At 41.8% G+C, this 65,639-nt stretch overlaps 3 protein-coding genes across 3 annotated transcripts; 2 read left to right on the top strand and 1 right to left on the bottom strand.

Moving 5' to 3' along the window:
• Window positions 1-2,350: 2,350 nt before the first annotated feature.
• LOC118111028 (monocarboxylate transporter 1) lies at window positions 2,351-26,980 on the top strand. The gene is made up of 5 exons (XM_035159289.2): window positions 2,351-2,404; window positions 8,193-8,534; window positions 19,193-19,336; window positions 22,547-23,362; window positions 23,980-26,980. The coding sequence occupies exons 2-5, from the start codon at window positions 8,318-8,320 to the stop codon at window positions 24,270-24,272; spliced, it is 1,470 nt and encodes a 489-aa protein (XP_035015180.1). The 5' UTR covers window positions 2,351-2,404; window positions 8,193-8,317; the 3' UTR covers window positions 24,273-26,980.
• A 1,599-nt stretch (window positions 26,981-28,579) lies between these two features.
• Window positions 28,580-35,347, bottom strand: LOC118110393 (vasopressin V2 receptor). The gene is made up of 6 exons (XM_035158077.2): window positions 34,855-35,347; window positions 34,509-34,754; window positions 32,580-32,726; window positions 31,099-31,339; window positions 30,172-30,375; window positions 28,580-29,156 (listed from the first exon to the last, which is right to left on the bottom strand). Exons 1-6 carry the CDS (start codon window positions 35,119-35,121, stop codon window positions 28,978-28,980), a joined length of 1,284 nt encoding a protein of 427 aa, XP_035013968.2. The 5' UTR covers window positions 35,122-35,347; the 3' UTR covers window positions 28,580-28,977.
• Window positions 35,348-40,589: 5,242 nt separating this feature from the next.
• LOC118110562 (constitutive coactivator of PPAR-gamma-like protein 2) lies at window positions 40,590-60,723 on the top strand. The gene is given in 19 exon segments (XM_035158446.2): window positions 40,590-40,870; window positions 41,037-41,905; window positions 42,856-43,102; window positions 43,255-43,337; window positions 46,410-46,538; window positions 48,034-48,136; window positions 48,276-48,349; window positions 48,531-48,805; window positions 48,920-49,082; window positions 49,162-49,245; window positions 49,447-49,618; window positions 50,548-50,797; window positions 51,526-51,640; window positions 52,293-52,502; window positions 53,591-53,693; window positions 53,696-53,818; window positions 54,194-54,329; window positions 54,715-54,778; window positions 54,859-60,723. Coding segments are annotated over 18 exon segments (3,105 nt in total). The 5' UTR covers window positions 40,590-40,870; window positions 41,037-41,389; the 3' UTR covers window positions 55,117-60,723.
• The last annotated feature ends 4,916 nt before the right edge of the window (window positions 60,724-65,639 follow it).

The raw sequence follows: 65,639 nt of genomic DNA on the forward strand, positions 1-65,639 counted from the left end.
CGCTTTATTTCTTCTGACGTGCCGTGTCGCTATGTTCAGCAACATGTCTGCTTGGTGTATTGAAACTCCGTACTGTAACTCGGGACGTTACTCCTACATTGGCCGACTGTCCTGCTAAAACTTGAACAAACATGAGGACGGTGTAACTTACAGTTAAGAAACATCCTGTTGTAACCTACTGTAAATATGTGGCTGGTCTTCTATAGCTGTATCCAAACATAATGTGACTTTCAGCTGTGTTTACCAGAGAGATCGTCAATGCGCCAGAATGAGACCGGTGATAGGCCTGGTTGCGTGTCACTCAAAGTGCAGTTCGCCAATCAGAGGAGAGGCGCAAGAGGCCGGCGAAAACAGCCTGTTCTGTCTGCAGCTGCAGAGAGAGGCAGAAGAGAGGACATGGAAATACACACTGCAGCAGTTTTTTCGACTTTAAACCACTGATATATCATATTAGGGGGACCAACACCTCAAATTAAATCCCAGAAAGGTATAAAATATGGGCCCTTTAATACTTCTAACCCTAACCCCCCTACTGCATGTGTTGTGTTCATTGATTCACTGAAGTTTCAAAAAACTTGTTCTGAATAGTTCTCTTACTCTTGTGATCAAAAACTTGATCTGAAGCTCAATTCTAAGGCTGTTCTGTAAATAGGTTTCTAATAAAGCATGAATATAGCAACTTCTGATCAACCCATATCCATGTCGGGCTTTAAATACCAACTTCCGCCCACTTCTGGTTTAAGCCCCACCCCTTCCGGGTAAGGATACGGATAATTTAGTTGGTTCAACAGATACAGATACAGATAATGGTGTACTTGCTCATCCCTACTTTAGATTATTAATCATTACATTGTTTCTTCAGCGTATTAAGTGAATATGAAATATTCTGGCCCTTGATGTACAGCTGTTTTTCTGTGATTGGAGACTAGACAGAAGGAAACAGTAAATTAACTAAAAGTCTGTAAACAACAACTTTTTTTCTTGAGCTCATAAGTTGTGAAATATACAGTTATACAGTACTCATACAGTACAATGCTCCTGTCTCTGTGCTGCTGGTGATAGTTCTCACAAATATCAGTGATAAAAAAGGGAAGAGTGCAGGATGTACTGGAGTCACAGACATTCACGAGTCATATGTCTGTTAGAGACACACCCAGTCTTGGCCTGAACCTGCTCTTTCAAATGAAGTTTCCCAATATTGAGTCAGTTCCAGAGACATTTCCCAACAACGACTTTGTTCCTGTGAACTGTTGATTTAACTGCAGCTCTGAGGCTCAGAGTTTTGAGTTCCTCCTCATGTCCACAGACATTCAACTTTCTCCTATTTATGTTCCACATGTTGATACATTGATAACATTACCATCCCACATTTATTGTGTTGCATTGGGGTTTTGTTGTACAACTTGTAGTTAGAAGCACAACAATTATGGGCATTTACTAAAAAACACATCATACAGTGCTGTGATGACGGTGATGGTGTTTTGAAATGAACAAGCCCCTTGTGTGTATAATATAATATAATATAACATAACATAACATAATATAATACAACATAACATAATATAATATAATTTAATACAACATAACAGAATATAATATAATATAATGTGATATAATAAAATATGACATAACATAACATAAAATAATATTAGATTATATAACATAACATAACATAATAAAATATAACATAATAAAATATAACATAATAAAATAAAATATAATATAATATAATATAATATAATATAATATAATATAATATAATATAATATAATATAATACAACATAACATAATATAATATAGCTAAATATAATTAATATAATATAATATAAAAGCCAATATGAGAGAATTTCTCATCATAATGAGAATTTAATGTTTTCAGTCAGTCATGTTAATAATAAATACATTTATTCAATTGAAATTAAATTGTCTTTTGTCTTCAATTTGAATCTAACTTGATCTGCGCGTGCCCTTCTCTCCTCACACTGCTGTGCGCATGCGCGTCAGTGAAGGTTCATCCTCACACACAGGAGTTCACTGTGTGTGCGGGGTTCTCTGAGCTGCGGGTTCACGTGGAGCCGCCGTCACGACCCAGAACCATTTACCCCGAACCGAGTCCTCACCGGAGGAAGCCGAACCGAGTCCTTACCGGAGGACGCCGTACCGAGTCCTCACCGGAGCCATCACCGGAGGACGCCGAACCGAATCCTCACCGGAGGAAGCCGAACCGAATCTTCACCGGAGGAAGCCGAACCGAGTCCTCACCGGAGCCATCACCGGAGGACGCCGTACCGAGTCCTCACCGGAGACGCGAATCTTCACCGAGGAAGACCGAGTCCTCCCGAGCCATCACCGGAGGACGCCGTACCGAGTCCTCACCGGAGGAAGCCGAACACCGACGAGCCGGTGAGTGACTGAGTGAACGTTCCGGCGCGTGCTGCGTCAACACAGAGGCTCGCGCTCAATGATCAGTTTAATGAGCTCGCGCCTCCGTTATTAGCTTCATGTTCAGCTGCCGCTTCATTTAAATATTAATACACGTGAAGGTAAACGTATTAAGATACATTAAGAAATGACAGGGACCGAACGACCCGGTTTGATTCACCGTGATGCTCCCGGTCCGCAGCCCGTTACCCCGGAGATGGACACTGACACAAAGGACACACGATAAATGATTCAGCTCCTCTTAGGACTCAATTATATGATCTCTGTTCTGGTCATTGTGTGTCCCCCTATGTGGTCATTGTGTTTCCTTTTGTGATCATTGTGTATCTCATAGTGTTAATTTGTGTCTCATCCTGCTGTTGTCACTTTAGAGTTGTGCTGTTGGTGCCACTTTTGTTGTCTCTTAGTGAAGGGGGGTGTGATCATATACACAGTCTCATGAATAAGTCTAGTTAAGTTGAATTAAGCTTAGTTAAGTCTGGTAAAGTTTAGTTAGATGCAGACTGCACCAGTCATCTCCTCACTATTAGCATCTCCATTTGGATAATTTGTGTACTTTTGTGTAGTGCTGTCGTCCTTTTGGCAAATTTCATGTTTTTGTACAAATTTATAGTTGTTTTTGCGTAAGTGTGTTCATCATGTATCTCTTTTTTTTGTCTGTGTCTTTGCTGCCAACATTTTTTGATTTAATTGACTTTGCAACAAAAAATATTACATTTCACAACATGCATTCTTTGGCCAAGGGCCCCAAAAAGACAGGACGTGACACGGGCCCTTGGCCAAAGAATGCATGTTGTGAAATGTAATATTTTTTGTTGCAAAGTCAATTAAATCAAAGGGTTTGTGCAGACCCATTAATCCATCCATGGCAGTGAGGTCAACCCGGAATGGAGACAGAGGTGATCTTGAGCCAATCACTGTGATTTCCAGTTGGTGTAGCCGTGCATTTGACCGTGGTCTAATGTGTTATCTATTCTGCGCTGTGCTGAATGAGTTTCACATGCTGGCACTTTGAGGGCCAGTGCTCAATAGAAAGATCACACGACAGCCACATGTGCTGCCTCCCAGCCCCCCCATCGTCCTAAATCAACCAGAGACACTAGTTGTCTATTAGTACATGTGTGTAACCAGACAATCTTCTCTTAAAGTAAAACTTTTTTCTAGTTACGGAGGCAGGACAACTTATAGAAAGACGGGACCTGGGACGTTGAACAAAGCGAAACGTAAATAATTAAGTCTTAAAATTATAAGACTAAAGATAAACTAAAAATGAACAGAGTCAGGTTATTACTGAGTATTGTATTTTTTTGTCTGATGATGAACAAACTTTATAAACATTTGACTTAAATAAAAAGTTAAAGTGACATCACAGTGTTTGTTCTGTTAACGCAGAGAGAAGTCGTTCATGTGTGATGAGCTCAGTCTGACTAAAATGTTCATTTATCCTAATCCCTTCATTTAATGCGAAATATCAAACAATGTGTGGATCATTTTTGATCAAATTTGATTTCTCCTCATGTTGTTATGATCTGCACTGATACTATAAAACAGGAAAACTGTAATATAATACTAATATATAATGAAATTATAATAGTTTAATGTTTTTATATATTGTAATCAACTCTAATTTAAATCCGGAGAGGACACATTAAAAGTCTGGAATAGAAAAACATTACACTCTACTCTTTTGTCCCTGTCAGGATCCTGTAGATCATCACTCGGCTTTTTCCAGTTATCTGATTGGTCAGTAGTTTAGTTGTTGATAGGTTTTGATGTTATCATGAACTTAGCTGCTAGAGAGCAAGTTATCAGTTCAGCATCAGTTGCCGTGGTGATTTACCCTGGTAACAAGTGAACCAGCTTCATGAGAAAAAAGCAGAGTTAAACCTTAAGTCATCTGGATAACCAGCGCCTGCGCCACCAGGTGATGGAGCCGCTTGATCACCTGTGAGCTTGCTAGATTCTTGCGGTTATAACCTGGTGTCAGGTTGAAGTTGGTGTTGGTGAGTGCATGAAGCTTCTGACGTCTGTGTGGGACTGACAGTCAAATCTTTCCCTCAGTTAAGCATCAATAGTGTCGGAGCAGATTTATTAAAAACCTTTCAGACATGTAGGATATTGGTTTAAAAGGGTCACATTTACTACTTTAAAATACACATCTCTGCTCTCAGGATTTGCCTCATCAGGTTACAACTGCTGCTCCAAAATTAACAATCTCTGACAATTAAGTCTTCACTTACCTCATTGTGCAAGATTTATTTTTAAAATCTAATATTTATTTATCTATTCATGTTTTTTCACTGACGAGGCCATACCAGGAAAAGTTCAAATTCTACGCCTTCAAAAAAGCAAAGCTGACTTGTTCCTTTCCTATTCTACTACTATTTGGCAGATATCCATAGAATAACTGTGGGCAGCTGAGTGAACTCTGCTATCTGAGTCATGATTTTATGACTTCAGCTTTAAATCACATTTTTCCACTCAGAGGTTGTTTATAGATTTTTGTCTAAATGAGGAGATTTTGCTGAGAAAACAAGGAAAGTTGTTTGAGCCTGAGATTCTGAGTAAGAGACAGCCAATGAGAGGAGACACATCAGCCGTGTGTGTTGCCGTTCTTTTCTACTGTGTGTTGTGTGTTCAAGGAAGTGTGGTACTGATTAAGACGGAATGTAACAAATAGAACCAGATGTGGAACATGGAGGCCTCTTTCATTTACAGGCATCTGAATCCCAAAGGAACATTTCAAAATTTCTCAGGAAGACTTTTCTTTTCTTTTTTTTATTGGCAGAGAGGCTGCTGGGTAAATTGGCTTTAACACTTGCAGTGGGCTAATGTTAGGGTGAGGTTATCACCAGAGCTCAAACAACTGATATATATTAGTATATGTAGATGTGGCAGTTGGCTATGTCACAGGGCTCTCCCACACACAAGTATTTCAGGTAACTCCAGCTCCTCCACACAGTTTGGTACAGAGAGGGTTTGTTACTGAAGGATGAATAGCCTCATTGAGAACTCATTTGGGAGATGTCCTACTTACACACACACACACACACACACACACACACACACACACACACACACACACACACACACACACACACACACACACACACACACACACACACACACAGACACAGCTCCTAAACTAAATACTAATTTCTACTAGACGGGCATTGATTTTATCAGCAGCAGCCTGCTGGTTGATTCAGTTAAAGTTAGCCTCACGCTGTCTAAGTCAGGTAAAATATTTTACCTCCACCAACAGGTTTACATTTTCATCTGTTTTTGTATTTATATAGATCTGATCTAGTCTTGATGTCAATCAAATAGCTTTACAGTTCATTTGTGCCATTCAACCGTTCTTAAACACATTGATGCAGTGAATCTATGTGCAGCCCTTTCTCTGTCATAGATCAGTCATTCACTACCGGCACAGCCGTTACAGCTGTTGAATAAATATTTGACCAGTTTAATGTTTAAAGTATGGATCTTTATGTGCTGATCAGTGTTGATATTGTGTCGGTGGTTACAAACAAATCAATGAGAAGAGATAAATATGTTTGATTCGTAGTGAAACTGCAGTGGCACAGAGCCGTCAGCTGAGGAGGACGTCCTTCATATGTGGCCCAGGATCGTTGCACTGTTAAAAGAATGTGGACACATGTGGCCCACAATGTGGTCTGGTGTGATCAGATCTGTAACTGATCTGAGTGCGTTCACACCTGAACTCAGAGCTGACCATTTGAGATCGGATCACAAAAAACACATGTTAATATCAGGTGGGCCTTAGTTGGTTAGTCAGAAGGATTACATAATGGTGGTGATTACATAAGAACTCAAAACTACAGTTGTTTTCAATTCCTTGAAGATTTGGTCTCAAAGGAACTGACGCAACATCAAAAATGAAAAAGGTGATTTACCAGTTAACCCAGAAAAACACTACACAGGGTTAATCATGGTGGTGTTTTAGAGTCGTCCTCCTTTTGAGCTTGAAATAGCACTGAAAGCAGTGATGTGGTAACTCTCACTTATCACACATCAGTGACGCCACAGAATTACCCAAGTCACACCTATTTGTCAAGGCTAAACACCAAATTGTCTGATTCCTAAGATGTCATCAAACATTTATGACAAAGAAATGTGATTGAGGTCGGATTTTGTACAGTTTCATAAAATGTATTATGTATAACTATTATTAAAAAGAAAACACAAATACAACAATTTTTCATTTATCTGAATAAATGAATGGGTTTTGTTTTAATGCTTTGTATGATGTTATTTTGTCTGGATTTTTGTGCCACTTATGACACATGTGATCAATGATGAGGGATTTAATCAATTAGGTCATTGGCACCTCATTTTTCTGCCTGTTGTCATTAAGATACCATTACTCTGCTTTTCTTCCAAAATATAGCACAGTTTCTATAACTGGTCTGTGTCCCATATTGCACATGTACAGTATCATTTTAAATTTTAGAAACCTTATTGCACTGACATAATGCATGAATATAAATAGTCTGTATGGCTTTATATTTATATTTATTTCTTATTTAATTTTTGGGATTCTTCTACATTTGTGCTGCTACTGTTTGTGCTGTTGTGTCTAAATCGAATTTCCCCTTAGGGGATCAACTGAGGGACATGTTACTATAGTATAACTATACAGTTTCTATTTAAAGGCTTTTAATGGCAAATGGCCCAAAACAGTAGCAGAGTTGATGTCAGAGAGCTGCTGGCTATAAATAGCTTGGTCATGTGTGGCCTAAATGGAAAAGAGGACATTTAGATGGATGCATTCAGTGAAGAACCTGTGACCATAGGCCTTTTCCACCAAAGATGTTCAGACATGTCAGATAAGGAAAAATGCAGATGTGACCTTCTTAATAACATTTAACATTTAGGGTTAATCCCCGAGTCTTAGTATTGTGCGTCCTGGCTTTATTCTTTCTTGGACACTTGAAGAAAACTGAGTCTTTCTTTGTGTTTTTCTACCCCGGCAGGTCAAAATGCCTGATGTGAAAAATGTTTTTCCTACTTTATTTTCAGTACTGATATCAGGACTCGACTCACGACGTTTTCAGACATGACTTGGGGATGAAGTCCAGAGAATGTGGTTCAGATTCTGCAGACTTTCTGATGACTTTGTACTTGGGGGACATGTGGAAAAAGTCTGTAGATATCCGGAGGCCCTCACTCAGACAATTGTTTTCACACATGAACCTCCTCCAGAGAAAGTGCACACAATCTCCTGAGTTCAGTGCAGTCTGGAAACAGCTTTTGAATGATACCTTGAGTAAATGCACACTTTTCAATAGGAAAATTATTAACTTTATGTGGACTGTACTTAGTGGTTTTGTTTTTTGTTTCTCCGACTCATTTGTTTGCACAGAAACAATGGATCTAGACGGTGTGGAACATCCATAGCTGCAGTTTAGGCAGCCATTTAAAAATCCTTAGCAGTAGTCTTCACAACAAGTTATTTCTTGGCCCAAGTCCCAACCTTCCACCAAGTTTAGTGGAAATAAGTTCAGCAGTTTCTTCATAGAAGATTGGTCCTTGCATACTTTTCTGTGTCGGTCTTCTCCACCTCTTGACTCCTGTCCTCCCTCATTCCTTACACATGCCTCCTTTCTACACATTTCATTTTACAGCCAGTGAAAATGCCAAGACCTAGGATAGTATGTGTTTATCTCTGTCACTGACCATCTGTGTTGATTTTAACCAGCTTTCTGCTCTGTCCCCCCCACAGGTTTTTGAATGCTGATCCCAGTTCAGCTGGTTCAACCTTCTCTAATCCTCTGAACCTCAGCGGTCCACCGACAGTAACATTCGACTTCTTCATCTTCGTCATCTTTGTCTTCATTGTGAGCAGACATGCCCTCAGCGGTTGGTGGTCCTGTGGGATACACCCCCCCTGAAGGTGGCTGGGGCTGGGCGGTGGTGGTGGGAGCCTTCATCTCCATTGGCTTCTCCTATGCCTTCCCCAAGTCCATCACAGTGTTCTTCAAAGAGATAGAGGTCATCTTCGATGCCACACCAAGTCAGGTGTCCTGGATCTCGTCCATCATGCTGGCTGTCATGTATGCTGGAGGTGAGTGGTGTGTGTGAGTTTGAATTAATTGTTTGTGTAGTGTTTCAGAGAACACATGTGTCACTCCTTATTGTGGAGACAAGCAGCAAAATCTTTGTGATTAAAAAAAACATCCATCATTTTATTAAATGTTGCAAACAGCAGACACGTTTTTAACATGTGGACAGAGAGGTTTTTGCTCTTCAGAGTAGCTGCTCATAAGAGGGGCAGACACTTGGGCTTTTCTACACAGCTACGGACGTTTTGTCACTATGACCGAATTTTGTCCATTAAATGTACCCTTGTGATGCCAGTAGGTGGCGCTAATCACCTCCACCAAGGAGGTTCTGTTTTCATCTGCAATTGTTTGTTTGTCTGTTTGTTAGCAGTTTATGAAAAAACTACTCAAAAGATGTCCATGGGTGGGGGATGGGACATGACAAAAGAAAGAACTCATTACATGTTGGAATCGATCCAGATAAACGATCCGGGAGAAGCAGGTACTCTCTGAGTGCCCCTCTAGTTCCCTTTTTTTCATTAGGTACCAGAGTTGAAAAGGAACCGAGCCACCATGTTCACCATGCTCACTATTCTTTTAGCCACTTTTTCTAGATTTTCGATGTTGTTAAATGCAAACATAGTAAATCAGCTGTTATATTGGGGGCCGTCTACCCCAGAGTTTAGCCAGTAGGTCACTGAACTTATTGTGAATGTTTTCCTTGTAGGTGTACATTGTATTTCTCTGAATTCACTGAGACGCATTCTGTTTAATGTGCTTTAGTTGAGGCTAATTGGGTTAGTTCAAGTGCTTTATTTATAGAAGTTGCTTTAACCCAACATGAGGGATTTAAAGTCTAAACTCAACCAGCTTGTTGGTGTTGTTGTTGTTGTTGTTTTGCTGATAAGTAGCATTTCTCTTTGGTTCATTTTCTTTAGAACATGGACTCTGTCATGCGTCTCAGCATTGTGGGATTCTATTCTCAGTTATATTTGTGCAAAATGTTTCTTCACAATAGTGAACTCTCAGTGTAGAGTAATGAGAGATAAACAGTGTAATGTTGCAAATATATACACACTGCAGTTTCTCACTGGCCACTGACAAACAAGTTAGTTTATGCATGTTAACATTCCAGTGTCATTTAAAAGTAGTGAATATATGTAATCATCCCCCCCTGCAGAGACATGGACTCAACCTGAGCTCTGATGTTGCCCTGTGGAATTTGGCAGCAAGACATAAACAACAGATCTTTTTCCTCATGTAAGTTGTGAGGTGGAACCTCGGGATCAGACCTGTTGTTTCAGAACGTCTCAAAGCACTGGTTTGTAGCTCATCACTCGACTGTTGGTCAGTTCTTATCGCTTCTGACTGGGAGCTTTCACAAACCTTTCTGTTTCTCGTTTACAGCATTTTTTTAATAGTATAACTAATTTAGGATTAATGATTGATTAATGATTGATTAATTAATGATTGATTGACCCTAACCCTAATTGTATTGCTATATGGCTGCAAGTACATATTACTATTTTCTTAAATAATTAATACATTGTTGTTTTTTATACAATTTTCTTCACCATATCCTGAAGCCAAAGGTTAAGTCCTGAAAATGCTTGTTTGGTCCCATCAACAAAAACCTCAAAGGTTTTTCAAATTTAAGACAAACAATGTGAGTGTTGGAAATTTCTTCATGAAAAATGACTGAAGCAGATGTTTAACTTTAATATTAGTTTTATAGATGGATTTTTCCTTCACTCCTCTTTGCAGAACTGTTTGAGCTCTGCCTAGTCACTGGGGGCGAAGAGACGTTTTTTATGAAAATAGTCTAAATGTCCGAGGAGAGTAGTCTACGCTTTTAGTAACTGATATTTGCAGATTCCCAGTCTGTTAAATTTATATATTAAACGTGTCATGAGGAACACATCTAAAGCTGGCCTATACAGACACAGTGTCATGGGACTTCTGGACTCACAAGAATGTGTTCATGATGTGATTCTGACACTAAAACAACCTCAGAGAACAACTTATTAGATCAGGCAGTGTTATGTGTTTAGGGTTAGGGTTAATTTTACAAATAATGTAGTTTAACACTGTAGAATGAACTTCAGCTCGTTCTCAAATTGTTGCTCAGGTGGGGCTTGGTTGTAGCGTCTCGTTGCCTTGAAGGAGAACTTGGAAAGTCTTGTTTGAATGAAACTTGGTTTCTCAATGACGGTTTGTTGAGCATGAACATCACCATCTACTCCTTATTCACCCTTCACTGAAGCAAACCCAAAACAAACAGAAGCCATTTTTTCTCTCCTTTCACTCTCTCGCTCTTTTCCCCTGCTGCCCTTCATATCTCTCAAGCTGCTTTCAGTCATGCACTGAACTGTGCAGATCCTCCGAGGTGCATGTGTGAACCCAAATGTCAGAACCCCGCAGTTTCTGTGGACTTTCTCCACCCGGCCTCCTAGTATAAAGTCTCTAGGAAATTAGGAGAACTCGATTTGTGAACACATAGGGGGATCCCCCACTGGATTCGTCAATATCAACAACCTATGATCTCAAATTGTAGTTTTTAAGCATGTAACCTGAAAGCTGTCTCTGTATGTGAACTGGAGTATTCCTCAGAATCAGAATTCTTTTTATTGCCAAGTATATTTACATATACAGGAAATTGCCTTGGTGTGGTTGGTGCCTTTGGACATAACAACAAATCGGACATAAAACAACAATATATACAGAAAAAACAATAGGCACGTGCGGTGCTAAGGTGCAGTGATTGGTTCCGGATAGTGCCAACAATATATAAGTTATAAGTTATGTGGGGGGCAGAGTCAGTGTGATGCAGGGGCTTGTTTGTGAGCCCCACTGCCATGGGGAAAAACTGTTCAGGTGGCGCGAGGTTTTGGTCTTGATGGCCCGGAACCTTTTCCAGATGGGAGTCTCTGGAATAGGTGGTGGCCGGGATGGGAAGGATCAGCAATGATCTTGCCTGCTCTCTTCCTGGTCCTGGAGTGGAACAGGTGTAGGAGAGGCCGGCAGGTCACAGTCGATGACCTTCTCAGCTGACCGAATGATCCGCTGCAGTCTGCCCTTGTCCTTGGCAGTGGAGGCAGCGAACGAGGGTGATTGATGCAGTGAGGATGGACTCAATGATGGCCGTGTAGAACTCGACCATCACTTTCTGCGGCATGTTGAATTTCTTCAGTTGCCGAGGAAGAACATCCTCTGCTGGGCCTTCTTGGTGATGGTGGTGATGTTCTCAGCCCACCTCAGGTCCTGTGCAATTATAGTCCCCAGGAATCTGAAAGACTCCACTGTTTTAACTGGGGAGTCGCACATGGTGAGGGGGGCGGTTTGGGCTGGGCTCCTCCTGAAGTCTGCTATCATCTCTACAGTTTTCGAAGCGTTCAGCTCCAGGAAGTTCTGGCTGCACCAGGAAGCCAGGCTGTCAACTTCCTCTCTGTATGGCCTCGTCCCCATTGGAGATTAATCCAATTAGGGTTGTGTCGTCTGCAAACTTCAGGAGTTTGACAGAGGGGTGGCTGGAGATGCAGTTGTTGGTGTAGAGGAGAAGAGTAGAGGGAGAGCACACAACCTTGTGGGGCTCCAGTGCTGATGGTCCGGGGCTCAGAGACAAGTTTGCCCAGCCTCACGCGCTGCTTCCTGTCTGTCAGGAAGTCAGTGATCCACCTGCAGGTGGGCTCAGGCACGCTCAGCTGTGTCAGCTTGTCTCGGAGAAGAGCTGGGGCGATAGTGTTGAATGCGGAGCTGAAGTCCACAAACAGGATCCTGGCGTAGGTGCCGGGGGAGTCAAGGTGCTGGAGGATGAAGTGGAGTCCCATGTTGACTGCATCGTCTACAGACCTGTTGGCTCTGTAGGCAAACTGCAGTGGGGCGAGGAGGTGGTTGGTTATGGCCTTGAGGTGGGTCAGCACGAGGGCCAAAGGTCTTCATTACTACAGAGGTCAGGGCGACTGGTCTGTAGTCATTAAGGTCTGTGATCCTCTGCTTTTGGGAAGGGGGATGATGGTGGATGTTTTGAGGCAGGCAGGTACCACGCATTCAGCCAGTGAGGTGTTGAAGATGTCCGTGAACACTGGAGACAGCTGGTCCGCACAGTACCTGAGTGTGGAGGGAGACAGCGTCTGGTCCAGCTGCCTTGCGGGGTTCAGTCTCTTCAGTAGTTTGTTGACATCTCTCTCCTGAATGGAGAGAGGTGTGATGGGGGAGGGGCAGTCTGGGACCATTTTGTGGGGGAAGTGTCTTTGTCCAGGCTGGGAAGAAGAGGTGTGATAGCTGTGGGGGTTCAGAATGTGGGGTAGGGTAGAACTGGTCCATTGTCTGTCGAATCTGCAGTAGAACTCATTCAGGTCGTTTGCAAGTTGAAGGTCTTCCACAGAGTGGGGGGATTTGGTTTTGCAGCCGGTGATCACCCGAAGGCCTTTCCAGACTGACGAGGAGTCGTTGGCTGCAAATTGTTGTTCCAGCTTCTTTGAATACTGTCGTTTGGCCTCCTTAATCTCCTTGCCAAACGAGTATTTAGCCAGTCTGAACCTATCCTTGTCCCCAGTCTTGAAGGCCACCTCTTTCTCCAAACGAAGCTGTTTGAGTTTTGCTGTGAACCAGGGCTTGTCGTTGTTGTAACTCACCCTGGTGCGTGTTGGAATACATCTGTCCTCACAGAAGCTGATGTATGTGCTGTATGTGAACTGGAGTATTCCTGTACATGTACTCATTTCTTTCTCATGTTAAAATACAGCCACTGAGCAGTTAAACCAAGCATCACTGGACTAATGTCAGAGGTTGGTCTGGATTCGTCCCCTGATCAGGATCCATGACAAAATTTAATGAGTTCTTCTCTGAACAATAAAAAACCCTTCCACTGTTTCATGGTTCTGTCCAGTAGTTTCTGTTTACTGAATAACATGCTATCTGTTCCACTGTATATACTCACAGTGTATATATGCAACAGAGCAAATGTATCTACTGTGGGGTTAATAAAGAATTATCTTATCTCGTCTTATCGTATCTTATCTCTCACAAATAAACAAACAAAATGGACCCGGGTGAAAAACATTACCTCCATGGTGGCGTTAACAATCTGCAGATTCATTAATGATAAATAGTCGTGGGAATGTCATTGGGGCCAAGAATATTTGTACCAAGTTACAGTCCATCAAATAGTTGTCCCGAAGGTGGCGCTAGAGGAAAAACCAAGCCAGTGAGGTATATTAGGAGAACATGTGTCTGTACAAAAGCAAATAAACCTCAACCTTTCAAACTGATTTCAACCAAACCTGAAACTTGGATGTTTAAAAACAACCAGTTTTTTCTCAGACTGAACCATTTTACTTTTCACTGCTGCAACAGTGGCCTTTCGTGTTCACTCTCTGTTTCTCTCTCTCGCCGTCTGTCTCTCTGTGTCCATTTGTCCGTGTCCTCAGCTCAAATCTTTGTATCTAAAAATGGAGTCTGTTCCTTCCACTTACTCATTCATCCCCTTCAGAGCTGCGTGCCAGCCTGCACTTGTATTCAGTCGGCATTTAGAAGAGGGAACTGCCGAGTGAGGAGCAGGGGGGAGGAGTGAAGTTACATAACTAAAGCCAGATGTTGAAGTAGTTTCATTTTCTCCCATATATATATATGTATATATACATATATATATATACACACACAAGTTTTTTAATCCTGTCTCACAATTCACTCTTTTCAAGCATTATACCTGCTTGTACTGTAGCATGAGGGAAGTACTAGGGTTTACAAGTAAATGACTCACTGGTTACACATGCGCCATCGCACGTACACACACTTACTTTTACAGAAGAAAAAAAAACCTCAAGTATTTCTTTACTGTGGTTAACAGTGTGAACTAGGAAGAGGAAGAACAGACAGTGATTTAAAAGATGTCACTGATTCCACAATCTATAAAAATGTATTAATATAAATAATCAAATAGTCCTAAGTACATTTATTAAAACCCTTTTATTTTGAAGCTTCTCCAGTGTCCTGTGGTTAAAGGGATTGTACCCACGGTAAATGAATACTGTGTGGGGGACTTCAATTTAAAAGATATCATCTTTTTATAACACAAATAGTTTTTGTTCTTAAAACCATGGGCGTTGCACATCTGATGAAAAATCAGTGAAGTGCGATGTAACATTTCCCTTGGTCTCAGCTGGTGCCAAACATTTAGCTGGTGTGTTTCTGTATTTGATTGAGTCACTTCCTCATCTCCTCTGTGGAGTTTACACTCACACACTGACACATGGACAGTGAAGCACAGATGAGAGAAGAGGTGAACAAGGCAGAAAATGTCAAACAGTGTCGACAAAAAGTGTGAATACAAGGTTTCCATGACTGATTCAAAATGATTAGTGCTGCTGCTTCAGGATCGAAGCAGAAGCAGCAGTTGGTTTGTAATGTGTCAGAGTCTGAGTGTTGTCGTGCTGGCTGATCCTGATAATAATGGCGGATCCTGTGTCGTGTTGGCAATCGTAGTGGTGGTGGACCTCGATCGAGGTGGCAGCTGACCGTGGACTATGATTACAACAAAACAGCTTAATATACAATATGTCTCCTCAGATACTCGACCATTACTGACAATAATCCATCAGTTCATTGACCTTCAGCTACAAAGTGTTTATTCTAATCAAAGCTGTAAATACTCTGATCTCTCTGATGTTCTCTGTTCCACGTGACATCTGTTCACTTGTGTCCGTCCTGGGAGACGGATCCTCACGTGTGTCTCTGAGGTTTCTACCTTCTTTACCTGTTAAAGGTTTTAGTAGTTTGACTCTTGTTGAGGGTTAAGGACAGAGGACGTCTCACCTTGTTGAAGCCTATGAGACAAACTGGGATTTGTGAATATGGGCTATACTAATAAGATTTGATTGATTGATTGGAAATCAAACCTTGTGCACACCAGTGCAAACAACTTAAAAAGTTAGTCAGGAGCCCTGACTATAAATTGTCCATCCTGCAGAAGTCGAAAAATCATATATCTCTTGGAAATGGATGTTCCTCTCGTTTGCTTATTAATAGGTTTATTAATACTATAACACTCTCTCTCTCTCTCTCTCTCTCTCTCTCTCTCTCTCTCTCTCTCTCTCTCTCTCTCTATATATATATATATATATATATATATATATAATAATATTATTGAAATCTAACTTTTTTGATTAACTCAGCCCTGGATGTTTTACATTCAGCTGCTAACTGTTTGTAGTGCTGATGTAGCCTCGAGAGATGAGGACTGGTGAGATCATTTCCACTACACACCCCCACATTCTTGTTCTGCTGCTCAGAGCTGCTCAAAATCTCTACAGCAAAACAAAGTCGACGATGTGATACAGAAACGAACAAACACAGATGACTGCCATGGTTCAACATCTGTTTTGTGTATCTTCATGAGGAGAGTCAGACCTTTGTGTTACAGTGTCCTAACTTAAATATAACAGTGGAGATTCAGCAGAGGAAGAAATACCATTGTCTGTGTCGGGTAAGAAGTCCTGGAAAAGATCTATAAGAGGTTTATAAAATTGAATTGGCTAGTCATTTCCTAATTCACCTAATCCTAATCTGGAATTACAAACAGCAACATGCTCCTTTTTGTGTGTTGTTGTGTGTCTGTGTGTAGCACAGCGCGGTCACTGACTGTCAGTGTCTCAATGAAGTGTGTGTGTGTGTGTGTGTGTGTGTGTGTGTGTGTGTGTGTGTGTGTGTGTGTGTGTGTGTGTGTGTGTGTGTGTGTGTGTCATCAATCGCTTCTTTATTTTACAGCTCACATTCCCAGTTTGTCTCATAGATGTTAACAAGGAGCAACTTCCTCTGTTCTTAACTCAACAAGAGTCAAATAGAAACTTAGTGATCAGTGAATAAAGCTCAGTCACATGTGAGGATCCTCTCCCAGGACACAAGTCCAACAGATGCTGATGGAACTGAACACATCAACACAACAACAGGATTCACTACATGAGAAGAACCAGTTTGTAACTTCATGTTTAAAGTGTTTATACATAATGTCTGATGGAGATGAAGGAGCAGAGGAACTGAGGAGTTCCTGTCAGTGATGGTAGAAGATGTGAGGAGACATGTTGTATATGATGAAGTCTTGTTGTGATGATAGTCCACGATCAGCTGCCACGACATCAGCTCTGCTTCATCTGTTGACCAACAAAACATCAATAAAATGTTTTACTAAAAGTATTGCTGCTAAAATTAGACAAAGGAATAGTTTAACCCATGCGCTCGCTCACTTGTGGACGTTTTGTTGGTGTAAAGCTGAGGGAAGGTCTCTCCTCCTTCTTTCACAGACAGAAAGAAAGTAAATGATGGAGGGAGGAGGGAATAATGTGGTTGTATAATATCTGCGACGACACTTCTCATTGAGCTCTTTGTGTTTAAACACGCAGCACTGCTGATTTTTCCATGTGAATGCTGAGTGGATGCGTTTTCTTTGCCGACCTTGTAGGTTCCCTTTTGTTCACATTGAAGCTGCTAAAAGAATCGCAGAGTGGTGCGTTCAGTGTCTCCTGCAGAGAAACCCACCACCCTGAATAGGGCAGCATACAACACAAAAACAAGGTGTCAGACACGTGAGGCTTTGGGGATTAGTGCATCCAGAGCGCCCCCTGGTGTATATGGTCAGCGACCAAGTGTCAAGGACAAAGGCATCACAGTCGGAGCGAAGCATGATTCAATTCAATTCAACTTTATTTGTATAGTGCAAAATCATAATATACATTATCTCAGGGCACTTTACATAGAAAGTCAAGACCTTAAAATTGTATTGTTTTTTGGTCGAATAACTAACTAGAATAGAATCCTTTTATTGTCGTTGCACAGTGTACAACGAACTAATAAATTGTTCCACACATGAGGAACAATCATCTCTCACACAGACACACTATAAAGATTGTGCAGCCTGTACTTTGTATTCACATCCAGCAGAGCAGTGTCAGCCTGGTTTCATGTGAAAGCCCATTCATTCTGACACTGACACGCAAACTGAGACACGTGGCCTTCCTCCTCCTCTCCCTCCTCCTCCTCTCTTCTCTCTACTGTTCATTTTATACTGTTCATTTTATACATACATGTAATTTGTGTACTTACTGGGACCACTGTATAAGAAAACTCTTTAATTTGATTATATGTATTTACATATTTTTATAATTTTGTAAAATATCCATCAGTATTTTCAAACCCAAATGCTGCCTCCTCCCAAAAAGTCCAAATGCTCACTGTTGATTTACTGCTCATTTACTAATTGATAATTAATAATCAAATAATTTATAATTTAATAACCTTCCACCAGCACAACACTGCTTTGGTCTTAACTACGTATTCAAACGCTTTTACCCTCATTGTTGTGTGTCATGTATCGTGTGTGTGTGCAACTTTTCCAGGAACAAGCTGCTCTGTTGCGTGTCCTGCCCCCCTCACCCATACCTCACCTTTCCTCCCCCTCCCTTCCTCTGTTCTGCTGTTACACAATCACTCATTGTCCCGCTCTTACTTTGACCCTAATAGCACCATCTGCTGGTTAAAATGGCAACCTGATGTAACAAGATTGTATTTGCAGAAACAACAGCGTTCATAAAGCCAACATATATATATATATTTGTGTGTGTGTGTGACATTTTAATCTTAGATTACCTGCTGATATTTTTATTATCTCCACTAATGAGACTCTGTTCTGACCCGTGTCTGTCTGTCCATTTATTTGTTTACTTTTTAGCAAAATTACACATAAACTACTGAACAGATTTCCAGTAAACTTGGCAAAAGATTTTTTTTTAATTTAGCCGCAGATCCAGGAATTTGTATTTATCTTTCTTTAACATTGAGAGATATGTCTTTAACATTTTCACAGATTTATCAAAGAATAATTCATGATGAAAACAATCAGATCAGGGGCCTGTACTAAGAAGAGTTTAACATACCCAGAATATCTTTCAGTTATTTAGCTGAACCTAACCTGACAAACACAGTCAGGCTCGGTGGTCTAACCCTCACCCTTTAAACTTAAAGTCAAGTTTTCCCACTCTAAATATGAGCGCGTGTACATAAAAGGGACGGGGTTTACTGCATATGACCAATCACAGACACGTATTAAAAGTATTATAGTATTATATTAACAAAATAATAGTTCAGTTAATTCTTATTAAGTATTTAAGATTTTGATTCGTGAAATATCAAGTAACAAATATTTGAAATTTTTGCACCTCAAACTGATCTGAAGATCAAGTTATTGATTATTCATCTAATTGTTTCAGCTTTTTGTATAAAGAAGCAAAGATAATTCTGTAAACTGAGTATTTGATCTACAGAAAAATTGCTCTTTTGATTGGTACATTTTTTTGTCATTTTAAAGCATAATGCCAAAATTCCCTTGTCATCGCATCCCAAATGACAGGATTTGTTGTGGTGCTTTATATTATTGTAAACCACATTGTAAATGTGTTTTGGGACGTGCTACATAATTAAGGTTTATTATTTTTACTATCATTGAATCATCTGAGATCAAACTGAAAATCTTTTTTGGCTTTTGATTGGGTGAAACAAGACGCTTCAAGATCGCACCATGAATTTATTACAGCAGCGTTTTTCACTGTTGTGTTCATGTTGCAGTAAAATTCAACACTGGTCTAACTCAACATTTCAACCTCTAATCCCTCTCTTCATTCTTCTTCTTCAGGCCCAATCAGCAGCATCCTTGTGAACAAATTCGGCAGTCGACCAATCATCATAGTCGGTGGTTGTCTGTCAGGGTCAGGACTGGTCGCAGCCTCTTTCTGCAACACTGTGGGGCAGCTCTACTTCTTCATAGGAGTAGTGGGAGGTAAGTATTTCACCCACCTCTGACATAAATGTAATAATTGAATATATAAATATAAGATATAATAAAAACATGTTAGAAATAATAAGATAACACCACCCCTGTCTTTGAACTTGTTCAACTCATCATTATGACATTTAGTGGCTACAGTAAAATAATTTTGATAAAACATTGTAATAATAAAAATATGAATGAAAATAGAAATACTATATACAATAACTAGAAATAATACTATATACAAAAGGCGATACAAAAAAAGGACCATATAGATGTAGGGATCAAGGTTGTATTATTGTGCAATTTATCCATTATTTTATCATTTATAGAATGTGCAGCAGTTCTTTCCTGAGCCTCAGTTTTCAGTGTTTTACTGGAGGAGCTGTGTTCAGAGAGAGAGAGAGAGAGAGAGAGAGAGAGAGAGAGAGAGAGAGAGAGAGAGAGAGAGAGAGAGAGAGAGAGAGAGAGAGAGAGATCGTCCTCCACACAGTCCAGTTCCATCTCCACCTCAGAACCTTCCTCTCCAGCTTGTTCAGTTTGTTTAGGGCCTCAAGTTGAAATTTCACTCAGTAGGTCAGAGGAACCTCACCACCCCCAAATTAGAAATCTAAGATGGTGGCTCTGCCTATCAAAACAATCGGGAAAGTTGTAGTTTTTACTGTTTATTAGCTTTTCTGTGATTAAATTTGTCGTACACATAATACTGTCCAATTACAGTCTGTGGACATGTGACTACGCTGTTAGTATACGTGAAATGCTGCGTAATGCAAGAAAAGAATCTCATGTTGACCAGCGGAGTAATGCACCTTGATGCTGCCAGGGGGCGACACACTGATACAGTAAAGACTAACGATGCAGCACACAAGTCTAAACTGAATGAAGTCAAATCCGTGTGGAGAGCACTGACCACTGTTATACACCGACTGTTGTAGTCAGATTTTTTAATAGAAACTGTTATTTTGTAAATTTTAAAGCACAAATTTTGAGGCTCGTGAAGATGCACACCTCTATAGTCACACTGTGATGAAAAATACATAATGAATAGAAATAAAATTCCTTGACAAAAGTAATAACTTTGAATGAGAAGAAAACACAAAAACCACCAAATATATGGAACTTGACCTAAAAGAATAAACATTAATGCACCTTTTCTGCACTGTTTAATCTGCGAGATACCCTAACCCTGAAGTTTACACATACTGATAAGATGAGATAAAACTTTATTGATCCACAGACCGGGGAAATTCGGTTGTTACAGGCAGGTCAGAATGAGGTAGACAAGAGAATGAAGAAATTATAATTTAAATTAAATAAAAAAATGTATGACAAGTATGTCTAAGTCTGTGAAAGGTGTTATCGGCCAACTGCGTCTCCCAAGGCCTCTCGTCCGTTTCTGCAATGAAGATGTCCGGAGACAATTTCTACTCATTGAAGAATTTATTTCTTATTAGCCATAAGACAACAACATTTAGGATTAAGGCATGAAAACTCTGAAATCTATTTCATAGCAACAAGAACTTGCAACAACTCATATTTGAGATACACTACCGTTCAAAAGTTTGGGGTCACCCAGACAATTTCGTGTTTTCCATGAAAACTCACACTTTTATTTATCAAATGAGTTGCAAAATGAATAAAAAATATAGTCAAGACATTGACAAGGTTAGAAATAATGATTTATTTGAAATATTAATTTTGTTCTTCAAACTTTGCTTTCGTCAAAGAATGTTCCATTTGCAGCAGTTACAGCATTGCAGACCTTTGGCATTCTAGCTGTTAATGTGTTGAGGTAATCTGTAGAAATTTCACCCCCCGCTTCCTGAAGCCCCTCCCACAAGTTGGATTGGCTTGATGGGCACTTCTTGCGTACCATACGGTCAAGCTGCTCCCACAGCAGCTCAATGGGGTTGAGATCTGGTGACTGCGCTGGCCACTCCATTACAGACAGCAGACCAGCTGCCTGCTTCTTCCCTAAATAGTTCTTGCATAATGTGGAGGTGTGCTTTGGGTCATTGTCCTGTTGTAGGAGGAAACTGGCTCCAATCAAGCGCTGTCCACAGGGTATGGCATGGCGTTGCAAAATGGAGTGATAGCCTTCCTTATTTAAAATCCCTTTTACCTTGTACAAATCTCCCACTTTACCAGCACCACAGCAGCCCCAGACCATCACATTACCTCCACCATGCTTGACAGATGGCGTCAGGCACTCTTCCAGCATCTTTTCACCTGTTCTGCGTCTCACAAATGTTCTTCTGTGTGATCCAAACACCTCAAACTTTGATTCGTCTGTCCATAACACTTTTTTCCAATCTTCCTCTGTCCAATGTCTGTGTTCTTTTGCCCATATCAATCTTTTCTTTTTATTGGCCAGTCTCAGATATGGCTTTTTCTTTGCCACTCTGCCTAGAAGGCCAGCATCCCGGAGTCGCCTCTTCACTGTAGACGTTGACACTGGCGTTTTGCGGGTACCATTTAAAGAAGCTGCCAGTTGAGGACCTGTGAGGCGTCTATTTCTCAAACTAGAGACTCTAATATACTTGTCTTCTTGCTGAGTTGTGCACCGGGGCCTCCCACTTCTCTTTCTACTCTGGTTAGAGCCCGTTTGTGCTGTTCTCTGAAGGGAGTAGTACACACCGTTGTAGGAAATTTTCAGTTTCTTCGCAATTTCTCGCATTGGAATAGCCTTCATTTCTAAGAACAAGAATAGACTGGCGAGTTTCACATGAAAGTTCTCTTTTTCTGGCCATTTTGAGAGTATAATCGAACCCACACATGTGATGCTCCAGATACTCAACCAGCTCAAAGGAAGGCCAGTTCTATAGCTTCTCTCACCAGCAAAACAGTTTTCAGCTGTGCTAACATCATTGCACAAGGGTTTTCAAGGGTTTTCTAATCATCCATTAGTCTTCTAAGGCGATTAGCAAACACAATGTACCATTAGAACACTGGAGTGATAGTTGCTGGAAATGGGCCTCGATACACCTGTGTAGATATTTCATTAAAAACCAGACGTTTCCACCTAGAATAGTCATTTACCACATTAACAATGTATAGAGTGTATTTCTGATTAATTTAATGTTATCTTCATTGAAAAAAACAGTGCTTTTCTTTGAAAAATAAGGAAATTTCTAAGTGACCCCAAACTTTTGAACGGTAGTGTATTTGTCTTTTCCTGTGATTTTTAAACTCTTAACATATTTCCTCTTCCTCCTCCAGGTTTGGGACTTGCCTTCAACTTGAATCCAGCCCTCACTATGATTGGAACATACTTCTACAAGCGCCGGCCCATCGCCAACGGCATTGCTATGGCAGGCAGCCCAGTGTTTCTGTCCACCCTGGCTCCTCTCAACACCTGGCTCTATGATGAGTTTGGGTGGAGAGGCAGCTTCCTGATCCTGGGTGGACTTTTGCTCAACTGCTGTGTGGCCGGTTCCCTTATGCGCCCCCTCAGACCCAATCCTCAGCCCGCAAAGCTTGACTCAGAAGCCGGCGAGGCCAAGGCATCGGATTCAGTACAGCCACAGCAGAAGAAGACATTCCTGCAAACCATCAACTCCTTCATTGACCTGACGCTGTTCAAACACCGCGGGTTCCTGTTGTACCTGATGGGAAACTTTGTTATGTTCTTCGGTCTCTTTGCTCCGCTCGTCTTCCTCTCTAATTACGCCAAGAGTAAAGACATCAGCAAAGAAAAGGCAGCCTTCCTTCTGTCAGTGCTGGCCTTTGTAGACATGTTTGCCCGACCCTCCATGGGCCTGCTGGCTAACACCAGGTGGATCCGGCCGAGGGTGCAGTATTTCTTTGCAGGTGCTGTCCTTTACAACGGTGTTTGTCACGTGCTGGCGCCACTGTCGGTGGACTATACTGGATTTGTGGTGTACGCCATCTTCTTTGGTTTTGCATTTGGCTGGCTGAGTGCAGTGTTGTTTGAGACACTGATGGACCTGGTGGGGCCTCAGAGGTTTTCTTCAGCCGTGGGTCTTGTCACTATAGTGGAGTGTGCACCGGTGCTGCTTGGCCCGCCGCTCACAGGTAAGATACCCAGCATGCATTTAGGCTGTCCGTAGGGCGAATGCGTGCATTCACCAACTGTCGTATTTCCGCTCCATTCCGTATTCCCGTGCTGATCTCAGTTCACTGAGCTCGTCTGTGTAAAGACTATGATACTGTTCTTTGTCTGAAGTTTGACAGACAATTTGCTTTCTCAGCTCTTATATAGTAAGAGTTATAATGAAGTGTCAGTGATTCTGACTCTGATGTTCCTTCGTATCATAGATCTTGAATTTTACTCATACTAATCATACTTGTTGAAAGCTGCAGAAACTCTGTAGGATTAATTCAAAAATAAGGTCTGTAATGAAAAAATTACTTTCATTATCATTCATTTACTAATTACTGGACTGGTTTTAATTTTTTACTTGAAGAATAACACAAATAAGATTAATAACAACTTTATGTTGCTGTTCATGGGTTTTGTCACCAGAAACTGATTTGAAAGATAAAAGGACTTATTTTGTTTTTATTTGTGTTTTGCCTTTTTTTATTTTATTTATTTATATTTATTTAATTGTTTTAAAGAATATTAATCCAGATCATCATTTGAACTTTGTTAAAACTGAGTTGTGTCTCTGTCTCTTCTCCACCTCCAGGTACTTTCTATAACTACTATCAACACTATGACTACACCTACATAACCTGTGGCATCATCCTCATAATCGCCAGCGTGATGCTCTTTGTGGGAATGGGCATCAATTACCACCTGCTGGATCGAGAGAAGAAAGAGGAGGAGAGGCGAGAACGAGACGAGCCCAAAGAGGAGCGCACTGCCATGCTGGCCCCTCCCTCTCCATCCAAATCAGATGAGGAGGCGGGCGAGGAAAGCAACGTGCCAGGCGCCATCAGATTGGAGGAAGTGGCCAAAATGGATGAGGACACAGTGTAAAAAAAGAAAAAACAAACAGACTGGTGAAGGACGCACACACGGCTTTGCACACTTCACACTTCACACATACATTAGTTGCAGTTACTCAGTACAACCGCACACTGTCTTTATATAGTGAACAAGCCTAAAGCCATAGAAACACTTAAAGGATTCAAACCTGAGACCTGCTGCTGTGATGTGAAGCTTAAAGCTGGCACCCGTCGTTTCACTGCGTTGATACCGTTTAGTTTTGGTATCAAACGTGCCTTCAGTAAACTCAAGTCCTCCGCACCATGTTAACACCAGTTATAAAATAACCCAGTCAACTAATGAGGACTTTACTCTCAGGGTCTTCTCACTAATCACTCGTCCTCCACTCTGCCAACAGTTGTATTTTTGCAGTATGATCAGATACTGCATTGTTCATGTACATTTCCTGCAACTCTGAGACCACATATCCAACAAGGGACTCGTGGTCTCAGGTTCTGCTCACGTGTCAGACTAAAAAATAACTTCAAGAAGTTTATTATTTCATTAACAGAACAGCAGCGATAATTTTAACCTTCAGTCAAGTATATGACGCAGAAAAACTCAGAAACGTTTAAAAATACAAAGATGTAGAAAAGTGAGAAAGTTGAAAACCGATGTAGGAATCAGGAGCGAGGATCAGGCGTGTGCGTGTGTGCGTGTGCGTGTGCGTGTGCGTGTGTGTGCGTGTGCGTGCGTGTGCGTGCGTGCGTGCGTGTGTGTGTGTGCGTGTGTGTGTGCACTCGCTTGGAACACAGACACAAAACTGATAAACGTTTGGATCAGATCATGTTTTTTTGAGATCAGCATTTTCATCATGAACAATTAAAAAATGTACATTTCTCAAAGTAACATAAAAGATTTCTATGTGTTTTCTATGTTGATTCCTTGTTGAGCTGATCTGATGCTCGCTTCGTCTCTACCTCGCTCTATCGTCTCTATCGTCCTTAAAGTTAACGTCCACATAGACGATCAGATGTCAGAGTTCCAGCCGCAGCTGTGTATGAACCTGTGAGTGGCATCAATGCAGTTCACACACGAGAACTTCTTTCTATCTCTTGTTCATGCATCTGTCTCTCAGTCTCTGTTGCACGTGGACTACGTGCACAAGCACCTGTGCTACCACCACAGACCGAATCAGTTGTGTGGGGACAAACCTCGAGACAAACTCCAATGATGCTGAACAACACACAACAGTTCACACATGTTTTGAAACGCAGGGATCAAGCGAAATTAAATTTTTGCATAATTTCAAAAAAATCATGTGTGTACGCATGTGTGCGTGCGTGCGTGCGCGTGTGTGTGTGTGTGTGTGTGTGTGTGTGTGTGTGTGTGTGTGTGCATGTGGGCGTGTGGGCATGTGTGTGTGTGTGTGTGTGCAGTTTAAACTGAAGCCTGGTTTCATCATTTCAGAAACTGCACTCTCAGCACATTAATATCTAAACTGTGCGTCATATCAGAGCAATGTTGTTGCTTAAAATTAATCACAGACAAGTCGATGGTTATTGATTAGTGATCAGTTTTATTGAAGCGCGTCTTGGACTTGAAGAACCAGCCAGAACAAACAAACAAAATATATGGAGGTTTTAAACAATTCATTATTTGTTCTAAACTTAAATGTTTAATTGTTCAAAAACATTTGTCTTGAACAATGTTGAAAAATGATAGAATGAATTTTGGAATGCTTTTAAAGAAAGGATCATTATTTTTACTTTTTAGTACATTTTTATTATTGTCAACACATTCATTGAAAAGACCAACAATTAACGGATCCTGCAAACCAGTAGGGCTCTGCAACTGATAACAATTTACATTGTCAAGTTATTTCATTTTTAAAATTTTATATAAAATATATAATATCAGATAATAAACAAATTTCCAACTCAACCCAGATAATCCACTTTACTGTTTATGTAATATTCTCATTCCAAAAGCTTGAAAACACATAGAATATGAGTGGTGTTATTCTTTATAATCTGAAAACAATCATGATCTAATGAGAAGGTTTTTTTTAGTGGAGCAGGATTTTTCACACTGAAAGATTTTCTGTCAAAGTGTAAAATGACGACATTGAGAAGACTGTACAGTAAAATACCTTTGATTATTTTGAAAGCTGTTCTAAGCATACATGTCCAAATTTATTCCTTTTTAAAACCAATGACTTACAGGAGGTAAGTCGTCCTAAATGTTGTTTGGATGTTAACACGCGTCTGTTTTTTGGTAAAGTTGGATATTTGTTTCATTCTGCTTCTACCTGAAGTTCTCACTCGTCTCTTTAGTACAATCTGAAATAGAGGATGAACACGTCAATGTTTCAGTAGAAATAAGAAAAGAAAAATTATTTGCAGACAAACTGAAATATGCTGACACGTATTACATGACAGGTATATTTTAAGTTACTCCATTTCAAAATTGACAAAATCAATCACTTATTTTTTGCCTTTGAGAAGTGTGACTGAACAAAGTAGTGAAGGACTAGAACAAAAACATTACATAAAAAAACTTAGTCTTTCTATTGCAGTTTTTTTTTTTTTTAAATGGTACTGTACTTAGCCTCAGCACATTTTTGTTTTAAATAAGAATAAATCAATGTATTAACTTTCTGGAAAATAACATTTTCTTTTATTTGCATTAGATGTTTTTATCTTTGTATGTGTGACGTGATAAGATGAATGAGAGAATAAACCGTTTTTAAAGCAAAACTTATCACATTTGTTTTGTTCTGTAGAAAAATTGTTCTTCTTGACCCTCACCAGTCAAACGTTACACCCCAGCCCGTCCACTCCGCTCTGCATCGGCCAATCAGCTTGCTCCCTCACTGCGAGGGACAGCTGTCACTCAACAACATCACGACTGTTTCCTGTCCTGGCTCCTAAACGGTGGAACCAGCTCCACATGGACATCAGGACACAAAGTCTATCTTCCTCCAGACTGAAGACACTTCTCTTCAGACTAAAGCTTAGTTAAGAAGATGATGTGTGATAACCATCATCAACTCTGGTGTTTATATTCCCCCCCAAATATTTGCACTTACATGTAGCACTTTGTAGTTTGTCTTTTTGTACTTAAAGGGGACATAGCATGCCCATTTGACCACAAGTTGATATGGTTCCTTGGGGTCTTAATGAAATGTCTGTAACATACTTTGGTCAAAATACCACAAGGATCATTTCAAACAGCTTTTTACCCTGTATAAAACAGCCCTCCACAGAGCGACCTGTTTTGAGTGCTTGTTCCTTTAAATGCTAATGAGCCAGCTCCCCCCCCCTCTCCCCCCATGATTTGAAACGATATAAATTACATATTTTATATGATATAAATTATCAAATATGCATCCCATACTTTGTATTCCCCTTGTTGTCCTGGAGTTTTAATTTTCCCAATCACATAATTAAATGTCCCCCTCTGCCCCCCCACTACAAGCACACAAGCAGACAGACAGAGAGAGAAAGAGAGGGGGGGGCTATGAAGACCATCATTTACCCCCGAACCCCGACATTCAACGGGTACAACAACAAGCGGAGAAAGCAGAATCGCGGGCTGACCTTATATATACAGTCTATGGGGCTGACCAGCGGAGAAATGCTCGTCCCGTGTGAACAGCCAGGCGGCTGCGCGCTTGGGAACTTAGAGGAACCATAACAAAACGCGCGAGTGGTTTTTTTCCAGCGTTTTTGGGTTGGTAGACATGAGCCAGATACCCACATTAATGTGTAGAAGCACTAACAAAGTGGAATTTTCATGATATGTCCCCTTTAATGTACTTACATGATTCTTGCTGTTCAGAGTTTGTTCCCTCATGGTTGATGCACTTATTGTAAGTAGCTTTGGATAAAAGCATCAGCTAAATGTAATGTAATGTAAATAAAAATAATAGGAAAGTGAACTTGACATTGACTGCAGAAAAATCTCAAAACACAAAAGCAACACAAAAAATAAATACGAAATCACAAAGGCAAATAATGTGATTTGCAGTTCAGCGCCACTGTATATTTAACATAATTAAAGTTATTTAAAGCAGTCTGTAAACTCTGAACACACATAAATGTTAATTAGCCTTGAGAATCAATGCAAAGGGAGGCAGCCATGCTAGCTGCTAGTTAACTTAGCTTAGCATAAAGACTGCAAAGTACTCTCCTGGTTCTGTCAAAAAAAGTAATCCATTACAAAAATGTTCACCCGTCTCTTATCAACATGTTTATTTGATTTATACAAAAGAAACTGTGACTAAAAAGACAATTGGTTCTTTTAGGTGCGATTATGTGCCTGACGATTCTTTCGATATAAGCGATAACTTCTTGGAAAAACTACCGTGAGGCGGCTGTGGTTTCCCCTCAACAGCTCAAAAACATTTGTGTGACCACTATTTTCATTTATTCCACTTATTTACATTAAACAAACTAAAGATAAAATATGGTTTAGAAGAGCTGGATTTTTACGTTAAGGACAACATCAGGGCAACTATTTTCCTTTCCTTATGCTAACTTCATGCTAAGCTAACTGTCCTAGCCATAGCCTCTTTCCTCTCTATCTTGAAATATTCTCACACAACTAATGTTTTTTTGTATTCACGGACAGAGAGCGTCAAGAAACCTGGTACAGTAGGTTTCACAAAATGTCAAACTCTGAGTTGTGTATTGTACACCAGATGCTACACACTCTGTTGTGTATTTATGACAGGATGGTTGCAGTGTGTGACTCAGTAGTTGGAGTTGTGTGTAGCGGTGGAGTCATTGGGTAAAGAGCCTCGACGCCGAGTGTGACAGAACAACAGCTGCCGGACCTCCAGAGACACGCTGCTGGAGAACGCTGCGTAGATCCACGGGTTTGTGCACGAGTTGAGACTGGCCAACAACATGAGCAAGGTGAATGCTGCATCTGTACACACACACACACACACACACACACACAAACACATGCAGACACACACACACACAGGAGGCAGTTTGTAAATGACAGAAGTAAATAAATGACAAGAAAAAGTAAAAAAGAATAATTAAAAATAAATATAGTGAAACCCAAGAGAGAAGCCCCCTCAGCCAGCTGGTCCTGGGAATCAGAGCCCCCAAACAGAAACCCAATTAGACTCAACAAAATTATAAGAAAACAAAAAGAAAACAATTTGACACATTGGGGAGAATCAACCAAAAACCAGAGCAAACTGGAATTCTATTTGGCCCTAGACAGAGAATACTCAGTGGCAGATTACCTGACCACTGTGACAGATCCAAAACTAAGGAAATCCTTGACCAGACTCAGTGAGCACAGCCTGGACATGGAGAGAGGCCACCACTGGCAGACCTGGCTCCCCAGAGAAGACTGTGCACCCACTGCACACAGCAGGAGGTGAAAACTCAGCTGCACCTTTTAACCACCGGCCAACTGTACCAAGACATCAGAGACAGATACTACCCACAGATTACAGCCAACTTTCAAAACATGGCTAACATAAAAAAACTTCCATATCTGCTGGTGAAACACAGCAGCAGGTTTGTGAGTGTCCAATGGAAAACAAGCACCATGAAGACTGTCAATCAAACCGTGTATTCCTGCACTGGGCTGATATCTGTACTTAGACTCACTCGCTGTACACAACAAATATGTTAAATACATTCATTAAAAAAAAAGTTGTACTGTTTATATAGCTCTCACTTACTTGTATTTATATTTTTAACTGCAAATCCACATTTTCTATCTTGAAGTTATTTTTTACTTATATGTATTTATTTCTAACAGCACAGTCAGAACTCTTCTATGTAAAATTGACTTCCTTTACACTTGCTTTGGCAACGTAAACGTCTGTTTCCCATGTGAATAAAGCTCCTTTGACTTCGAATTAGAGAGAAAGCCTCCATCTCCTTTGATTATCACGACAGTGAGTGTGTTTTATCACCGTTCTGAGGGGGGTCAGGGTCCCAGGCGGCCCACAGCTGCACACTGAAGAACGGGGCCCAGCAGAGCGAGTAGACGATGACGATGACCAGCGTCATCCTCACTGTCTTCGACATGGCCGCTGACACTTCTCCACCTCGACCTGCAGGGGCTTTAGGCAGGGAGCAGACCGCAGAGGGCGCTACCGGTTCAGGCTGCAGCTCAGCTGACACACAAACACATATTTAAAATGAATCCATCATTTCAAAATATTGAATATCTATAAAAAAGATTCATTCGAATTAATACAAAAATAATTAACAAGTTTACATCAAACCCCTAAATTGTGATTGTTAAATTCTAACTCATTCATAGCATAACACACCTTTTGCTTTTGACTATGGAAAGTTTTGTTGAGATATGTCACAGTTTTGAAATGAATACATTTTTCCTCAGAGAAGAAAACTGTTCCTGAGACGCTCCAACAGAACACAAACTGCAGTACAGCTCAGTAATTCACCTACACACTGAAATATAAAAACTACAAACTATAGAGATTTACCACAAGTCCAGATGCGTAACCTTTTTGTTAACATGATCACATGCAAATACAGTACAAGAAAACAGTTTAATATCATATCTGTTTTTATATGTGTGACTTATTTGACATTTAAAATGTAACCTCCCAAAATTATGTTTGTGAATTTTTGGTTGCCATTGTTAGCTTAGCTTAGCATAAACCCTGGAAGTGCAGTGAAACAGCTGATTAACCTCGACCAGGTCACTTAAAGGTCAGAGATCAACAGCGAACATCTTGTGTTTCATCAAACTTTAGTTTTAATCACATAACAAACCTTCTACTTCATTTTGACCTTTGACCCTGAAGACCATTTGATGATACAGAACAAAAACAATGTGAGAAAAGCAAAGCGCTGTCTGTGGCTCGTACCAGGATGTAGAGCTGTGTGATCGTGTGAGTTGATGCTGTTGGATCTGAGCGGACCCAGGGGTAGGTGCTGATCTGTGGATCTGGGCTTTGAGTTATTGTTGAACATGAGCGGAGAAACATACAGCGAGAGACTGGATGCCCCGTTACTGCCCCCCCCTCTGGATGGAGGGTGCAAGGCGGGCGAACTGCAGCGCTCGGACTTCAGGTACAGATTGTTGTGGATTTCTTTGAAGATTCGCACCTGAGGGGAAATAATCATCAAACTTTATTTGTATGGCACCTTTTTAAAACAAATCTAAACCAATTCAAAGTGCTTTTCATGTGACTTACCAAACATAGGATGTTTTAAAAAGGAAATTAAAACAAGTTGAAAACAAGTGGGGAAGTTTTGTGGGAAAACCTGGTCTAATTAGGAGCGACGGGATTCATCCCATTTTGGATGCTATTATATCTAGAAATTAGACAGTCAAAACCATGACAGTCCAGAGTTGAGATCAAGAGGCAGAGCTTCAGTCACCCCCCAATACCCTATCGAAAGTGCGTCTGCCCCTCCGACCTCCTAAATTAATTAAATCAAATATAAACAGGAGAAGAGTAATACAACCAAAAATAAATACCCTAACTCTAGCCCTATACCAAATCAGAACTGAATAAAGTGGTTTAGTTCTGGCTAAATGTGGTTTAATAAATATCAGGTCACTCAATCCCAAATCTCAACTGATCTACTGAATCTGATGCAAAAAGATGAATATGTGGATTTACCCATGTTAATAAACTCAAGGAGTTCCACAAGGTTCTGTAGTTGGACCGATACTTTTCACTTGGTACATGCTTCTTTAATGCAACATCATCAGAAGGCATCACATACACTTCAACTTCCTGGAGTAACAGCCGGTCTCCTGGTGTCTCCTGGTGTCTCCTCCAGGCTCTGGACACTGTGCTGGGAGAAACAAACCTTCTTGTGACCACAGGTATGGATGTGGCCTCCTGGAGGAGCTGGACTACCTGTGCAACCTGATGGAGCTGCAGGTAGCTCCTCATGCTACCAAGACCCAGAACTAGAAGGAGTCAGGAAGGAGCAGCAGAGAGCAGCTGTCTGTGGACACCACATTAAAAACATTCCCTGTTTGGGGCTCGTCTTGCTTTTGCCTCCATTTCACCTGTTGTTACTTTGATTTACACCAAAGCAGAGAAACTGATTCACAACCACTGGTTCTTCTAAATGGACACTTTGATCTCTGGAGTTTAACTGGTGTGGGGCTTAGGGCTAACCCCTACTGTGACCATTAAGGGTTCAGAGTTTTAAACTAATTGTCATTGATTATTTGTCCCTTGTTTTTTGTTGGAGCAGAAATGAAAGTTACAGTCTAGCCTTCTCCTTACAAACACCTGCATTAGAGATAAATCACCTCACTTTAATGGAAACATGTTCTTCAAATGATAAAATGCTGTTTTTGTTTGAAACCAGAGATCCTCCGTACCTGACAGACAGTGATGATGAGGACAGGGAGGATGAAGACAGAAAGCGCCATCCAGGTCACGTACGCTTTCAGGCCCCACAACTCAGCAAAGTTACCCCAACACTCATGCACTCCTGGAGCCACTTCTGAGCGGGAGAAGATGAATACCTGTGGACAAGAAGATGTGTGAGTGTTTATCTGTTTCCTTCTTTTAAAACAAGGACATAGGAACTTTTGGTTTCATCACACAGAGCAAAACGAGTAGAACAGGAAATAGGAAACAGTTTTGACAACATGACGACGAATCACATGATTTAAGGATTCATGGAAGGAAGCTCCAACTTTTAGAGACAAGTTTTTTTCCGATGAACAATTAACGCTCTAAATATAAAATATACATGGAGGGTGATTTCAGGTAATCCGGGACACCTATAGGCCTCAGTCTGTTTATTTCTAACAAAATCTAGTCCACAGGACTTTTACTATAAGTTAGCAAGGACATCATGTGACTGAAATCACATGACTTTGTGGAGGTGATATCACAGGTAGGGGCGGGCAAAATGTCAATGAGAAGGTCCCCCTTGAAATTACATGATAAGATTCTCACCAGATGAATGTTATATTATACAAATCTGTCATAAATGAGACAAAGTTCCTGATAGTTTTCAAATTATGTTTGTGATTTTTTTAAGCAACTAAATATGCACTGAGTTGTTGAAAATTATTCCTTTAAAAGTTTTTTTAGCATCAAACATGATTGATAATGTTGGACAGTCAATTCACTTCTCTAAATGTGGAAATATGCATTTAAAGACTGAAGTAAAACAAAGAAAAACTAAAGAGATGATCTGCAGTTGTTAATGTTAATGCATGTTGTGAGTTAATGCAAACACAGTCTGTCCCTGTGTGTTTAAACATCATCAGTTTGCTCTGCAAGACAGACGATCTAAAAAGCTCAGGAGAGTCTGTCCTGTGTTCTGCAGCCTCTGGTTTCACCAACATGTGGAAAAGACAATGATCCATGATGAAGAGTCTCTGACCTGAGAGGACGTTTGTTCCCCGAGTAAAGGGTTAGGGTTAGACCCAAACCCCCTAATACAATGTAAAAAATGCATTTTAAAGTTAATTTATTCAGGGTTAGAGTTCTTTGTGAAAAGAATATGGCTTTTACATGTTAATATGAATGAATGAATGATGAATAATAATGTATGCATTTGCATCATGCATTTTATTATTATTATTCAGTCATTTCTTGTCAAAATCCTTTTCAAAAATTGGTAATATTGAGCTTGACATGTATAAACCAAGGTCATGCTGGCGTTTTTAAGCTTAAATCAATTGTCCCACAATAAAAAGTGACCTGTTTTGGCAAAGAAAAGTAAAAGCTGCGTCATGTCTCCATTCTTTCTGCTGGTGTTGTTAGAAAACATCTTGAGAATCACAGGAAGGTTTAATACGTTGATTTATTGTGTAAAACAGATATATATTGGAATAAATCGCAGAAGTCAAAATATATACCCTAACAACGGTAAAGTGAGAGCGGAGCGATTTCCTTTACACACTGGAAGCTGTTGACCAATCAGAGGAGACTGGGCTGTAAAAAGAGGAGCTGCATAGAGGCACAGTCTGAGGACAGTGATGAACATTAGAGCATGAAAACATTTTACAGTCATAACACTAGATTATCAACCTGGGTGTCTCCATTAAAACATCCTCCTGCTCTATATGATGGTTTAAAGTAAAAAGCTTGGACCTTCATAATGTCATTTGTCAGAGAAATTCCTTTATGTTTTTAATATCAATTATCTCTGGTTTTTTATAATCTCTCCTCAGTTCTTCACTTATACATTCATCAAACCTTCAGGATATGAACCTTCATACATATTTATCAAACCTGTGTCATCCAGCCTGCATACGTCATCGTACCTCATCCTACCTGTGTCATCATACCTGTGGCAGGCTGAGCAGCAGCGACAGCCCCCAGGCCAGCAGAATGAAGGTATTCCAGCGTTGGGTGGCGCCACTGCGGTGTGCCTGCAGGGGGCAGCAAATGGCGTAGTGGCGGTCCATTGTCATGGCCACTATCATGTAGGAGGAGGCGAACATCCCAAGGACCTGCAGGTACTTCACCAGGCGGCACAGAAAGTCAGGGCCAGGAAAGCGGCCATTGGCGTCCCAGACCAACTGAGGCAACACCTCAGGGGGAAAGATGGAGTGAGATGTGGAGAAGGAGTGCATCCAGTCTGTGTGTGTGTGTGTGTGTGTGTGTGTGTGTGTGTGTGTGTGTGTGTGTTACCTGGAACAGTGCCACCACAAGGTCAGACAAACAGAGGTTGAGCATGCACTGGTGCAGCGGGTTGTTGTGTCGTTGTTTCCGTAGCAACACCACCAGCACCAGCCCGTTACTGAGCAAGGCCATCACCAAGATGGCTGCCAGCACCACCACCTCTGCTTTGGCCAGCAGGGCGTCCCGCTCCCACCCTGTGACATTAGCGCCCGGCGAGGCAGAGACCACCGACCAGTCGATGGACGGGTATGGGTCTGTTACCATGGAGACTGACATAGTGACTAGGAGAAGAGAGGAAATGAATGGAAAGTAACTGAGTACATTTACTCCAATGTTGTATTTAAGTCAAATTTAGAGGTGCTTATTACATTTATCAGATGATACTATGCAGATTTACATTTTATGAAATTAATTATGATAATCTTAAGTATGAAGTACAAATAACCATAAATTTTAGATATTCAAGTACAGTGCAAGTACCTCAGTATTTAGTTACTTTGTCTGCCTAGTTAGGGATTGCCAAATAAAAACTCCCATGTTCTTCCCTTGGTTCTCGACCTTGTGACCAGCACTGGTCACAGGACGTTCAGTGACGTGATGGCAGTGTTTATTAAACATAATGTGGTCCAACAGTTTGTGGAAAGAATTTTTTGACAGGCCTCAAAGTATCAAATGCTGAACAGTGTGTGTTTGTAGTAAGAAGTGCCAGAGCACCTTTATGTAAACACACACTCACAGCTGAGGTTAATATGTGTGAATGTGTAGGTCAAGCTTCCATCGAACACATTAATTATGAAACAATGAGACATGAACCATGTTTACAGTTACTGATGCACTTTAACAGTTCAACACACAGAAACACAGAGGCATGCAGAGAGGCCCCCTTGTTAAATGAGAAACAATTTCCCATGAAGGACGTCACACGCTAACTAGAAAACAGGATCACACAAAGAAAACTGCACATATTACAAAACAGAAAGAAGAGAGGACTTGTGCAAACTCAGCAACACTTAGATATCAGCTCGTGTTTACACATAATTCACAATTTTACTGAGACTGGCTACAGTCAGGGTTAGGGGTCGTATTTATGAATTGTGTGGAGGAAAGTTTAGAGCTTGTAGGCCGGAGGTTCTCCACCCAGACAAAACCCATCTGAACCTGTCCAACCTCATTATAGGTGACAGCAAGTTCCTGATTTTCTGTTTCACTACAAAACAATGGAGAAACTTAAGAGCAAAAGCACAAGCAAAGGTCGTTGAATCATTCATCACTCACCTCGTCCTCTGTGTGAAGCATCTGTAGGAGCCACAACAACCTGATCTGCACACACTCGCTGCATCCATGCTGTGTGTGTTCTTCTTGATTATTGCTCTGTGGGTGACCTCTGCCAACTCTCGCTGCTGACTCCTGTCTCCCCATCTCCTCCCTTCAACCACTCTCCCTCCTCCTGAATACATTCCTCCCTCTTCTATCCTCACTCAAAAAAATGAACAGAGGGTGAAAAAGAAAGTGGGAGAACTGAAGTGGAAAATTGGTGTGTTGATGTCCTGCTGTGTCACTGACATTCACCATGTTACTGTTGGTGCAACTTTGATCCAGATTTAGAGCAGAAGTGCACATTTCTGTTATTGATCAAACACACTTTAAAGTGTACGTTTGATTCTGCAGCAGCAGGTGAGGAGGAGGGGGATGGGATGGGATGTAAAGGAGAGTATCTTTCTCCGCAGCTTCTTTCCTTTTATTCCCTCTTACCCCTGCTCCCTGTTTTTCCTCACCCCCCTCCGTCCTTCTCTCCTTCTCCTGCATTCCACCTCTCTTCCTCTCCTCCTTTCTTTCTCTCTGACAGGGCACTGTTTGCTTCCCCTCTATTGCTCCTTCATTTGGAGGAGCCTCTAATTATCGAGGGGCCCACTGAGTGACCTTTAAACATGGACACAGAAACATGAACACACAAACCCACGAGGCCGGTCATCGCGAGCCTTTCTTTTCTTCACATGTGACACTAAAGCTGATTGTTCGCATCTGTGAAGCAGTTTGAACTTCAAAGGATTCAGTGGTAATTCAAGCATAGAAGTAAAAACACTATCATGACAAAATGAAAACAAAGTCAAAAACATGGTCGTCAATCCCTCAATGACTTTTACTATGTACTACAAACATGCATGTGTAATTTTATTTAAAAACTATAATCCTTTTCCTGTGGTTGTTTGTCCACCAATCAGAGAAGTTTCAGTTAAAATATGTTTATTCCAGACTCATATGAGGTCGCTACCATATGACCTTTGACCTTTGATTACCCAAATCAAGACAGCAAATCTGTGAGTCTGAACTGAGCATTTGTACCAAATTGAAAGAAGGATATCATGTTCATGAGAATGGGACGGGCGGACAGACTGACAACTGGAAGCATAATGCCTCAGGCCACTGGGTGTTCCCAGCACAAAAAAAACCTCTTTTTCTAGAGTGCATTTGTTAGGAACTATTTTCAACTTTAAAACAGTTGGTTCTTTGTAGAGTCTTTTCAAACTGATTTTCACGTATGTTTCACCCTTGTGTTGTTTTAGTTTTTGGAGTTTTCTGGTTTTAATCATCTGTTCATTATTCACCTTAACTTTAAATTAGGTCCTTTCATGATTTTTGACTTAAAAAAAGTTGGGCACAACCCAGACTTTACTGCAAATAAATTAACCTTAATTGGCACAAATTCAAAGAAAAGGAATCACAGACCTCCACCACATTTTTGAGGAACAACCACCACTATTGGACAGCATCAATAAAAATGCTAAATCAAACAAGGCACTTTAAAAAATGAATGAACTTATATCTTCCCGGACTCTACCAATATCCCTCATATTACAATAAAGAAATGGGGAAAATACCTCAACATCCACACAAATAACTACTTTTGGAACAAAACATGTAATAACATCTTCAGCATGTCCCAGAATACAAACATAAGATTAATAGAAGATCATTCACAGAACACAAAGCACAAAATACACATAATGGGATTAACCGGATCAGACATATGCACTCATTGTACACTAAACACAACAGACAACTACCTCCATGCACTCTGGCTCTGCCCACAGATACAACATTTCTGGGAACAAGTACCCACTACATTGTCAGTATTTCTTGGCTGTGACATTCCACTGTCCCCTTCTGTATGTATACTCGGTAATCTGGACTCAGCACATATTCAACACAGAACAAAGCACACCTACTTGTGGCCCAGATATCAATGCAACAACAATCAGCACTAAAAAAACACCAGTTCAAATTGGCTCAATAAAGTCAACTCAACAATCCTCAAATCTATTCAATTGCCGGTGAGTGGAAATATATATAAATGAATGAACTCCAGAGAAACAGGCTTTTATTAGATGTTTCACACATCTGAACTATGCATTCAGCAGAACTATCCTTTCAAATACATTCATTATTCTTATAAGTTAATAAAAAAATATACTAACACACATGGGAAAGATTGGGTCAAACTCAAAGTGTCAAACAACAGTTAGGAAACAATCTATATTTGTTAAGAACTAATAAACCCTGTAAATAGAAAACTGTTGCATAGACAATAACTCTGCTGTTCTCATTAACCTGCATAGAAGAGCAGAGCAGTAAAGCTGTTCTCAGACATGACCTAAAATCCAGAGAATTGTCTCCAGAGTTTGTGTTTCACAGCTGAACAACACAGCAGCAGGTTTTCTGCACAGACTCGTTCACAACAGCATCAGATCCTCCTCATGGTTCAGGTGAGAGGGGGGGCAGCCGGGTGCAGCAGACAGAGACAGGAAGTGACGTGTGACCTCTGCTGCAGAGGTCATGTGATCATGTTGACATCACCTGACACCTTCAGCTCTGATCACCAAGAACTCTCTTCACATCTTCGTCTGTGTCTTCATCGTGTGTGTCAGCACTTTTTCACCAGAGAGATTTGTTTTAGTTTCTTCATGTTTGTGTCCCGTGTTAGAAGCTCCTCCCCCCCCCCCACTCAGTGAATCAGTGGAGGATCCTCTGCTGTTCACACTGCTCCTGGATCTACACTTTATACAGGAGCTCAGGAGGAGGAAGACAAACTGAGTCTCACTCTGACATTTGTTTACACATGATCCTCCAGAGAAGATACTGAGAAGTGAGGAGTTCAGGTCTGAAGCAGCTTCAGTTTGTTAAACCTAGTTTTACTTTGTTGGTTTCTCACCTTTCTTTTAAGAGCACAGACCAAGACCACAGGGGGGCGACAGAGATTAAAAAGATGGACAGTGCAGTTGTACCTGTTACATCACTCACAGAGGTGAGAAGTATGAAAGTACAGATATGTTGTTACAGTACTTAAGTAGATTTTTCAGGTGTCTGTACTTAAGTTTTTATTTATCTGACAACTTTTTACTTTAACTCTACATTTTCACAAAAATATCTGCACTTTTGACTCCGTACATGTTCCAAACAGGCTTGTTACTTTTGTTTTACTGCATTTGAGGGTAATTATCCTTTTGTTTTGCATCATCGAGCACCACCTTTCCAACTTCAAGACACATTTCAACCTAAATAAACAATAACACAGATAAAACGACTCCTTGTTCTGTATCTATCAGTGCAGATCAATAACAACATACGAAACATGATGTGAAAGACATCAAGATAACACAAAACAGGACAGGGACAGCACATATGTCTGTGACAAGAAAATACCACATGAAAGAAAGTGAAGAACATTACTGATAACGTTGATAACTTCTATGACGAAGCCGAGCTATACATTTTACATTCCTGGACTTATTTAAATGAAGAAAACTTTAATTAATACATTGTACACATTTCCTCCGGTGGGTTAAGGTAACTGTTAGGGACAGTTTTTCATGCTCACAAATCTTTTCTTGTTTAAACAACATAGGAAATAGTTTTTTATTTGAAGTTATTTGAAGTTTTATTTCAAGCTAAATAGTATTTATGGAGGTGGCTCAGTGAGCCCCTCCAGGTGAGCCAGGGACAGGGGATTGGCACAGCTGAGACTAGTTGGTCAATCCACTCTCTCTGGATTCAAAAGGCAGCAGCTGAGCTGCCACAATATTCTATATATTCTACATTAATATAAACTATATTAATGGAACATCTCAGTTTGCTTTGCACAGATACAGCAAGTAGACAACTTGTTAATGTTAGCTTGGTTACACTTGGAGAACATTTCAGAGGCTGTACTTTTATACTTTTATTTGAGTGATTTTTAACAGAAGGATAGTACTTCTACTCGAGTCCAAAATGTGTGTACTTTTACTAGCTCTGATCACTCAGTCACTGATTCATACGTCAAGTAACACCATATTATTTATTAATTCAATGGTTATTATTATCAATATTTAATCAAATCACTACTGTGTTAATAGTTACTATAAGGCATCCATTTGAGCCAGACCAGTTATATTAAGAATATGTGTACACGTCATGTACTTAGACGCAAATTTTACAGGTAAATATTAAAAATATAAACTTACAAATTTTACACGTGTAAAAATGTGCACGATAATTTAAAGGTTTAGGATGTAAAGAAACTAACTGCGTTTCTACTTGAATCCCTTTAGTCCGGTTTTCATCCTGCTGCTGGTAGTTGTAGTTTCTTTCTCCGAGTCACCACACGGTCACATGTTGGACGCGATCCGCTCATAAGACTACACTTCCCAGGGTTCCCCGCGGCCCGCCGCCCCCCTCCCCCCTCCGCCTTCCCTCCCACTCCACTGGGCCGCGAGGAAGTCGCAAGATGGCCGCTGTCTCCTGGAAGTAACGTTCCCCTCCGCAACATGAAGCCGTGAGCGTGGAAGAAAGCGAGGGAGGCACCGACGGGCTTTTATTTTTATTTTCTTTTAGTTCTTTTTCTTTTCTTTCGTCAACCATCATCTCATTCCGCGTCGTGTCCGCCTGGGACTCGTGTTCGGCAGCTGACGCGTCAAATCACGCCGGGGACCCTGCCAGCAGCTAACGGCTAACAGCTAACCGTTAGCACCAGCAGCTCGCCTCACAGGTACTTTAGTTTGAATCCAGACTGCAGCCGTGCTAACATTTAGTCCGTGCTAAACAAGAACACATGTGGATTAGTAGCTGCTCGGTGTAACGTCGTGTCGGCGGACTGCTCCTCACTAATGCGCAGTATTAACGAACATCTTCATTTAACGCTCTTCTCACTGCAGATCCGTCAGAGCTGCTTCTGGTGAACGATGGCAGCAGGAAACGTGTTGAACTCTCCCCGCCTGTAGCTGCACTGGCCCCGCTGACATGTCACCAGACCCCCGCAGGGGTGGACAGTAACCCGAGCAGCTACGACCTCGACTCAGCGTAGATTCTCATATCTGTATTCTGGAAGAATTGGCTGAGGTGCACGGTGACTCGTCTCACTAGAAGTTAACCAAACTAGTTAGTCACTACATCGGAGAGCAGTTAGCTTGCTAGCTGCTGTCTCGCCCCACGTCACAGCACAAACACGGCGTACAGGACGTATTCCGAGCCCGCTCCCGGCCACACGCACCGGCTCAACAACACCGTCATGGGAGTGCAGGGTTTTCAAGAGTATTTAGAGAAGCGGTGTCCCGGGGCCGCGGTCCCGGTGGACCTCCTGAAGCTCGCCCGTTCCGCGGCCCGCCAGCCCCCTCACCACCATCATCCACACCACCACCCACATCACCCCGGGCCCATGCCTCCCCCGCCCCCGCCTGCAAGGATCCTGATCGACGCGGACTCCGGCCTGCAGCGCCTCTACGGCGGTTACCAGACGGACTGGGTGTGCGGGGGCGAGTGGAACGCCATGCTGGGCTACCTGGCTGCCCTGTCACAGGCCTGCCTGTACCAGGGTGGCCTGGAGCTCGTCGTGGTTTTCAATGGCACACTGGGGAAGGAGCGCTGGCCCGAGTGGGCGCGGCGAGCTCAGGGCCAGAGACAGACGGCGCAGCTGATCGTCAACCACGTCGGCAGCAAGGCCACCCCGCCTCCCCGGGCATGGTTCCTACCCCCGGCCTGCCTCAGCCACTGCGTCCGCCTGGCCATGTTCCGCTTCCGAGTGCGGGTGAGCATAGTCACGTTGGCCAATGTGGCTAAAGTCAACTTGTTTTATTGTTCTCATTTCATATTGTTCATTTTCAACAGTTTGTTTTTGCAGCTCACACATTTAGTAGCTGTCATCATCCAGTTTTCAGTCCTGAGTGCAGCTGCTGGAGCCAAAGAGAGAAGAGACAGTAGTTCAGTGGTTTACACTGAGACAGATGTGTTTCTATGAGGAAAGATACGTGAGTGTAGTAGGGCTGCACATTATATCAAATCTATCGTCATCGCGATATCAACGTGAGCGATAGACGTATCCGGCAAGACTGCAAAAACTGCAATAAATGGTGTTTCATGCGCCGCATTCATGCTCTGCTTGTCAATATATTTGGCCAATCAGATGAAACCCTGCTGCCCTGGATAATAAATTAAAGATATTCAGATCATTGACAGGTTTTTCCATCAATGACTTGATGTCGGAAGAAGAGAATAAGAAGAGAAAACAGAGATTTGATGTGGTCTCTAGCTATAGACCACAGCTACAGACTATAACTAGTCTGTAGCTGTGGTCTGTAGCTGTGGTCTGTAGCTGCGGCCTGTAACTAGTCTATAGCTGTGGTCTGTAGATTGCTCTGCTCTCTGTATGTTTTGGGGTTTGTTCCAAAGAGAAGAGAAATGTTCTCAAAGCCACTGATATTTTCAGATTTATGAATCAGCTAATAGTCTGTGCATCCTTATCAGCAGGATAACCAGCTCATTAAATAGATTTTTTAAAGTGACTGAATGTAATTATTAGTTCTTCTATTGTTCAACCAAGATCGTAGGTTTTCAGTGATTATAAAGAAGAGAAAGCACAAGGTCGGACTGAAGTTTGTCATATTTATTCCCATACATCAAAATAGTTGCAGATTGACAAATCAATTTATTGCTGCTTTTACATGAGGTAACAAGAGTTTGTCTGTTATGCATCTACAGGTTGTACAGACTTTGGAGGACCACCACCAGGAGGTGCTGTCTCTCTACAGAGACTATGCATTTGCTGGTCTGATTGCTCAGGATTCTGAGTTTGCCCTCTGCAACGTTCCTGCCTACTTCTCCTCGCACGCGCTCAAACTGAGCTGGAACGGCAAAAACCTGACCACACACCAGTACCTGCTGTCTGAGGCCGCCAGGCAGCTGGGGCTGAAGACGCAGCACCTGCCCTGCTTTGCTGCTCTGCTGGGTAAGGAGCTACACACACACTCCCCCTTGCAGACACAGCTTCAAAGATGGACACCACATTTCTCTTTGGCTCTTTTACTGAAACACAAGTCGCTGCTTGTGACTCTTTTGGTCTGACATTTTGGTGTCTCACACACTGTTTCTCTCTTGCAGGAAATCATATTCTGCCCGATGAGGACCTGGCTGCCTTCCACTGGAGTCTGCTGGGACCAGAACACCCACTAGCTTCTCTCAAGGTATCGTACAAAATCCTCTGCCAATTTCTTATAAATATCAGCTCTTTGTGTAACGTAATTAGTCAAACATTGTTGTGAGCCCTGACTTAAATTAAATGTTAAAACAACCAGAAGCTTTCTTTTAACAGCTTTTATTGTCAGATTTTCTATCTTTTATCATTTTGTTGTCATGATTCAATTTGCTGCGCTGAGTTCTGCTCTTTCACTATAAAATCCTTCCAGTTGTGAGGCATCAGTTTCCAAAACGTATCTGTTCACATGAAACGTATATAATATATATATTTTAAAGCCTGTTTTCTCACCTTAGATAATTTAATACCAGGGCCACTAACTTTTCATTGGTCACTTTAGACTAATGCTGCATTTTGACCTGGAACTTTTAGTCCCAGGAACTTGTTTCAGGGCACTAAATTGTTCTTGCCAACTGCTGTACACCTGCACGATATATCCAAAATGTATCGTCATCGCGAAATCAACATGTGCGATATACATTTCGCAAAAGACTGCTTAGATGGGATAAAGGGTTTTCCATGTGCCGTGCATTCACGCTCTGCATGTCAATATATTTGGCCAATCGGATGAAACCCTGCTGTCCTAAAATACATTAAACATATTCAGATCATTGTCGGAACAAGAGAATAGAGAGAAAACCAAGAATTGCGAGGCGGCTCCGTGAAATCTCGTGCTGCCTCCTCCCAGCTAAATTCTAGTGTGGAAACTTCTAGTGATCACGTTTGTCCCGAGTCAGATTCATCACTATGAGTGATTGATTATATAAAAGAATTGTGTATCTTATTTATGATCCCAGAACCTGAGGGAAAAGTAACACACACACACAAACTCACTCAATGATTTCACTGCTCTCTCTCTGTCTCTCAGAAAAGAAAAAAGTTGATTTGTTTGTCACCACAATATCAACACTGATCATCATTTAATTGTTGATACTTTTATTAATGAGTTAAATCTTTCTTCAGAGCAGCGCATTTATCAGCCGTCTCTCGCTTTCTCACACACACACACAAACATTGTGATCGGACACAAGTATAAACTCAGTCTGGGTAAAAACAAAAGGAAACTGTAAACTTAGTAAATGTATGTAGAGCTGGAGGAGATGGTGTCGGGTTTGATACTGTTGGTGAAGGGCTCAGTGTGAATGATGGAGACACCGAGTGGAGCAGTAAATTACAGACTGAGTCACTAAATGCTTACTTGGAGCTGTCCATGGTCCCTGCGTCCGTAGCCAGGTGAAATTCTTTCAATAAAACCATGTTGTTAGAATGTTAATAATTATTTATATTTTCAGTGTCTGTAGACCACTTACTGTATGGGGTCTACGTTAGCAGTGAAACTAAAGCAGAAAGACTTTAACACTGTATACTTGAGCTAGGGCTGGGCGATATGGACATTTTTTTTATGAGGACATCACCATAGTCAGCAGACAATTCCTGCAGAAACAGTTTGAAACTTCTGTTTTGTTTGGCCTCTCCTCAAATGCAGTTGATAATTTTAATAACAGGTGTCATGACATGATCAAATCTTATGACTTTGGCGCATATAGTCTGTTGGTGAATGATGCAACGGTAGTTCACGATTTTAGGAAAGTCCGGGTCTGCCTTGCACTGTGCAATAAATCCTGAGTGGTGTCCTGTCATATCTGGGGCTCCGTCTATTGTAATAGACACTAAATCTCCTCTAGTGGAAATGTCATCAAAGACCATCCAAACAAACACAGCCGACTGGGCAGTATCAGTCGAGTCCACCGACTCGTCACACTGAATTGAAAACCATTTGCACCTTGTCAGGTCCCGCTCCAGCTGCCCATTGCATCTGCAGATAGCGCAGACACTCTCTGTGCCACTGTGTTAGCACCAATCTGTACATCAGCGATAGCGGATATGATTTCAGTCTTACTTTTATGGTCCTTAAATAACGTCTCGGCCGCTGAGGTCATCACTTCCCTCACCATCCCGCCATCGGTGAACAGCTTTTTGTGCTTTGTCAGGATGTGCGCCACTCTGGTTAGGTTCAGATGTTGACAAACTTGACATGACTTATCACCTTTTTATTGACAGTTGACAGGCCTATCTTATTATTTTGTATTGGAGGGGGTGGGACATCTGTGTTCGACTGAATTGAGGTGGGAAGAGGTGCATTTATTGTCGTCGGATATTTTGAACACAGTCCGTGAACCTATTGGCGAGCTACTGAAAACCTGCCCGTAAGCTAGCGACGTGTTGGAGACCCCTGCTCTAGAGCGAATCAAACAAACACAAAATAAACATCAGTCTTGTACGTCACCTAATAACTTGTGATCAGTGATTGTGTTTGTTGTTAAAGTGTCAAGTGAGCAAAGCTCCGAGGGGGAGTGAGGGTTAGGGTGAGGAGGAAGCAGATTCCGACAAACACAGGACGACCGGACCTTTTAATGAGCGTCTGTCCTGAAGCAGCGGTGGAAAAATAACTGAATCGATTATGTTAAGTCACTGTATCGATGCAGAGTCGTCCTCCTCGCTGCAGGAGCCCGAACATTAACACGTGTGCTGCTGCTCCTACACTCTGTGCTGTGTGCGTCAACCTAACTTGATGTGGGTGTGACTCTATTCCAGCCACATGATTGGTTCGGCTCAGTGCTATTCTCAGTATCATTGGCTGTTCGTGTTTTCTGTCGAAATATGGATGGAATGAGTTCTATCAATGTTATATCGACCGGTCTTAAATTTATATTGAGTAAAAGTTATATTGCTATAATTATGACTATCGATTTATCGCCCAGCCTTAACTTGAGCATTTGTTTATTTATCACAAATCATGTCGTCATCGCAATATTCAACAACGTAAGAGCATACCATATGTTTTCCTAAAATCATGCAGCCCTAGTTCCTACCACAGTCTGAAGTTCAGTGAGCATTAGACAAGTTATTTTGCTGAGTGAACAACCAACAGCTACAACAAGCTGCTCCATTCCAGTCCTTCAGGTGGCAATAATGTTGAAGACTATACAGCAACGATAAGTGCCACTACACACTGAATTAGATGAATCCAAACCTTTGTGCTGTTTGTTTACTGTCGTAGGTGCGAGCTCATCAGTTGGTGCTGCCGCCCTGTGAGGTGGTGATCAAGGCGGTCTCAGAGTACGTTTCCTCCATCAAGGACCTGGGAAACCTCGACGCCATCGCCAGAGATGTCTTCAAACAGTCACAGGTATGTCAGGGGATGACATCAGTGATTATTACGTCCGCCAAGGAGCCTATCTTTTTTTATTGTTGTTGGTTAGATTGTCAGCAGGATTACACAAAATCTACTGAACAAATTTCACTGAAATTTCGTGGAGGTGTGAGGCACAACCAAAGGAAGAATATCAACACTGATTGACATTAAAGCTATCAAAATACAATGATTAATACTTTTTAAATTGGTAATTGGTAGATTCATTCAGACTCTGCTGACTGCTCTCTACCTCACTCACTTGCTCACTAATGCCGACAGACACGTGGTCATCATCAAGAGTTGGTGGTGTAGTAAAGTTTTAATTAGCTAAAAATGGAGTCATCAGAGTAGTTTGAAGGTGTGAACTGAATGGTCTCACCTCTACCTTACATAACAGACTGTTGATGTAGTGGGGTACAATATGTTCACAATGCAAGCCATAGTACTCTATTCAGAATTTTTATGTAGCTTTTCACATTATCTTTTAAAATGTGGCCAGGATCAGACTTCCATGTGAACTGGTCATGGCCCTGTTGTGTGTTCACAAGAACAAGACGTCACATGCTATGTACAGAAGTAAACAAGGAGAAGTCTGTGATAAACATGGAGGCCACAGATGTTAGCGTTTACAGTTTACACTTGACGCCTCAAGTTTTGCTTGTACAGACATTTCACGTCAAGTGAGGTCTAATACCTCACTGTCCCTCACTGATGACCTCTGTCGCAGCTGTCATCCATGTTTGTTTTTGCCAGATGAGTCCCGCCCCTTCTCCTGCGCAAAATTAAGTGTTGATCCCGAGGGATGTAAAAGCTGCATTGAATTCAGATACAAGTCACATGTCTGTTCAGATTGAGGTTGCATTTCAAAAAATCTGATCTGTATCTGATTTAGAATCTCATATGAAAGTGGCCCAAATCTGATTTGAAAAGATCAGATTCCACGCAATGTGTCATTAAACAATCAGATTCAGGCCACTTGGGCCTGCTGTGTGAACGTAGTGTAAGATATTGTCTTCCCTTCTGTGGAAATTTGAACGGGTATTTTCCCCATGGTCGAACACAAAGCGTCCCTGACCCATGCAGCATCCCTCCACCAAGTTTACTGGTTATCCTTTCGGTAGTTTTTGTGGTATCTTGCTGACAAACCAAACAATGAATAGGGGTGAAAACATGATAATAAAAGTCTAAATTTGGACCGCTTTGTTTTTAATTCCACTTTAGTGTTTTCATTAAAATGAAAAGCGGGACTGCAGATCTAAAACTAACGCAGGTTCAAATTCATCCTGTTGATGTTGTAGTTGTCAGATGCTCCTGTGTTCACACAGTTCTGACTCGTGTTAAATTCATATCTGGAAGAGAAAACATGAACACCAAGCACGAGTTCCTCCTCCTCCCTTTGCTCTGAAGTGAAATTTATCTGATGAAGATTTGTAAGATTTTCTATCCCAGCATGCTTTGTGGTGAGCACGACGCTCTGCTCCTCTCACAGTCTCGTATGGAGGACAAGGTGGAGCGATTTAAGAAAGCTGTGGAGTATTTCTCAGCTGCCTCAAAACCACGTTCACCCAGTATGGGGCCCTCTGCTTTCATCTGTGAGTAGCAAACTGTTCATGTCATAGAATTTGTCATCAACATCATTATGTTACCACGTTTGTCTTATTGAAACTGGATATATCATGATTTAAATGGGAAAGTAAGAAAAGTTGATTAATTTTGTCTCTCCTTGCTCAGTACCTGGGTTTGGACCCGCTCCGTTTGGGGGACCACCTGGCCACATGGGACCGATGCAGCCTGGAAAGAATCAGGTAGATTCCTTCATCCTGTTTGATGTGTTCTACATTAATCTACAAGTAACAGATGACAGGAGGGCAAAGTCCTTTCCGTTTCAAATCCTCCCACCAGCTTTGATAAAATGTTTCCCTGAGACATCTACCCCCTCCTTCTTTTCTTCCTTTCTTATCTCTCCTTTCTTCTGTCCAACTACAGTTCCCTCCTCCCCAGGTTCCAGGATTCAAACCACCCTATCAAAATGCTCCATATGGACCTGGCCCCACCCCCCTGTTCCAAAACCCGCCTCCACCGTCTCAAGACTGCAACGACTCGTTGACGGGCAAGATGGGATTCACTGACTGGTCAGCTCCCTATGATTCCACTCAGGTGGGAAGTCGATTACCCAATCATCACACGGGCAATCAATCTGGGCCGTCTCCGTCGCCTTCCTCGTCATCAGATGGAGATGAGCCCAATGACAGCAACGCAAAGTAAGACCTGGATACAATTTCAGCCACTGTTGAATCTACATTCATTGTACATAGAAACATGATGAAGAATACCAGGAGAGATGTCTAAACTCTCCCATGATCCCTTTCTTTCAGCCATTTGACAGACAAACCCTCACGGTGGGATGATTCTGCTGGAAGGGGGGGCTCAGCCTCTGGGAATGGTTCTCAAGGCAATGGGAGCGGATCAAACATTCCGTCACTTCTGTCTATGGCGACGCGGAGTCACATGGACATAACCACACCCCCTCTGCCTCAGGTGAAAATCACAAATGAAATAGTATTACACAGCACAGATGTATGATGCACTTTCTCAATGTTTCTGTTTGTGTTGTTAGGTCAGTGCTGAGGTTCTTCGTGTAGCTGAACACAGACACAGAAGAGGATTGATGTACCCACAGATTTACCACATATTGACCAAGGTAAACTGTTTTCCTTAACATTCATCCTTGCACTTGTTTCTGCAAGATTGTAGTCTATCATTGTCTTTTCTGGTTAAAGAAGGGTTAACAAGTTGGCGACAGAGATGATGAATCAACCTTGTCAGATCACTTTTTCCTCCTGGTAAACTCTCTGCTTATTTCCTTTGTCCTTACCTTCCCTCCACCAACCTCCCACCTCAGGGAGAGATGAAGATGCCAGTGTGTATAGAAGATGAGTGTAACTCTGAGCTGCCTCCTGCCTCGCTGCTATTCCGTGCTGCCAGACAGTATGCCTACGGCGTCCTCTTCAGTCTGGCCGAAACACACCGCCGCCTGGAGAGGCTTGCAATCCGAAAGAGGGCTCCCCTGGAAGGTAGGTCAGAGAAGAGCAGATAGATGGAGCCAAAACAGGAGACAGATTGTTTATTGTTCACACCACATGTCCTCACATTTAGTCCTAGACCATGTTCACACCTGGCATTAACTTTTACTCTAACTTTTATGCATTTTACTTATTGTTGGAGTATTTAATACTACAATTGGAGGTCCCTTCGGCCATGGAGGGAAGAAGGGGAGGGGATGCAGAGTGGGACTAAAAGTCTGGAACTAAGTGCCTAACTAAGTACAAACTATGTATACCTTCTGTGATTATGGGGTATGTGAGATATCTCCCCAATAAGAGCTGAAGTGGCTAACCAGGCTGCAGAGGGAGTACCGGGAATGTAGCATCATGCCAGACCTGGCTGAATGAACTCTATCCAGACTCGCTCGTCTCTCTGGGAAGTTCTGTGTGGGCCACACAGGGAGGACATTGACAGTCTAACCCGCTTCATAACCAACTATGATTTGTTAAACGTCATAGGTTTCAAAGGTAATGCCTTGGTCACACTGACTTCCGTTACGCAGCGGAATGGCTGCGTCGCTTTTCTGCTGCGTATCACGTTTGAGAGAGAGAGATCTTTACGTCAACTTGTAATATAACTACCCACCTTTTTCTGGTGTGATCACTGTATTTCCTTGTGTAAAAGTAGTGCTATGCACTTAAATACATACCAGTACTAAACGGTATGAAGCCGTGCATCTTCTGCTCCTGCAAATATTTCACAATTAAAAATAACCCTAACCCATTAAAAACAAATAAATCAATTCAGTCAACAGAAACGCTGGAGTGCTTTTATTTTGAAAACAGTGTCCTACAGGAAGTATTCCACGTCTGTATCGTCGTCTCTACTACCCACGTGTAGAACGTCTGTCGTTTCAGTTGTTTCAAACTAACCCGAACATCTGTATGGTCTGTTCCAGTTCCTCCTGTGATTGTCAAAGAGTGGAGTAGTGGTAAGGCTAAGTCTGCCCTGACTCCAGAGCTGGTTCCGGCCCTTTGTTTCCGGGAGTGGACCTGCCCCAACCTGCGGCGTCTGTGGTTGGGTCGGGCCAGTGAGGACCGCTCCAGGAGAACTAGGGCCTTCCTGGCCTGCCTTCGCTCCGACTGCCCAGCGTTACTCAACCCAGCACAGGTTCCACAGCATCTGCTGCTCATGTGCTGCGTGCTCAGGTGCGACGGGTCGTACATCTCAGCTGACTAGTGTCATTTTATAATGCCTCATTAATATGTGCACCCGTTTTACGGCTGCAGGTACCAATTATTTTACTAATCTTATATTCAAGTAAGTATACAGAATTTCCTTTTTTGACAAAAGACAAACATTTTTAGAAACCCATCCTTTTTATGTTAAATTGTAATCATCTGGCCAAACTGAACCCATTTAGTTAATTTAGGCACCATCTGAATTGCAAACAAATGAATAAAAAATCCTAGACTAATGTAAAATAATAATTACAACTTAATACTCGAAATAATATTAATAAGGCCTTCTTTTTGGGAGTCTTTGAAACAACCATAACAAACATAGATCTGATATATCTGTTATAATGAGAAGTATAAAACATTCTCGTCATTATGAAACTATTTGGAAACATGGGACAATGTTTCCTTAGCTGTGGGATCAGCATTTTTCCTAATTTTCAGATATTTTATGAATAAAACACTAAATTAATCAAGTAATTCAATTAATTGTTACTTGCTCATTAAATTGTATTGCAAAAAATACTGCTTTCTGACCCTTCATGTTAATGTCAGGTACATTTATATAACTGCTGTTCAATCTTTCTGACGAATGTGGGGCTCTGTTAAAATAGTGTTATCACTGTCACTGCTACGACAGCAGTTCAGGAAAGTTTGAAGCTGGTTGATGTAGATAGTTTGTTTTCCGTTCCTCTCAGGTATTTGATGCAGTGGCCTGGAGGAAGGATCCTGCAGAGACATGAGCTTGATGCCTTCCTGGCCCAGGCCGTTTCTAGCCAGCTCTATGAACCCGACCAGCTACAGGAGCTGAAGGTGGGACACGACTTCTCTCCATCTCTTAGGCCTCTACATACTACCGATCTTCCTGCTCATTGTTCTCTCGAATGTTGGTTCTTTTCTTTTGCTTTCACTGCATAGCCAGCGTTAGCTTTACTGTGTACTTACAACAGATAAGGAATGTTCCTTTTCTTGCCAAGTTCTGTTTCCAACAATGGTAAACAACCCTCATGTCAAAACGTTGTTTCTGTCTCTAAGTTGCCACTAAAAGCCAGCTCATGTAATGACTTCCAGAAACTGTAGCAGCTATCTAGCTCTCCTGAGAAGTCTTAATGTAAACACAGACCTGGCTGACCGTCGCCTCTACCTGCTCAAGATAGGAAACTTTCAGCAGCAAAAACAGTACAAATAGCAGCTTTAAGTCCCTTTTGTACAAAAAAAACATACCAACACTGTTTTAATCGGTACCTTTTCTTTTTTTCTTTGTTTAATTGATTCTACTTGAGCTGCCTTCAGACATGCACTGAACTGAGATCCTGCAGCTGAAAAATAGTAGTTGTAGAATTCTACACACACCATGTGTTCACAATTCACATCTTCTCTTCCTCTAACCTCTCATCCCTCTATTTTCTCTTCCACACATCCCTCTATTCTGCTTGTCATTTTTCATTTGTATATTTTCTTTCAGGTGGAGAAGGTGGATGCCCGTGGTGTGCAGCTGGCTGCTCTCTTTATGGCCGGCGTTGACACAGCGCTTTTCATCAATGACGTGTGTGGCCAACCGTTGCCGTGGGAACACTGTTGTCCCTGGGGCTTCTTTGATGGAAAACTGTTTCAGAGCAAACTGGCCCGGGCCTCCCGCGACCGGGCCGCCCTGCTGGACATGTGTGAGGGGCAGGTATGAACGTGTGTGTGCTGTGTAACTGTAACCTGCCAAGAGCTAATCCATGTTAACACTCATTCACACCCACCGCCACCATCTGTCAGAACTTCTTTCATGGTATTGAGTTCAACTTTATTTTATTTGTTTAGCACTAAATCATAATATACATTATCTCAATGCATTTTATATAGAAGGTCAGGACCTTAAAGGGCCCATATTGTGTAAAATACATTTTCTTGGCTTTTACTGTCCGTACTTACGGACAGTAAAAGGTGTCAGTAGGGGGGTTTCAAAGTATGAAAACAGTCACTCCGTGGACTTTTTCACTCAGTCCATTCAAAGAAATATGTTATCGAAACGTCTCGTTTCGTACTTCCTCCCCCGTATGATGTCCTTCGGGATCGCACTCATCACTCAGCACCACCCAGCCGGTACCAGTCTCCGAACCCAGCACCCCCGCGTAGACGTTACTCCGTATTGAAACTCTGTTGTGAAACTCCATACTGCAACTTGGGACATTACTCCTACATTGGCCGACTGTCCTGCTAAAACTTGAACAAACATTGCAGCAGTTTTTTCGACTTTAAACCACTGATATATCATCTTAGGGAACCAATACCTCAAATTACATCCCAGAAAGGTGTAAAATATGGGCCCTTTAAAAATTATAGGGAAACCAACAGTTCCCACAATAAGCAGCTCTGATGACTGAGAGAAAAAACTCCCATGTATTGGTAATATCCGCACCTACAGCTAACACCCACAATCCAATCATAACTGAGCAACAACGCACGCAGTATGAATCCATTCCTTAAAACTAGTCAGTCCATGGCCTGAGAGTGGCTCTTTGTGTGTGTGTGTGTGTGGTCCAGTGGTTTAGTTACAGCTACTAATAATAGTAATAATAATATATTTTATATATTTTTTTATTTTATTTATTAGGGACCTTATGAAGTCATAATCTCACATTAATGGAAAATGCTCTTAAAGGGGCTTTAACACCAGGTTGCTGTAGAATCACACAGCACGTAGAGAATCATTGGTGTTTAAAGAAACAGAGAAATCATCAGTGTCCTCGCTCACCCCATCTTTCTGTTCTGCAGGAGGAGCTGGTGTCCAAGGTGGAGAAGATGCGTCAGGCGATCCTTGAGGGCATCAACCTGTCCCGTCCCCCTCCTCCCCCTCCTCTCCCACCCCCTGCCTTCCTTCCCCTGCTATGGTACCCCCATTCTACCCCATGCCTCCTCTCTACCCGCCTCGCCCCATGGGTGGAATGCCCCCACATCATCACCCACATCACCCCGCCCAGCACAGACCGAGAGCCTTCCCAGGTACACACCTTGTAGTCTCGATAATAGCTGTGTCCTGTTTTCATACAATACTCAAACTCTGCATCTCAGAATTAAATTACTCATTATGAAGACAGACAGTGTGGCGTTGACAAGAGCTCAACTGATGAGTTTTTGTTGTCGGATTCTGATCCCGATACCAGAGAATACAAAAAAGAGATATCAGCCGCTATATTTATTAAAAAAGTTGTCAATGATTCCTAAAATGTCGACAAACAGTACGTGGTTCTTTAAAGATGATTATGTAATGCTTATTGTCTGCACAATGTACGGTGAGTGTGTTGTGTGGAATTAGGTGACAGCTGTAGTTTTGTTTTTTATCTTCAGTGTGTCAGTTAATTCGTTTTCTGTTTTCAGGTATTCAGTCCATCCCCCCTCAGGGTGGAAAACTGGAGATAGCTGGGATGGTGGTGGGACAGTGGGCCGGGAACAAACCACTACGTGGGAGAGGAGGCTTCAACATGCAGGTGGTTTCAGTCGGAGCAGGGAAAGGGTGAGTTATATTGTGTCAGCATTTTTCCACAATAAATTTACAGAAAGGAAAATATTGTGGATCTTAGATACATGAATGTGTTCTGTCAGCGTCATTTTGGCCTCTGTGTGTCAAGTTAGAAAAAAGTGAGCCAACCTGACCTCTGTATCCCACTCGTCAGGTACATTATCCACTAAAATAGCATCTTAATCTGTGACTCAATCCTTGGTGGTCACGTTGCATTGTGGGGAAATATAGACACCAAATCTTTACAAAGAAGCAGTGACATAAACACAAAGATGGCTCTGTTTCCGTTCCGTAAAGGACTCTACTACATACGTTAATAAAACAAGTGCTGTGTGAAATCGGTAGATTTTTTTTAAGTGTCTCCATTTCCTGGTCACAGGAGAGGTAAAGAGATTCCAGCTAAACTAAGGGGAGGGAAAAAGGCACCTGCCAACAGAACACAGGTAGGACCTGCCTTCACTTTAACATCGCCACAGCTTTGCCCTGCTGTTCTGTTCAAAACTTTTTCACTGCCCTCCTCTAGATGTCATCGTCCCCCCCAGCCAGCAGCCCCCCAAAGCCCTCAGAGGAGGCAGGCTCCACGTCAGAGGTCGCAATACAGCAGCTGAACGGCAGCTCAGCGGCCTCCGCCATTGGCCAATCCTTGGAGCTGGCCCCCCTGGCCCAGCCAATCCCTTGTGCCTTAGCCAGCAGAGACAACCAATCAGAGGGGGTGGAAGTGGAGGCCCCCTGTTGCCTTGACGACTGCCCGTCAGACGGAGCACTACAGAAGGAGGAGTGATGGCATCCTTCCTGGGATGTGCAGCTCTGAGAGAGTTATGTGTTTGACTGCCTTTCCCTGTTTTTGTAGCCCCGCCTCCTAACTGCACATGATCACATGAAGCAGGAGGTGACTCGAGGCTCCTCCTCCTACTCCCTGCTGCATGTGATTGGCTGAAGCAGTTAGCCGTTACTCCCTTTTTAGTTTTCTCATGTGGTTTTACATTGTTTTATGAAGAGAGGTTTTCTCTGAGTCTGTAAGCGCCCCACCCCTCAAAAAATCCTAAATGCCTCCTTCTCGCACTCAGAGTAAAATAAGCTTGAAGCCCTGCCCCATAATACGACCTGCCATCTTAAACAAGCCCCCCCTCTTAAGTATGGATATCAGTACAGTTTTAAGTTTCTTATTTTTGCTTTTTTCAATGGTACCATTGTGTGAATCACTGCACACAGATGTTAAGTTTGTGGTTACTGTGACAGATTGGATGTGGTTTCTATGGTTACAGGTTCTTTGCCTGGTCACCATGGTTGGTATTTGTGCGTTGATTCGGTTTGTTGCCATAGCCGTCTCGTGTGAGGTTTCAGAGTGATGTTCCGTTCTGCTGTGCAGTGACCCTTGTTCCCCCGCTACTCTGCAGGCTAGCCTCATTGCTACCCACAGTGTTAGCATACAAGCTAACAGCAAAGCCCATTTTATAGTTTGATTGGTTATCTATCACTGGAGCACTTCTGCACCACCATGGTATTAGCGTGCTATTTTACTTTGACCTATGTAGCATAGCCTAGTTCTTAGCTGTGCTAAGAGACCCTGGAGTTTATGCACCTTAAGCCCTTAAGTATGCAAGATTATACCCTGCTCCAAAAAAAGTGCATTATTAAATTATCTTCCCATGCCCTTGTCCCTTTATCCCAAAGCTTTGATTGTATTATCCCAACAGAAGCACTTAATGTTGTATTTAAATATAATGAAATTGAACCAGCCCCTGTACAGTTGAATTGACAGTCTGTGAGGGTGTATTTACCTGCGCCTAAGTAAATCATTATGACATATAGTACTACGCTTAAAGGTAGAGATCTATGTGAGAGACGTCAGAATGTGAAGAGTGGTTTCAGACAAAGAGGCACTTTGTTTTAAAACTTTTAAACCACACTGGACAGTCCTCTACTAAGTGATAAAGAAATGAAACAACTATGAGGCACCTTCTGGAGTTAAGGCCAAAAAGAAAAGAATAATGCTGCCCAGCAAAAGATGGAGCTGAATAATGAGGGCTCTGCCCATTGCCGCCAGTTCCCTTCAGGCTGGTCTTACACATTCAATCAAGAACTTTGCAACGAGGCTGAACAGGCCCCTGATTGCCGTGTAGAGGATTCCCAGGAAATCATTTCACATTTCTACAAAGTTATTTCCAAAGTGTATTTTAAAGGCTCGCCAACTGAGGCAGCCACTGATATATATAAACGGGGTGTGGCATCAAAAGCCTCAAAGATCCCTCCACCCTTGGCTGGTGATTAATTGAGCAACTGTTGTCACGACAACCCAACACCACGAGCTGTTGCCCTGCAGAGCTCTGGTGCGTCACTTTATACCGGCAGGAAGCACTTCTCTGCCCTGAAGCTCCTCGGCTTCACGGTTTGATCACATGACAAAGGAGAGGGAGCCGGCATGGCCGCCCTGAGTATGCCGCTCACAATCTGAGACCTGCAACATACTGAACTGTTTTATCAGAGCACTTATGTTTGTTGTGAATGAGATGTGTCCCCACATTAGGTTTCAACTGATAATGAAAAACAAGTTATTTACTTCTTACCGATGATTGGTAGCACAACTGCTAATGTAAAAGCAGTAGACGGACAAATCTTGCCTGAGAGATGCCGGCCATGAACATGCGATCTCTTTAAACATACTAAGATGTTGAAATGAGCTCATTAGAAAAAGACAAGTCACCAAGAAGCACCTTATTTCCTTACTATGTTGATGACTTGTTGCTCTATCATGTGCCACAGAATTGACCTGGAAAAAGCTCTTAGGAAGGAAAAGACAAACCCTGACGATATCTGTGTAGTCCCCTCTGTAACATATTACAGTGAAACGCTGACTGTTGACCCAGCCATGAGTGTAGGCCTACGCTCATCACCACAGGACTGATCTGCAGCCGTCTCTTACACCAACACCAAATCAGAAGTTCAGACACGTTAGCCATTACTGGAAGGAATGCGAGCAGACGAGTGCTGTAGGTGTTTATAGGTTAAGAGTAGGTCACAGCGTCGGTCTTAAAGCAGGACTGTAAAACACAAACACCACGACTAGGCTAGAGAATATAGCTCAACTGGCCGAAATATTATGTCTAGATTCACTAGGAGTCATTTACTTAACTGCTTTCAACTTTTGACATTAGTACAAATATGTGTATCGCAACAGTACATTGTTAGAAGAGGCTTTTTTCTGTGGCGAGCCAGAGTGTGATCCCGTATACGAAGCCCTCTCACGATTCACTCGCCAGATAACAGTACACACACACACTCACACAGGTATTCAGTTGCATTGGTTACCTGAAGCTTTCTCTCTGCTTTTGTGCTGATGTGATTTTGTGCAGTTTATCAGAGATCATCTGGTAACACATTCAACTGACTCAACATCACACACACACGCACACAACAGATAAACAACAAGGTAACAGTGTCGTCACTTGGACACGGAAATGATCAGCTACATAAACACACACACACTCAAACATACTCGTTAAACCCTGAGTGACACAGTAGCTAGTTTGGAGAAAAAAAAGTCAACACAACACAATGTAGTTTCTCTCTGTTGTCCTCGTCTGTTTTAGTTCAATAGATAATTGATTTTTGTTTATCAACCCCCCTTCCACTTCCCCTCCTTTCCACTTCCTCTAAAACTGTTAATTCACTTATCTCTGCTTATCACACACACGCACACACACACCATATCCATTGATTCTCATTAAACGCAGACGCACACAAACGCAGATATCGTACACACAGGTTAGCCCCTCCCTCTCAGTTTCCCTCTTTCTTTCACCTGTACCCTCCTTCACTCTCTCTCTCTCCCTCTCTCTCTCTCATCCCCCTCCCTCTCTCTCCTTTGGCACCATCCCCATTGGCCGTTTTTTAATTTAGTCTCTTTTCTCTTTGGGCTGCCCCGCCCCGTAATCAACCCGACTAACAGTAAGGTTATATTAACGTTGATAATCAGTTTCTGTGTGTATCTAGCCAGAGTCTGGGAAAAAAATCAGAAAAAAATCAAAACTGTTTTATTCAATTGTGCAAATGTGTTTTCTTACTATTTTTAATGTTATTACATCTTCTAATCCTTCTACCATTGCTTCAGTTAGTACTGAAATATGCTTAGCCAACCTAGAGATTTGAACTGTAACGATTGCGATTTTCCTTACCTGTATTTTATATGGCATCTTTAGACCACTTCACCATTTATTCTGTGCGTAAGTAAATATTGCCCGTTTTTTCATTGTCTGCACTGTTTGATTCTCAAAATATCCCCGATTTCGTGGTCGACTCCTCAGTGGAAGCTGAACTCTGCGCCCTTGCACAAAGCAGTGAAACATCTCTTGTAAACACCTGAGAACCAAACCAAAGTGCACCCCCCCCCCATAGTACCCCCACCCTCACACTGACAGCCCTCCCCAGTTACAAGTTTTCTGATCAGTATGATTTTATATATATATATATATATATATATATGAAATGACATTACAGCACGTGTGATCTTACAAGTGTGTGACAGTGTGTTTACACTGTGGTTGCTGTGGAGACACAGACAGGAAGAAGGAACTGAGTGCGTTTGTGGATGATGAGCGACCGAGTGTGCAGGTTCAGTCAGTGAGTTTGTTGTTAGTAGTTTCATTGACTGAACTTATCTGGTGTGAACTGCTGCACATGCTCACATCTGCCCTAACACACAGGACCAACCAACATGCTTCAGTCATGCTGGGTTTAACGCCCTCGTGTTTTTTTACATGTTGAAAGTTGTGCTCTCTCAAACTTGCCTTTGATTGATGGCGCACAGTTACAGAGCCTCTTCATATTGTTGGTGGATGTGGAGGCTGCTGAATTTTCCTCACAAAACAAACCTTAGACTGGCTGGCCTCATAAATATGAATCAATATTGATAGTGAATAGTTAATTAAATGAATTTAATATGAATCCAGCAGCAATGAATAGTCAAGAAATTGAAAAATATAACTAAACTTTTTATTTTCATTTTCAGAAGTTGCATAAATGACCGTAGGTAACCGGACTTGCTTGTTTCTCAAAGATGTTTCCTCAAAGAAGCTTCTTCAGTTCTGACTAATGGGAGGTTTCAGGTATTTAACCTCTGTGAGTGTAACCCTCTTTCAAACCATCCCTCTTCTCTGGACAAAATAAAAACATTACCTCAGAAGAGTGTCACTTGTCCTCGAAGTGTAAGTGAACTGCTTAGTCCTGCCCAGAGGAACTGGTTCTCCTGTGCCATCTGTTTCTGTAGTGGTTGATTCCTGGATGTGTAGGTCTGAGCAATCCCCATTGCGTTGGATTGTATAAACCACATTGTCCTGTTTGTGTCGGGGTGAACACTCTTTAGTGTGTTGCTAGACTTGAAATGCACAGTTAAACCTGTACAGAGGTTAAATACCTGAAACCTCCCATTAGTCAGTTAAGCCTCTTGGATGAGAAGTGAAACGTCTTCAAGAAAAACAAATGAGTCCAGTTTCCTCCACTTGTAAAACTTGTGGAGACGATGAAGTGGATGGTACATTTTTATTCATCTACTTGAGCTGATACTTATGTGAAGGTAAAAAATCTTAGGGTTTTTGACCAAACTATGAATTTCAAGATGTCAATGGTCAATTTTTGTAAATTGTGATGGAGATTTTTGACCACTATTGCCACCATAGGCCGAATAGAGAAAATACTGTTCTGGAAAATTGTTAATTAATGTTAACTACTGTCCCAAGTTAATCCATCTCAGCTGAAGTGACTCGAGGAAAATTCTGTGTTAAAGACCAAGAGTCTTGTCAGGTGGATCAATGTGAAGAGAACAGAACGAAGTGATGTAGAAGTTGAACATCTATCAGAAACGAGTCACCTCTTTTCTACCTGTTCTGATCTTGTCACATCAATTTGTCCAGTTTGATTAAAAGTCTTTATTCTGTCTGTCTCTCTACACTGCCCCCCCACCCCACCCCCCCCCTTCCCGCCTCGATGGCGGAGACAGAGGCTGGAGTTGATTCTGTCACGTTAGTCAACATGTAAACCAGTGCATGTACTTCAGCACCCAGGTCCCCCTAAACCTACCTGTGCAGAGAAAAGGTTCAAATTTATCCATAATATTGTTATAGAAATATTATCATTATTGCCGTTATAATTATTTGGTATAATTTGTCATTGTTAGCATTATGGAAGCACCAGACTGTTTGTGGAAAGACGAGAAAAAGAAAGCATTTAGTTTCTCTTTATTTTTTTTGATTTGTCCGGCTGTTGTTGGTCTGCTCTCACAGAGGGAGGGGAGGAAAGGTGTAGAAAGAGAAAGATGGCAGTCATGTTTGTACTGGTTGGGAAATGACTTACAGTGCTGAAATAAAATTTATTCTTTTAGTAAAAAAAAGTATTTTCTGCGTTTGGTGTCATGATTTTTAAATCTTCAAACAGGTTTGTGAGAAGGAAGTCACTGGGAAACAGTCAAAGCTACTGAATACGATTTTTAGTTACTCACCAAATTCAAAGGGGTTTCAGATCGATTATTTTGATAACTAATAATCCGACTCTAGCATCCCTCGGAATGAAAAGGAAAATAATAAATATGGATTTATATATCTGTATATGTATATATATAAATATAGGTATAAATTGTCTTTGTTTCTGTTATTTTGTCTTATTTTCTATTTCTAATGTGCCGATTAATACAAGTTTTTTCTGTAAATAACTTTTCAGTTTTAATTTTAAGATAAAACAAAGTCAATTGTTTTTATTTAAAAAAATTGTATTCATCTAAAAAAATATAAATCTGTTTTTAACTCCACCCCTGCATATGACGTCAGAGATCCGACACTCCGTTCCAGATGCTGCGTTCCAGAACACTCGGATATTCCGTCTTCCAAGCGTTCCGGTGCACGGTGATGACGTCACAAGTAAACAAGCGTGAGAATGTGATGAGACAAACAAACATTTAACCAGAGTAGCTTCCGGTCCCACAGAAACACATTCCATACACGAGGAGAGGACACGCGCACACGCACTGTCAGAGGATCTCAGCGACAAGATCTACGTGACGTCAAACGAGTTCACAAGCTCGAACTGCGACTGCGAGGAGTCACTGCACTTCTTCAAGTCGGAGGTCGGAAAATCCGAGTTGTCTGGAACGCAGCACGGTGAGGATGTTAGCAGCTGGAGGAAGAAGCCCGGAGCTAACCTCCGCTGCTCGGCTTCATACCCGCACCCGGACCATCGGTCCCCGGGGAAGGGAACCCGGACAGACCCGGGTCTGGGTAAGAGGTTCCGGGACTGAGGAAGTGACAACAGCCGGACTGAGAGGTCGAGAACCGTCAAATCCGGCTAGCTCTCAGCGGCTAGCTGGCTAGCTCTCAGCGGCTAGCTCTCGGGTGTGTGTGTGTGTTCCTCAGGCCAGATGTTGGAGCCCCTCCTCCAGATGTGGGATGACAGCAGCCTGTGGGGTGTAATGGAGACCCTCAGAGACGGAGCTGTGGGATGAGGTAGTAGTTTGTATAGTTTTAGGATCACACCAGATCTGGGAGATAACTATACAACCTACTGTCTTTCTCACGGCGTCCAAACCAGCACCTGCAGGACGGATCCTGGGTTAGGGCTGACCCCTGACCCCTGACCCCACAACATCCTGTTGTGTTGACTGAAGCCTCTTGATGATTTGTCTCGATGGGTTTCTAAAGGTCCAGACTGAGCTCCTCAGTTCTCTGGATCTTCTCTGGAGGATCACGTGTGAACACAGAGTGAGACTCAGTTTCTCCTCCTGAGCTCCTGTATAAAGTCTAAATCCAGAAGAAGTGTGAACACAGCAGAGGATCCTCCACTGATTCACTGAGTGGGGGGGTGAGGAGCTTCTCACACGTAACCTACTGTGTGTGTGTGTGTGTGTGTGTGTTGGGGCACACAGGATTTGTTTAGTTTTTTCCATGGTATCGAAAATCGTGGAAATGTCATGCTGTCAGTATTGACTACTACATTTTTGGTATCGTGACATCCCGAGTATCAGACTTGTTTTCAAACCTCGTGTGTACTGATATCAATATACAGTAGAAATATAAGTCTTGTATTGTAAAGATATGAAAATCAGTTTTACTATAAAAACAATCCCAGATGTTTTACCAGCTGTTCTTCCTGCATTTAGCAGCTGGAACTGTTTCTTTTATTCTGGATGTTTGTTCTGCTCTGATTTTTATTATTCAACAGTTTGATCCTCAGCTCTGCTGTCAGTCAAACTTGTTTGTGATTGGTCATATGCAGTAAACCCCGCCCCTTTATAGTGCACTCGCTCAGATCTCGAAGAAAATCTGAGTTAACTTAACAGTTGATAACCAGTGTCATGTGACCACTTAGCCTGACTGTGATAGGTTAAGTTCAGCTGGATAAAGAGATCCTGGATATGTTGAACTCACTTCGTAGAACAGATCCTGATCATTAAAATTACGTCCTGAGATCTGATCACTCAGACACACGAGGTTTCTGAGATGTGTGACCTCATCCTACTCTATATATGAGTGTGCACATATCATTTGTTTGAATTCAGAATCACAAATTCAGAAAATTCAGAAATTTGAAAAACAAATTCAGATTCTAAAGATACTTTGATCACAATGGTTTTCAAACATCTTTCAAAGAAACTTGAACATAACGAGAAAACATGACACGACCTGGAAACTGGCTTCTTCAGTCTCAGGACGCACATTTTAAAAAGGCAAAAACTAACATGATCAATAAACTCTTATTCTGACAACTTCACTCATTGGATGGACTGTGATCATGGACCATAGATCCTGATGGTGGCATCTGATCGTGGACTATGATCACAACAAGACCTCTTGATACACATGTCTCCTCACATCTTCTACCATCAGGAACTCCTCAGTTCCTCTGCTCCTTCATCTCCATCAGACATTATGTATAAACACTTTAAACATTACAAACTGGTTCTTCTCATGTAGTGAATCCTGTTGTTGTGTTGATGTGTTCAGTTCCATCAGCATCTGTTGGACTTGTGTCCTGGGAGAGGATCCTCACATGGGACTGAGCTTTATTCACTGATCACTAAGTTTCTATTTGACTCTTGTTGAGTTAAGAACAGAGGAAGTTGCTCCTTGTTAACATCTATGAGACAAATAACATGTGATTGATTGATCTGAAGGACTTTGTCTTCCTCTCCTCGTCCTCGTCCTCCTCCCTCCTCTGGGCTCAGCTGACCTGGAGGAGGAGGTGGAGGTCATGGTTGACAGCAGAGAATAAAGATCGGACAGAGACATAAGTGATGAAGGGAAAACAGCTCAGACTTTAATAACAATCACAAGATGTGGGAGGTGAGTCGACCACAAGGGGAAGTTGTGTCTGATGCCAGAGGGTGGAGATCTCATGGAGAAGAGAGAGACGAATAACAACGATAACAACATGAAACAAAACATGAAAATGTCTCAAGTGGAAACAGAATGAAATATCTTGATCTTGGTGCTGAATTCAGTTCAGGACTGAATCAACACAATAAATAAATAATATATTCTTAGACTATTTATCTTACATTATTTCATATTTAAATAAAAAACATGTCATAACTTAGATTTACTCAATTCATCAAATTACAAATGTAATTGTCAAACTGAAGCACACAAAGCTTTTATTTCAGTAAAATGATCCATTAAGTCGACGGTCACGTGGATGATATGTCAGGAGTGACATCATGTCGAGCTGTTGTGTGAATCTGCCTGCAGATGGAAGTGTTGCTGCACATAAAGGTTTTGTGGTACAGTGTGGGCTAGGTTATGTTGTGGTGAGGACCAGGCTACATTCTGGGACTCGGCTGTCACAGCGGAACCGACCTGATGAAGAGGGAGAAAATCTCATCTTCTCACAAAAAAATTATGATTTTCAAAGATGCTTGCTACAGAAAACAGAAAATACAACTTGATGAAACATGTAGAGACTCATTTACAAACTAGAATATGGATGAGTTGGATAATCTTTTTGGTTTTCTGGCTGGTGATCCATTAATAAATCCACCTAAAGACAGATTCATGTGTTAATTCAGTGTGTCAAGTGACTAATAACGATAATCATTATAATGCATCATCAATAGATAGTACATTTATTTATTTACTTTAGTTAATTATTCATGTATCTGTACTTTACTTCACTACAATTTTAAAAAGCTTTGCATTACATGTTCGCATGTTGTTTTTAATAGTTTTAAAAGTAATCCATAACGAGAGGGGAGCTGATCCAATCAGAGCGAGCCGGTCACATTGACCCCGCCCCCTGCTGCAGCAGCATCATAGGTGAAACACGTGAAAGACGCTCAGCCATGATGATGTAATAGACCACTCTGCAAATACTTAATAATATTATAGGTAATATTTAGAGTATGTTTATAAGCAAGCACTTGTTTGAGTACTCTCTTCATTGGTTGTCTGTGACGATCTTTGTAAAACCACATTATCAAACATGCTAAAGCTCAGAAATACAAACACTACATTTTTGAAATCATCACTTTTTGAAAAGCTCTTAACCTTTTCCACCACAGCTCCCCCACTGTTTGTTTGTTTGGTTTCTGTCGTCCACTCTCTCATTTCCCGCTGCTGAAGCAGCACTGACCTTTACTGTGAAACACCATAGTGTGTGTGTGTGTGTGTGTGTGTGTGTGTGTGTGTGTCGCTCTTCACCCAAACTGATCTCATTTATTTAGTCATTAAACAATGATGTCGGATCATGAATCCGGATCGTTCCAGTTTTAACCCTGACTAACTGAGCACAGTTGTTTGAAGCAGGTGAACTGGGTTTGAACTAAATGTTCGACGCAGCAGCAGCAATAGTTTTACATCGGCAGCCATTTTGTTCAGAACCTACAGTACTATTAAAAAAACAATAATAAAGTTCCTTGTTTTGTGTCGTAGATGTGTTTGCAGGTTTTGGTTTTGTTGATGTCGGTGATATATTTTGAGAAATGTAAATAGAAAAGGGGGTGACAAGGTGGTAGAGTGTGGTCACCTCACAGCGAGGAGAGGGGTTTGAACCCGACAGCTGGCCTGTGTGCTGCGGCTTCCTCCCACGGTCGGAGAACTTGTTGTTGTTGTTCTGTCGGCCACTGAGGCAGAAAGTGATGTTGCTGAGCTTTAAAGCAAGTACTCGTCATCCAGTGTGTGTGTGTGTGTGTGTGTGTGTGTGTGTGTATACCCGCATGCCTATATATAGTTATGAGCAGGGGCGTAGCACAAGATTCTGGGCCCTATACACAAGCAGTCTCTTTGGGCCCCCTTCCTCTCTCGATTCATGATGTCCCGCATGAAT

This window comes from Hippoglossus stenolepis, chromosome 6 (genome assembly GCF_022539355.2).
Source record: "Hippoglossus stenolepis isolate QCI-W04-F060 chromosome 6, HSTE1.2, whole genome shotgun sequence".
NCBI lineage: Eukaryota > Metazoa > Chordata > Actinopteri > Pleuronectiformes > Pleuronectidae > Hippoglossus > Hippoglossus stenolepis.

What these genes read in the sequence shown, in the direction of transcription:
- LOC118110393 (XM_035158077.2), bottom strand. Translation starts at nt 35,121, where the DNA reads ATGTCAGTCTCCATGGTAACAGACCCATACCCGTCCATCGACTGGTCG. An exon ending in TGCTGCTCAGCCTGCCACAG is followed by an intron (nt 32,727 to 34,508) that starts GTATGATGACAC and finishes TCTTGTCCACAG; the next exon opens with GTATTCATCTTCTCCCGCTC. An exon ending in TCATCATCACTGTCTGTCAG is followed by an intron (nt 31,340 to 32,579) that starts GTACGGAGGATC and finishes ATTTCCCCTCAG; the next exon opens with GTGCGAATCTTCAAAGAAAT.
- LOC118111028 (XM_035159289.2), top strand. Translation starts at nt 8,318, where the DNA reads ATGCCCTCAGCGGTTGGTGGTCCTGTGGGATACACCCCCCCTGAAGGT. An exon ending in GGCTGTCATGTATGCTGGAG is followed by an intron (nt 8,535 to 19,192) that starts GTGAGTGGTGTG and finishes CTTCTTCTTCAG; the next exon opens with GCCCAATCAGCAGCATCCTT. An exon ending in CTTCATAGGAGTAGTGGGAG is followed by an intron (nt 19,337 to 22,546) that starts GTAAGTATTTCA and finishes TTCCTCCTCCAG; the next exon opens with GTTTGGGACTTGCCTTCAAC.